Here is a 72,089-nt window from a genome sequence, read left to right as displayed (position 1 = left end):
AAATACTAGCTATATATCCTGCTAATCTTGGAAAGGAGTTTACCTTATGTTCCTTTTAGCTTTTCTAACTCTTCCCTCCAAATTAGGGGAAAAGGGAGAAAAATGCTTGGAATGGCTTTTTTGAACTTTTAAACTATCTCATGTTTAGGACAATGGGAATAAGTTAAAGAGAAGAAAGAAAATACGAAAAAGTAGAGGAAGTGGCACGAAGAGGAAAGGAGTGAGAAGGGGACGGGATCTTACAGAGTAAGTATGACACTTAGAGCAATGTAGAGGTGTGTTTTAACCCTGGCTGTGCTGCTTATTAGTTATGGAACTCTAGGCATTTGGACCTCTGAGGATCAGACTTCTCCTCTGAAAAACTGAACAATAATAACTACATCATAGGGAGGGTCCCAGCAAATGTTGATTCACTCTTTTTTGGAGTCACTCTTTCCTCCTTCAACGGTTTTCCCCTCAGCCATCCACCACAATAATCCTTATTTAAAAGCTACGTGTCGATTTATCCCCTTTCATCTTGGTCTCACACCTCCTGAACTTCATAAATTCCAATGACCTGCTACTTCAGCCACGCTTACTTTAGCCCCCATGATCTCTCCCTTAGCTCTCCAAAGATCTACATCCATAATCTTCACCTCTTTAATGCTAAATGTATGTCTGCCCTTCTACCTCCCCATACCCTGCCTGTTATTTGCCCTTTTCTCACTGTTACCTCTAGTCAGAATTCAACTCTTCCAAAGCATTACAGGCAGGCGTCCTAGGACTATTTACCTCTCATTTGCAATAAATACTTCCATTCAGCAAATATTTAGTGGCTCCTATTACCTGCCCCTCAGCGATCCAAGCACAAGAAATATAAAGATGAACAAAACTGATCAAGACCCTGCCCTCAAGAAGCTTTACTTATATTTTAGTGGTAAAAGGTAAAGGAAAACATAACTGTGAATATATTGCTAAGTAGTGATTAAGAAGTTGCACAGGGGGACAGAGTATGGGAGTGGCACTGTTTTAGATGGGGTTGCTGAGAAAGCCTCTCTGGGAGGAGAAGTGGATGATGGAAGCACCATGCAGGTGTCTGGAGGAAGAGCATCCCAGAACAGTGATTTTCTTAATCACTACTTGGCAATAAATTTATGTTTTCATTTATCTTTCACCACCAAAATGTAAGTAAAGCTTCTTGAGGGCAGCCTTTTGATTAGATGGTTCATCTTTATATTTCTTGTGCTTGGATCACTGACTGGCAGGTAATAGGACCCACTAAAGATTTGCTGGGTGGAAGTATTTATTCTAAAATGAGACTAACCACTTCCACCATGCACACTCTCCATTCTGAACCCATTACATTCTCGTTGTCCTACACGTCTTCCGTAAGGCCACAGCTGTCTTTCTCTACATCTGGGCTTCTGAGTTATGCCTGCGAAAAATCACAAAGATGAACTGATTGGTCCTACTGCAAATTATTACCAAGGTGTCTGGAAACTCTGACAAAGCCTGGTACGGAGTATGCACTCAATACATTTTTGTCGAATGAATGAATTTGCAGAATCCTACGCCTGACCATACTTTTCCCAAAACAACTATTATCATAAATCTTGTCACAAACTCAAGCTAACAGCTTAAGGATTTAGAGCTCCAAGATTCTCTTTTAACGCTACATTTTTCCCTAATATATAAGTTACCCTTCTTTATACACATTAAAGAAGAAAAAAGAAACTTTCAGAGGCAGTTTTCCAAAACCAGAAAGTATTATTGAAAATTATTCAAGTTCAATTTTGAATAAAATCCCCTGAGGTTCCTATAAAATCTCTGCTGAATAAGTTCACAATTCTGAGAGTACCATTTTTAGTATAATCTTCTCTTGGCTTACTTGGTAATTCAGCAATCCGAAATAGGAGGGTGTGAAGATTAAGCAAAAAAGTCCTACTTGAGCAAAGTCCCTAACTTTGGATTTTAGAAAAAATCTGGTAAAACTTATTCTTTGTTACAAGTTAAGTTTGGGGAAAAGTACTTCTCTGTTTATTGGCAGTGAAATCTGGGCCTCCTGAGCACTTCTGGATCACCAACTGCCTGATTAATCCAAAATGCCTCCAAACTAATGCAGACATAACACTTCCCTCAGTAAAGTGCTTTCTAAGTATTTAGAAAACTGACAGAATCACCGTAAGCCAAAGTAATTTTAGAGAACTTCCTCATCAAGGTCCCCAATGGCAAAACATGACGCTAAGAAAAAGAATTTTAAAGTCCTTTCTTTTCTTCCTGGCCCATTTTACTGAGTACTACAATGGGATATTCACATAAGTAATCAATTATGGTTCAACTTCCAAGGGCAACCTGAGCCCTTCGTTGGTAGGATGTATACTTGGAATTGCTTTCCTTGTAGTGCACTAGAAGGAACCAGAGGCATTCCACTGTGGGGCACTGTGCCCTTAGTTGGGATGGAGACTTTGGTCCAGATATTTTAGAAGAAAGCTTAGGAAGGTGGAGAAACATCCTCAACTTCTCCCTCAACCTTGCCCCAACATCTGCCATAGATATCGAATCATTCCTACGTTGAACCTGGTTAATTATGTGACAAAGACACGCATTTTCAGGATGGTTAAACAGCACTCAGAGGTATATCTCATGACCCTGGAATAGAGCTCAGTTAGTTCATTCATCCAATCATTTATTCAATGAGCATTTCTTGTGTACGTATGCCAGGCACTGTCCTAAGCATTAAGATATAAAGCTGAAGGCAACTTTACGCCTGACCTTAAGGAGCCCATGATTTAAAGGGAAAATAGACTTACTAAAAAATGGAAAAACTATTATGGTAAACTCCATTTTAGATATTTTAACATGGTGTTAAGAGAGCACAGAGGAAAAACCAACTTACTCAGAAGTCACTTAATAGTTTCACTGGGAGCTGATATTCGATTCAGATCCAGAGGCTCTAGCCTAGAAATGCAGATGAAGCATTCAAGCTTATTTGATCGAAAGGTTAGAGCATGCGTCTCATGTTGGCCTAATCCATACAGCTGGACTTCTGCTTGGGCTTCCTAGGGAACTGAAGATGTGGCTGGAGCCCAGCTGAACTACATGACTCCCTGACACCCTCTCTTGCCCTGACATATACTCTACTCCCCTATCGTGCGTTCATGGCTAGGCTCCTTCTTAGAGATACTTGAGCCCCTTGAAAATCACCACACTGTCAAGCTGTCACTAACATGACTTCAGGTGTTTTGACAATACCTGCAGTGTTGCTCCCATGCCCTACCAACTGGATATACAAATAGATGCTGGCTCAAAGGCATATACCCTGGCTAAAACCTGACTTGAGCTCATTAGCCCCTTTCATTTGCTCTACATAATAAAGTGACTATCCACCCTGACCCTCACCTTGGGAACCATTGCTATATTCCATTCAGGTCCCTCCCCTGTCCCACGTGGTCTCAGGTCCTTCATTCCTCTGTAGCAGGCACTTGTGAGATCCACAAGCTCTGATACTACACATGATGCAAAACACATCATCATTCTCAACAAATGGTATTTATAAAGGGACCCCACACATAGGATGTTGAGGTGTGTCACAGGTTTGAAAAACAACACGGACTCAGATAGATCACCCCTTGTCCAAGATTGCCCACATAGTAGGAATAAAAACTGACCCTCCAAGCCATATTTTCTAACTCCAAATTCAGTTGTCTTTTGCCTGACCACACAGTATGGGCCAGGAGGAGAGGTCTCGCCCCTCTCTCCAAGGAAGCATAGTGGAATTCATCTTGTTGAGGTTATAACCCTAGATTAAAGAAACGAAAACTTAATAGGAAAGCAACATAAAAATCAAGATCTAAATTGGAAAAAAATAGCAATAAAGGAGAGATGAGGCCAAAAGATTAGGACAAACAAGGCTTCAGACTGAGAAGTCAAGTGTAATACAGCATATTCAAGAAGAGCAAAGCACCCAGGCCTGAAGGTTTGAGACAGCCTGGACGATCACCTAACTGTCCCACATTAAGTTTCCAAATACTAAGCCTTGCTTGGCCATCCATTCAAAAGCAATAACAAAATCAGATATGGCTGGGATGAAATAATAGATTTCCTACCTACTAGTCAAGACTAAAGGTGGTCAAGATATACGGTTATTAGAAATTTTAGACAGAACATGAGAGGATAGAACTTATGATTGTTTTGAAATATTATTTCAATTTGAAGAAGTAGAGAGGATACCATTTCATATTGAGGAAACTGCATGGACAAAGACACTTGTTTTAAACCAGTTAAATATAACAGTATAAAGTATATATATATATATACAGGTGCTCATTCGAATTTGAACTAAAATATCCTAACTCAAATAATATTTATGAATTATGAATTATGCCTCCATTGTCAACTAAAAACATCCATTTAAAATGAGGTGGTTTTAGTTTATTACAGTCATTAGTAGCTATCAAAAAAGAGATAATGCTCTTGAATATCGTCAAGTACGTATAAACTGTACATACATTACCTAGCAGGGGTCCACTCTCAATCAATATTTTCTCAGAACAACATTTCTCAGGAAGGAAGAAGATCTCAGTGAAGCTAACAAATTATTATCCTTCACAGGAGAACTCCAGACAGAACCCTAATTAATGAATTGGCTTAATAGCAGTTCCTTGTTTATAACTCGTAACATACACACACATAAACAGTGGGAAGCAGGCATACAAGGAGCAGCCTTAGGAAGTGGGTGTAGAGAGAAAGGAGTGTAAAAGATGAAACCAGACAAAGGGGAATAGTTATGTCAAAGAAACTATGGCAAGAAAACCACCTAAGAGGCTCTATGTCATACAACTGGACGCTGCCCACACTGCATAAAAGGAGAGAGACTCAAAGAGAAGAAAATCTTTTTCCTTGTAATCACAAATGCTATTTACGGCTGCTTTGATTCATTTCATGGTCTTAAGGACAATTATTTGGCTTCATTGCTAAAGGTTCTCTTTAAAACAAAAGACTTAAGAGTAAAGAATTCATTTATTTCCCAGTAGCACTGTACATTAATTTGGAGTGTGCTTTGTTCTTACAGGTGCAATTTCAAATTACTTTCAATCCATTGTAATGCCATTTTTGCAATTGATAATGTAAGTTTCAATTCATTTTTTTGCTGCTTTGCCAAATAAATACAGAAAAATGATGTCTTGGTCATATATAATGATGGTGCTGTTTGGGAAAATAATTAAATGATACCATAGTTGCTATTTAATTATACTGGCTCTGCTGGGTATTTTAAGATTAAGTTACTGTTCTTTTCACCATTCATTTCATATTTCTGTCATTAATTCCACCAATTCATTTCAGGTTCTTTCATAGACCTTTCTCAGTGTTTTGCCCTCTCCTTTTCTCCATACCCCATAAAGAAAGCATGTGACCACAATAGCTATCCAGTTTTCAAGGGTTATGGCCTGAAAAAATAATGAGAAATATGTGATCTGATTTGGACCATTTGCATTTAACATCTACTATTAATATTGATAATGATAAATTCTAGAATGGCACTAATTATTTACCAAATTCACAAAGAGCAAAAATAGCCTCTGTGTGGATTAGGCCAGTTGCTCTCTCTCACATAACCCTTCTCTTGCCTGCATTTAAATCACTTTGTGGTACCCACTGAGTTAGATAGGAAGGTCCTTTCCACACCCTACAAAGGCCAGGTCACAGAACCCACAAACTAAACGTGGATGTCAAGCCTCACTCTCCACCCAGCCCTATTCAATTATATTCCTAAGGGGATTTTGAGTTTTTTCTCTAAGATATGAAATGAAAAGAGGTCTAGATATTTCCCCAAATCTCTGAGAAATTATTGGGTTTGCCAAAAAGTACCTTCGGTTTTTAAGTAAAAATAAAAAAACATATTTTTCATTTTCACCAAGAACTTTATTGAACAATGTGTTCACCCTTTTGTTCCACTACCTTCTGTCATTTTTCAGGCAACTTCATAATTCCATCTTCCCAAAACTTTTTATCTTTTTGAGCAAAGAACTGTTCCAGGTGCCTTTTACAGGGCATTGAACTTTTTCTATTAAGAAAACTTTGTAAAGACCTAAAGATATGAAAATCCGAAGGTGCAATGTCTGATGAATACGGTGGATGAGTCAGAACTTCCCAGACAAACTGTAACAGCTTTTGCCTGGTCATCAAAGAAACGTGGTCTTGCGTTATCCCGATGGACGGTTATGCATTTTCTGTGGACTAATTCTGGATGCTTTTTGTCGAGTGCTGCTTTCAGTTGGTCTAAGTGGGATCTGTACTTGTTGGAATTAATCGTTTGGTTTTCGAGAAGGAGCTCATAACAGAGGATTCTCTTCCGTTCCCACCATATACACAACATCACCTTCTTTGGATGAAGACCAGCCTTTGGTATGGTTGGTGGTGGTTCATTTTGCTTGCCCCACGATCTCTTCCATTCCACATTATTGTACAGTACCCACTTTTCATCTCCTGTCACAATTTGTTTTAAAAACGGAACGTTTTCATTACGTTTAAGTAGAGAATCGCATGCAGAAATACGGTCAAGAAGGTTTTGTTCACTTAACTTATGTGGAACCCAAACATCAAAGTGATTAACATAACCAAACTGGTGCAAATGATTTTCAACGCTTGATTTAGGTATTTTGAGTATGTCGGCTATCTCCCGAGTGGTATGACGTTGATTGTTCTCCATTAATGTCTCGATTTGATTGCTATCAACTTCAACTGGTCTACCCGACTGTGGAGCATCGTCCAGCAAGAAATGTCCAGCATGAAACTTCGCAAACCACTTTTGACACGTTCAATCAGTCACAGCACCTTGTCCATATACTGCACAAATCTTTTTTTGTGTTTCAGTTGCATTTTTACCTTTCTTGAAATAATAAAGCATAATATGCCGAAAATGTTGCTTTTTTTCTTCCATCTTCAATATTAAAATGGCTACACAGTAATTCACCAATTTTGATAAGTCTTTTTTTAAATGCATGTTGATATGACAGCTGTCACATACAATCTAACAAAATTGTTTCGAATGAAGTTAAAGACAAGTAAGTCCTACTAAAGCCATCTGATGGAAAAAAACGAACGAACCTTTTGGCCAATCCAATACACTAGGCAACATTAGGCAATTATGTATATTAACCATGCCTGGCTTATAACCATCTAATTAACTCAGATCACCCATAAGTATTTTGGAGCATGTACTTTTTATTCCATATTCCTTTTCTGTAATTCACATTTTTAAAGAGTGGTTCAACATTGTTAAATTTGGGTTGAATCATATCAGTCAATACCTATTTATATTAAAAAGTAGATATTAATTGAATGTCTTGTATGCACTTAGTACCAAGCACTTTAGAAGTACAGATTACCAAATATACACTTTATGCAATAATTTAATGTGATCACTAAATACATATAATTTATCAGAAGATATTACAGATCCAAATTCTTGTCCCACTGTTCTATAGAAGATGTTGTTTCAGGATGATCTTGAACAAGAAGAAACAAAACTATTGTAGAGAAAATCCTTATAAGAAGTTCTGATAACTGTGTGTGTGTGTATGTGTGTGTCTGTGTTGTGGGGGTGAGAAGGAAGTAGAATGTAGTTATTTTTTGCCTCACAATACTTATAAAATAATTTGTTTTCCTTTCTGCTACCAACACCACAGGAAAACCCTATACTAGAAATATTGGTGATTGGTGATGCTGAATTTATAGCAATCATTTAGTTGAAATACTTCTTTTGTGTTTTCTAGTGCTTCTGAGACCAGTCAAAAAAGCATAGTGCCCTTAGATACACAGAGGGTTGCCTGAAAATGATTCATCTTCTTCATTTGTTAAATAAAATCCATTATCAAAGTTTGTAAATGATTCTAATGCAAGAGTATTAGTTTCAACCAGGCTGTTTCAACCCAATTTCAAACCTCTATGGACCTAAACTATAAGAGATCTATCACAATTCTTTCTAATTCAGATGAGCTCTCCTGCAGGTTATTACCAAATATTACTCCAGTTCACTCACTGGAGCTCTTCTTTTACCTTCATATAGCTTTGAAGTTCCTTTTGGAAATAAAAGTTTATCTTCCCATGAAACTCAGAAAGATTTTATAGATGTGAAACAAAGAGCCTAAGATTTCAGCCATTTATTTCAGAGTATCTAAACTTTCTATTCATAAAGCTACCCCCGACTTTTGAATAGGAATAGGAATAAAGCTCTACTTTAAACTGAATAAACACTAAATGATTACCAAAAAAATGACAGAATGAAAAACTGAAGAAATTTTAACAATTAACTGTTAGGATTTATTCCCCTCTGGCTTGCTAAGTTTCTTGTCTGAGGTGTCTATATTCATACCATTTATTTCAAATGTATCAAGATGTGATTTATGTTGTAAAGCAGTGTTTCCCAAATACTATTCTCTGAAGACTATATTCTGGAAGATGGTAATAGGTATGTGAAAAAAGTTAAATAATATCTGGGAAACTGTACAGAATGTATTCCTCCACATGTTTTAACATCAAAACCTATGGGAATTTCTGTAATAAAGAAATCTGTTTAATTGTGTTTAACACAGCATTTCTCAAAAATATTTTACTACAGAACACTATCAATTTTTCCTCGTACATAGTCATCCTTGGAACACTGTTTAGAAAAGAATGTTATAGGAGACTTCCTCCTATTTTAAGCACTGAGCTTTCTAAACACCGTATCTTAAGCCAATTGTTTTAAGAAGGTTTAAAAAATCATTTTAAGAAAATTTCTAACTGAAGTACTGTTGCCTTCTTATATCTGGAACATTAGTAGAAACTGTCAAATGAGCTCATAAAAACAACAAAAAATAACGTGAAGTAACAAAATATTAAGTGGTGAGGTTGGGGATGGTAATTACACTTACCAGGTCATATTCATTCCCTGATATCTTCACTGACTGATTGACTCAATGCATTTATTCAAGATATTCTATGTGGCAGCAACTGTGCTGGGTCACTTTTTATATTTAGTTTATTTATGAGGATTGCCAATACAACAGCCATCATTGCCTGATGTCATGGTTGGCTAATTGTGGCCCACAAGGCAAACCTGGGCCATTGCCTGTTTATTTTGTTGTTGTTGTTGTTTTGTGTTTTGTAAAAATTATTTATTTTGGGCTGCATTTGGTCTTCGTTGCTGCGTGTGGCTTTCTCTAGTTGTGTCAAGTGGGGTCCACTCTTCATTGTGGTGTGCGGGCTTCTCACTGCGGTGGCTTCTCTTGTTGCGGAGCTCGGGCTCTAGGCATGTGGGCTTCAGTAGTTGTGGCATGCAGGCTCAGTAGTTGTGGCTTGCAGGCTCTAGAGCGCAGGCTCAGTAGCTGTGGTGCATGAGTTTAGTTGCTCCACGGCATGTGGGATCTTCCAAGACCAGGGCTTGAACCTGTGTCCCCTGCATTGGCAGGCGGACAAAGCCTAAAATATTTATTATCTGGCCCTTTACAGAAAAAGTTCACTGACTCCTGTCCTAGATCACCTTCATGTTATGTCATATAATACTTGCAACAAACCTTTGAAGAATGTATTGCTCTCCTTATTTCATATATTAGGAAGTTAAATTTCAAGCTAGAATGAGCCATTTGCCCTGTGTTACTCAGGTAGTAAGTAGTAAATCTGGATTCAAAACCACATGGTTGACAATAAATTCCATGAGCTTTCTTCCATATTCCAGGCAACATAATGGTACTAAGCACATTTATTCCTTTGGCGAATTAAAACATTTCTAAAATATCTCTGTTATCTATTAGAGTAAGCAAAGTAAATTCTACTTTAGAAACCGCCTAGTCTTCTATTTTCATGGATCTTATTAACACGTTTCAAAACAATGCATTTGTATTCAATTTTGAGTATCTGCCTCTCCATCATAGGCACTGCTCTGCCTAAATAGCTCCTTTGTTTCTTGCCTAATAGCTCTCCCTCCCTGAACTACTCCTTATGCAGACCACATTTTGAGAAACATTGCTATGTTATACAAAGATAAAACATTCCTATTTTTGACATATGGTTCAATTTTTCATTCTTGTTAAAGATCTGAAAAACTGCTTCCCTTTGATGGCTCTCAATTTAACTTAGCATTTGATTTATTTATTTGATTAAATACCTTGGTCTTTAGAGTATTGTTTTTGTTGATTCATCTAAAAAGGGATATTTCGCTATTTTATCTTTATAGGTTTGGCTCATTTTCATTTAGGTTTGTTTCTATTTTTTCAACGTTGAAGGTAGAAAAGCAAGTCTTTGTTTTGAAGCACTGGGTATATGCTTGGTCTCTGGAGAACACGAAAGATTTAGCCACTTCTAGAATGGAATAAAGACAGGAGTCAATACCAAAAGGTTCAGAGAAGCTTCCCAATTCTAATCAATTCACTTTAATAAGAATCTATTGAACATCTGGGACTTCTCTGGTGGTGCTGTGGTTAAGAATCTGCCTGCCAATGCTAGGGACGGGGCTAGATCCCTGGTCCGGAAAGATCCCACATGCCGCAGAGCAACTAAGCCCGTGTGCCAACTACTGAGCGTGCACTCTAGAGCCTCAGAGCCACAACTACCGAGCCCGTGTGCCACAACTAATGAAGCCCGCACACCTAGAGCCTGTGCTCTGCAACAAAGAGAAGCCACCACAATGAGAAGCCCACGCACCACAACGAAGAGTAGCCTCCACTCACCGCAACTAAAGAAAGCCTGCGCATAGCAATGAAGACCCAACACAGCCAAAAATAAATAAATAAATTTATTTTAAAAATAAATATAAAAAATGAATCTATTGAACATCTAAGTGTTGTGGAGCTATATATGGAACAAAGGACAGTGCCTGCCCAAAGGTAATACTATCCTATAGGGGAGACTTGCTATGCCCTGGGGAAACAAACAGAGATAGTCAAAGCAGCTTCCGCATAAATGCTATGGGGTATCAATGGCCTATAAATCTATTTATTTTAAAGCCTGAAGATTTCTCATGGACTTTTACTTACAAGCAATAGTAACGGCAAATATAAACTAATGCAAAGATCAACCACCATATTGGTGCCAAACATCAAGGTCCCTGACTCTGACTTCAACACAATCTGATGTCCTATCCACTAGGATTGGGAATCTTTGTTCATTCCTTTTAAATAAATATTTATTCAACCAGTTATTCTATAATCAGTACTTATTAACAATTAATAAGCATAGTCATAAGCATTTTTATGAGTTTAGAATAAACTATTTGGAAAAACAGGAAAATAGAATTTTAGACCTGGAAGAAACACTCACTCAACACGTTTGATGCCTGCTGTGTCAGGCACTGTGCTGGACCCCAGGGAACACATAAATAAGATTCTGTCTGCATGTGCTTGAGAATGTGCTACCTAGTAAAAGAGATAAGGGTGTTACAAAAACATAACAAGGTGAAAAAGAAAATCTTAACAGCTAACACTTAATAGGCACTTGTGGGAAGAGAACTATTTTTGAAAATGTGCCTGGATAATCCACTTAGTATAGCGGATGAGCTCCAAACCACAGGTGCTTTAAAATACTTGGTAATTGAGTATAGAGTTAAAATGCCTTTGAAAAGTAGAATAATGAAAGGAAGGGACTCATTCAGAAAGCTCCAGAAAGGAAGTTGCTAAGTAGGGGGTGAAATTAACTGAGAATCTTTAGTTGTAGGACAGCCACAAGAATATTTAAGGATAGAAATGTCTAATCAACAATCTTAAACTAAGCCTGTGTGCTGAGGAAATCAGAACCCCCCCCCTTGTGACTTATCACATACATGTTCGGTGGGTGGTTGTTTCTGTACAGTTCATTTCTACTTTGAACATTTGATGAATTGATTGATCTTATGAGAAATGAGAAGGTCTAAGTTTCATATTTGAATAAATGTTGCTTAGAAAGGACAGCTTCCAGTACTCCAGAGGCAGAAGTGAACAAGAAACATAAGCCCCCTGGACATTCAAAGAAATCTTAGGGAGTCTGAGAAGCGTTTTCGTTTTCTACAGGGCTATTGGACACAGAAGCTTCAAGCCAGAAGACCTTATTTGTTTACTAATATAAGTAATATGTAATCTAATTGTGCAATACAAAAACTGAAATGCAGCTTAGAAAACAATGACTCTTCCCCACCCCACACATGTGTATTCATATAACAAATTGTTAGTTAACATACTACATACATTTATGAAAAATGATGGATTATTTCCACCTGCTGTAGAATTCTAGAAGGCTAAGTAGAATCGTAGTGATACGGAGACAATCTCAAGAAGGACAATGAATAGTACTATGCAAGACAAAAATGCACATTAAACAGTAATTCAGTCTTGCTGGACCAAGAAATGCTTAAAAAGATATCAGAAAAGACTAGAAAGAAATAGTTGTGACTTAATCATGCATTGCCTTAGATTCTCAACTATGGAGTTTGGACTTTATTCTACAGACAACGAAGAGAAATTACAACTTCTACAGAAGGTGGTGATATGATCAGAGTTGTAAATAAAAATTAATCTAAGTAATGGTGCCTAACAGACAGCGGCTGGAGGAGAAAAAATGAGTGGGTGAGAAAGAATGATAGTCAAAATGACAAACATATGGACACCAAGGGGGGAAAGCTGCAGGGGGCGGGGGGATGGTAGTAGGATGAATTGGGATTGACATGTATATGCTGATGTGTATAAAACTGATGACTAACAAGAAACTGCTGTATAAAAAAATTAAATTAAATTAAAAAATTTTTAAAAAATGACGGTAGTTGTAGCTACAATGGGAGATCATAATGGTTTCAAGAGATACAATGGAGAGAACAGAGGACATTTATTAACTTTTTGTGATCCACATCTGAATAACCTCTTCTAATTTGGAGATTCCCCCATTGTTTGAGTATTGTTGGGAACTAGGACTCCACCTCCTGTTTTAGAACTTCATCCTTCCTGTCCCTGGTTCAGGGCAAAGACATGGCACTTAGGTCCAACTAATACATTGTTTTCTCTGAGCACTTTAAATCTGGACCGTATAATTCAAAGACAGGTAATGAGAAGAGATCTGAGACGGTGGCAACATCATCTAGCATCACTGGTTTAACAATATTTCCTGGAAGAGCTGTGTATACTTTGTGTCTCCACATTCTCAGCTCCCATTCTTTCCTCCATCCCCTTCAATTGGGTTCTCATCATTATCACTTGATTGCAAGAGCATTTATTGAACCCCTCAGTGGCCCACATCTTGCTAAAGACAATGAATGGTTCACTTGATAGATCAGCAAGATCTGGCAAGGTTGGCTGCTCCTTAATTCTTGAATCACTTTCTTTGTAAATTTCCAGATTTCCTCCTATATCACTGGAGTCTCATTCTCTGCTTATTTCAAGGTTTGTCTCATGAGAGCTCTCTAAATATTAGAGTACTTTGGGATTACGCCCTCAGCTCTCTTCCCTTCTCAATTTGTGCTCACAACTTGCAAGATGTCATTCTATTTGATGCCTTTAAATACCACACAATATGCTTATAAAGTCCCAAATTATATTTTCAGTCCTTTCTTTCCCCCTGAAATCCATGCATTTCTATTGCTTAATAATCATTTCAAATTCAGTATATCCAAAACTGAATTACTGATTCTCACTCTCTCCATCTGGTTCCTCCCCAAAGTGAGCGCCTATGCAGTCCAATGCAAGCTCTAGAAAGCAGAGACCTTCACCCTTGTTTACTACTGTTACCTAAAGCCTAGAATACTGACTAGCATGGAGAAGGTACAAAATAAATATTCAATGAATAAATGAATTTTTATACGAGGATATCTCAAGCGTAGTTAGAAATTCCGCCTTCATTTTACTGATGAAGATACTGAGGTAGATTTAAATAAAGTGAATTTTCTGAGGTAACGGCACCAGCAGCAGCAGACTTGGCCTACTCACTCTTTGATCAAATCAAACAGTTTCAGCTGCTGTCAATACCACTTGTCTCTTTACTTTCAAGCTTGTCAAAAGTGCCTTGGGATTCCATGGGTCTGTTGAAAAGATTCCTCCACTGTTCCTGAGTTTGGTCAACATACAAGAGAGGAACACAGTTGAGATTTCAGGAAGAAGCAACGGCTTCCCAACTGTACTAGATATCTATGATGTTTTTCTGACTGATCGGTACCTGAATTCTCTTTCTTTTTCAAGGATGTGCTTGGATGCACACATTTTGGCTAAGACAGGACTCTTCTTCATGCTACAAAAGCTAAAAAGATTCAAGCATCCCCTTCTCTTTTCCTCTGGCAGACAGGTTACTCTATCAACTGGAGGTCCCTGCCCAGGACTCTGAATCTGAACATAGGGACACAAAGACATGGGATTCTCACAGATCAAGGATTCATGGTGCTGGTGGTAGACATAACATAGGGAAGGGGCAGATGGGCATACTTTCCAGTGATGAGGTATCAGGGGTAGCATTCTAGGCAGATTTGTTGTGGCCTGACAGCTGGGCCCTCTGCTGCACACCCATCCTTCATTCCTAGCTGGGCTAGTTATCTCCTAATTCTGCTTAAATTAGCCAGAGTTTTCTTTTGTTTGCACCTGAAGTGCTGACTGATTCATCAATGACCTCCAAACCATTCTTCAGCCAGCACTGATGCTGGTCCCCTCCCCACACCTAAACCTATCTTGTCTACCTCATGTTACCTCAGAAACCAGTTTCATGATTGGCTTCCTAACCCAATAGCCAGATTCAAAGTGAAGGAACAAGAGCCTGAAAAAGAAGTCATCCACCAATCACATCTTGTTCTGCCATCAAAACTGCATTCTAGATCCCAAGCTAAATAGAGGTAAATATTTTAGACATCACTTGAAGAAGAGATACTTCTGAGGCAGGGAAACATTTACCACCAGACTTTTTCCAAACCCATCCTTTGCCACTGTTTCTTCAGTGAAAACTCATTTATGGTTTAAATCTCAGTTTGTTCAAAAGTTTCCTGAGCATCACCCCATGCCTATACTCTATCACCAAAATTAAAGGGGCTGCTATCCCTTACCACCACCCCAGTAAATCTCTCCAGCAAAAAGGGAATAGGACTGGCTAATTTGATTTTAAAAAATAGGTCATTGTTTGGCCAAATTTATTCATGGGATGGATGGTAGTAAGATTGGGCCTTAAGAAGGAAAGAGTCCTGGCTTGGATCTGGTTCTAAGTCAAGTGTCCAGGCAGCTTTAACAGAAAGTTTTGCATTAGATATTAGGGCCCATAGTTTAATTTTGTCCTGTTCATGTAGAGCTCTCTTGGCAACTTCATGTGAGAGAAGCAACTGGGACAAGGCAACATTTATAAATTTCTGGGCCTTTACCTGTAAGATCTTCTTACCTCAACCCAATTCCTAATAATGCCTTATGTCAATGGTTCTTAATTTGATGTGTGTCATATTTCTTTAAAATACAATTTAAATTAAAATAATGGACTTTTTCTTAAGGAAAAAATGCACATACACACAAACTTTTGCATAGAATGGAGTTCACAGTTTAACTCCTAAGCACATTCATTATAGTAAGTCATCACCCAGCTTACACAGTCAGTTGTTACAATACTTGGACCACTGTACTTTTCTTAACTGTTTACAGGATTCTTACTATTAATATTTGAGGTCCATGAGGGCAGGGTATCTTATTATCTTATTTATCTTTTTATCCAGAACACCTGAACACTATCTGGCATATCTTGGATGCTTAATAAATGTATGTTCAAGGAAAGAATAATTCAATCTTTTAAATTGCTTCACGTAGATGATATTAGCCCAGTACCTCATTATTCCACCTATGCATATTTAATCACCTTGTACTTCAAAGATCTTACCTGTGAAGAGGGTACACAATTCTCCTCTTATTTACTATGGGGTTATAAGCATTGCATCTAATAACAACTATTAACAGGCACTCTACAAATGTCAAGAGGAAAAACTGCGTTGATGAAATAATAACAATTTATATAATTTGGGTAAATACATATTCACCTGTCTTCCTGGGCATTGTAAGGAACAGAAAAATAGACATGGAGGCATTCCAAAATAATCCTATTCCTCCAACAAAGCAAGAACATCTTTGTCAGTAAAGACAAGCACCATATCCAATCTGTTTTTAATAGCATTTCCTTCTGCTTGTTTTCCAGATCTTGGGATATCCACTTAATCATCTATGTAAAGGCTGAGACAAATGAGGTGAACAAGACAAATGCCTTCATTTAACTGAGACATGAGTAACTCTGAATAAAAAAAGGCTTGTTGCCCCGTGACTCCTACACTGAGCTTATAAAGATGATGCACCGTGTAAAAATGGATCTCATATTTCACACATCTGAGAAACTTCCAAAGCCAGAGAATGTTTCCTCCATGTACAAGATCTCACAGTTGGTCCAGTGCACACCATCCAGAATGAATCTAATGCCAACCCTAGAGGCAGGGCAATGGATTCCCAGAAAGACTGGCCTGATGAAACACTAGACCCAAATCCTCTGAACCCAAGGACAGCACATGCACAGGTTGCTAATTGGCCTCCTGTCCATCTAGGCTGCATGGGACTTGCCTGGCATGTCTGCATCATCTACTCGTTGTCAATTTTCTCATCTCAAGAAGCTACAGTCAGGAAATGCAAAGGACTCCCAAAATGTACCTGCCCTCTGTGCCTACCACAACACACCTGGGAGCACTAATTTTAGGTTTTCATCAGCTGTGACAGCAAAGCTGCAGCATCAGTTAATTCATAATCAGTGAAGGGTAAGTGTTTATAGATTGCATGTTAGGAAGTCAAGAGTAATCTTGTACAGCTTTTCACTTAAGTGTCATCATGGGCTGGGGGATGGCTTCAGGGGAAGTAGTGTTAGGTATACAATTGTCTCGGAGGAAAAATGAGTATCAGCAGAAAAGAAGGAAGGAAGGAACGAAGGGAGGGAGGGAGGGAGGGAGGGAGGGAGGAAGGAAGGAAGGAAGGAAGGAAAGAAGGAAGGAAGGAAGGAAGGAAGGAAGGAAGGAAGGAAGGAAGGAAGGAAGGAAGAAACCACTCTGGTGTATTTCTGGGGACTTCTGTTATAGACATATAAAATTTCCATGATATTTCCTTTTGTAAAATTATATAATCCAGATATGTCTAAGAGAACAATTCTAAATACATTTAAATTGTGGAATATAACAAAAAACAAATATAGAACATTGAATACTTTCACTTGTGTAAACTTAGGCAAATTACTTGGTCCCTCTGAACTTCTTTTTTTTTTAATTAAAGTACAGTTGACTTACACTGTTGTGTTAGTTTCAGGTGTACAGCAAAGTAATTCAGTTACACATACATATATATATATATATATATATATATATATATATATATATATATACATTTTTTCAGATTCTTTTCCCTTAGAGGTTATTACAAAATATTGAGTATAGTTCCCTGTGCTATACAATGGGTCCTTGTTCATTATCTATTTTATATAGTAGTGTGTATATGTTAATCCCAAACTTCTAATTTATCCCTCCCCTCACTCTTTCCCCTTCGGTAACCATAACTTTGTTTTCTGTCTGTGGGTCTATTTCTCTTTTGTATATAAGTTCATTTGTATCATTTTTTTGGTCCCTCTGAACTTTAATGGCCTCATCTTTTAAAATGAAGATGGAAAATAACTACCTTGCAAGATTATTTTGCTTGGCACATAGTAGGCACACAAAAATGCCATGTTCACTTCTCTACTGTCAAGTCTAATAAATTATTCATTTAAAGCTAAAATCCGCTGCCTCCACTTCACAACCCATCCATGACTTTCAATAGTGTGTTTGACTTTTATATATTCGCAAACATTTCACATAATTTACATTTCAACAACTAGATCTGAGGTGCAGTGAATGTATTCAGTACTGAACGCTGCAATCAAGGCAAGACACCTCACTGAAGCTAACAAATGATTACCCTTCACCACAGACCTATAATTCATCCATTTTTTCCTTACAGAATCAGAAAGACACAAACTAAAGCAACTGCGGGCATAAGGACACAGTAAACTCTCCTTAGATGCTTTCCCAACATCTAGCAGTTACTCTCAGTGTCTGTCTTCTACACCTTCCCTGTCTTCCCTAGCTCAATAATAATAAATAGATTGGGGGAGGGTCCATGGAATTGCCTCACACTTACCCAGATTTCCTGTTAAGTGTTTAAGGCATCGCATGAGTGGGTCTTTCATACTGATCGTATGAGTCACTGCCTCACCACAGTTCTTGAGTATGTCAGAATGTAAGGTCTTAGAGTAAGAAAATGGGAAAGGCAGCATGTGGCTAAGAACCCATTCTTCACTCTCTCCCCTGATAAGAAAGCCAAAAAAAAAAAAGTGGCCCTCATTGGTAGAAAGAAAAAGACAATCAGACTCGTTTAAGAGCGATCTTTAGGGAGGTTGTCTACGGAAATCAGAGAAGAGCCAAGATTTCAAGAATAATTTATGGTAGGTTGGGAATCTTGTTGATCTCCTCAAGTTCATTATTAGGTCTTCTCTACCTTTAAGCTTTTATTTATAGTCAAAGTCAGAAGCTGGGAAGTAAAGAATTCCCAAGCACACTTTAGAGGAGAGAGAATGTATAGGGCAATTGTTACCATGAACACAAAACTGAGCATGAGTAAGGTACCATTACAGTTTCTTCCTCTGAGTTATTTGTTTATTTTATATTCCTACCTTATCTATGTGGGTATATGCATGTTCAAATGTTGTCCTTATTTTCCAGTAAAAGAATGTGGCAAACACTGTTCATCAATTAACTTTCTCATGTTCTCAAGCTCCTTCTCACATGTCACCTCTACATTAGAGAGTGGGAGAGCAAAGCAATCATTTTTTATCATGTTTTGTAGCCAGGAGGATATGCATGAGATATAGAACTGGTGAATGACATGGCCAGTGAGATACAAGCAGAAGTCACCTGAAGGCTTCCGTGAAGGCTTTTGGTTTTCCTAATGAAAGGGGCAGAAGGGTGACATGATTCCTTTTGCTCTTCCCTACTCCTTTCTATCTTGAATGTGAACATCATGCCTAGAGCTGAGGCAGCCATCTTGGGACTATGAGGCAATAATCATTATGGAAAGTCCAAAAGAATGGCAGAAATATTTACTCACTATGACATTATTGAGCTACTAACCAACAACAGATATCAACTACTAATCTCATTATGTAAGAAAAATAAACTTTTATTTAAGACATTTAACTCAGATTTTAGGTTACTATTGCAAGTACATTACTACTCATACACAGTAATTCTGAGTGACTTCTTCCTTGTTTCCTGTGAATACTTTAATACATTTTCACTAAAAGAGTTAATTTTTGCATATTAGACCGGTCATTGCTACACAAGATGATTTGCTATCTTTTGCTGGACCTTCTCTTGAAGGCCATAAGAACTATTAATAAGGAAAGAGTTCCACAGACTATATGAAATTACTAATTAGGGGTGATCTGTTTAAATGTAAATGTCAGTAGACAGGAAGTAGGGAAAAAAAAGGAAGGAAATTCTAAGACAAACAGGAAATAGGTTAAGGAAAAGAGAGACGGTCAGTCAGACAGACAGCAAGACAAACAGGGAAGAGCCAAAATGAAAAGCTAATGAGAAAGATAAATGGAAAGCAGAACTCGAAAACTGAATTCTTAAACTCCAACCTGGAGGTACTGTAAAAACAGACTAGTTAAGGGGACTGTCCTTGACTCCATTACTGTGCTAATCTTTTCTCCTCACCATTTCTGATGGGCAGCTCCCACCATGTGCCCTCACTCCTCACTTCCCTTCCAGTTTCCTCCTCCCCACACCCATTCACAACTCCCGATTACTTGTACTGACTGATACTCCATCAGGACGCCAACAGGAAGAAGCAGTGATACAGTAAGTGTGACAAGAAAAAGTCAACTGCATCAAAAAACCAAGCCATGTCTTCCTCACCGAGACGATGAAACAAGGACCACGGGAATTAGCGCATTTCAAATCCTGCTACTGGATGGGCAGTATGTGAAACTGCTCCCTTGGCTTAAGCTGTGAGGAAACAGGGTCTTAAGTACAGGCTGTAGGGGCAGAGAGCTTCTATATTCCTTAGTCTTCCTACCTCAAAAGTAGAACAAAGAATTATCCATCCCATAAAACAAACATGCCCTCAGATCTATAGCATTATGCACCTCTCAACCAAAACTGCTAAAAGGAAAGGTAGAAAACTCAATCTCTGTATTAAAATTAATTACAACGATTCTGTTTATGTACTCAATATAAAAGGGTTTGCAGTTTTTCTAATTCATAGGATCTTCATTTAAATCTAGTGATAAAAATGATAAAGAGTAAACTATGAAAAATAAAAGCTTTGAATTAATTTTTAATGAAGTTTTATTTTAGAGAAAAAACAACATAGTAAAAGATGCTATTCTATGTTTGAGATTACTACTTGCAAATTGAAAATAAAAAATATACAAAAACAAGAAAGAAAGCATACATGTAACAAAGGACAGATATGTTTCTGTGTAAGGTTTTTGTTTTAGAAAGTGTTATTTACCACATTTATTTTATCTCTACCACTTTCTGCTCTTTATCCAAAATCCAAAACCATTTGACGGAAACAAAACATGAAATCCATAATTCATACAGACTCTATTCCACAAATTAACATCACCATTATAAGAACAATATTTAGAAACCTAATTAATATATTGCTTTTTGGTGGCAGAACTGAAAAATAAGGCACAGCTTACTAAGTTCCTGTTCTTTGATGTGTGAAGCACAAGTTGTACAGTCTGAAACCATAATATCAGCATATGCTATCTCCACATCCCATGGGGACTAGGAAAGCAACATGAAAAAAAAAGAAACCTCGGTAGAAATTGTGCAGAATTTACAGAAGTTTTATATAGCTCAGTAGCATATTGTATAAGAGGGAAATATGCAATAGTTTTGTTTTGTTTTGAAAAAAGCTACTTAATCTTAACAGAGCATTAAGAGAGAGACGAAAAAAGGCATATCTCTGCTATAGTTGATAGAACACAGAACGGGTTTTAGTCCTGACTATATTAATACTCTATGCTACCTAGGCTATAAGTTCATAACCTGAAATTCTATGCAAAAATATTTATATATTTTCATATACATTTCTACAGGAGAGGCGCTATAGATATAATCAAATACTTACACTTTGCTGTACAGCTGAAACTAACACAACATCGTTAGTCAACTATACTCCAATATAAACTAATTTTTTTTAAAAAATTTAAAAAAAGAGTCTATCACCCAGAAAATGTTAAGAATATTATTATGCAAATTAATCCATCTTTGTCTTGGTTTTCTCATCTTTATGGTGGGAAACCAACATCTATCCAACTTTAATCATTGTGAAGATTTAAAAAGCATCCTGAGCAGAAAAAATACTTTGAAGTGTTAGTTTGTTATTTAAATATTTTAGTTTTATTCCTTTCATATATTTGATAGAAAATTACTTTTAATATGATCGTGGAGTTTTCTATAAACTTCATCCAACAGTTCAAAACTTTGGCTTTTTCTTGAACCTGTGTATGAAATTCTTGGGGGTAACATCAGTAAAGAAAGAAATATCTTTATATGAGAATATATTTGCTTTTTCTGGTGTCATTATTAAAGGTTAATAACAGCATTGCCTATTCAGTAGTCACCAAACAATTTATAGGAACCTCTTATTTGGGATCATATATATCAGTGTTTGTTGTTCACACATAATGTGACAAATGTAAGCCAAGAAATAAGATTTGTTAATGACACTACCATGTAGTGATTGCATCAAAAGTGATTCTCAGAGTCCTTCAGGCATCACTGTGCACACTGACGTGTTCAAAATCTGATGAGCAAGCCTGTGCTTTTAGTTGCTATGATTTACTAACAATTGATAAGGGAAACATTTGATTAAACCTCTCATTAATAGATTTTTGTTTCCCTTTCTGAGACAAACTCTTAGAAATTTGCTGTAAACATCTCATTAATAGGAATACAGCAAGGGAGGATAATTAGTTTGTATCACCAATCAAATTTTCAACTTCTATACCCCAGTCAATGCTCTTAACACTCTTTCAGTGTTTAAAGTACAGGAAAGCAAAAGGAACTCAGTGTTTGTGAAGCTGTACAAGTATCAGTTGTAAATTAACTTACTTGGAACAAACCAACTCTGAGAACCTGCCATGGGCATCAGAAAATTTTGTGCAAATCCTATGGTAATTGACTGGAAAGATACCATCTCTTCAGAATTTCTAATTACGATCCTATGAAAACATTGACACAACATAAGAAACCATTCTGGAAGTGAGTAAGCTTTATATCTAATATGAAATTGATACAGTATAGAGCAGCTAATTCATTGTGTGAAGGATCACTAAATGGTTTGTTTTTAATTTGACACTTACAGGTACTGGCCTACTAGAGTTATACACCTGTACAACAAGCTAGGATTCCAAAGATTAAAAGCAACAGAGATGAGAGTGCAGGGGTAGAGCAAAAATCTCACACAAGTCATATGCCTTGGCTGCACACAAGAGACCTCAGTTAGTGGAGAGAAAGTAAATCACAGGAGATAGGTCAAGATGGCATAGTAGGAGGATGCTGAACTCACCTCCCCCCAAGAATACATCAAAAACACATCTACATGTGGAATAATTCACACTGAGAACTAACTGGAAAATGGCAGAAGGACTCTGGTGCAACTAAGGCTGTAAGAAAGATACACGCTTAATCAGGGAGGAAGGGAAGAAAGCAATCAGGTTGGGATCTGTGCCGCTGGAAGGGGACTCAGAGGAACCGGGAGATTACATGGGTGGAGACCCACACGAGGGAGTGAGTGGTGAGAGCCACAAACTGGGTGCCCCCAGTTCTGGGGTTCTATGCAGGGGAGATGAGCTCCCTGGGCTAGCTGGAGTGATGGTGGGACTCACAGGAGTGAAGTGGGAAGCCTGGACTCTACTCATGAAGACTGTACGTGCTGGCTTGCCAGCTTTCCCATGACCACCTCAGATGGGCCCTAGCCTGAGCCAAGTAAATGCTCTGGCCCCATTCACTCCACATCAGAGCGCAGCCCTGGATCTGGGGTGACCACAACCAGACAGAAGACCTGACTGTGGGACACAGAGGTTAGCCAGCCCCTGTGTGGAGACTGGGCTGGCAGAGGCAGCCACTGTTGGCACTTAACCAAGCAGCGCATCAAAAGCAGCCCAGATCTCTGACGGTGGCTGCTCCGCCACAGCTCACCTCTCAACATGTGCCCAGAGTACGCGTGGGCCCTCCTGCCTTGTGGTGTGGCTCCACGACAGGGCTGAGGCCGCGGAGCCAGGGGCACTGATCAGCTGGGAGGGACAAAGGGGACTTGCACGCAAGGCTGCATCTGAGTAGAGCAAGGAAAACAACTGTGGGCACTTGCTCAGGCCGCAGCATGTCAGAGACAGCTCAGATTTCTGTCTTCAGCTGACATGAGCCAAGAGCCTGCACGAGCCTCACTTGCTTCAGCGCACCCCGCTTCGGGGGCAAGTGTCCCGCTTCCGAGAGAGTGGAAAACAAACACTTAAATAGAACAGAGCCAGCTCGGTACTGACCATCAGGGCTTCTGCTTCAGAAACTTGGTATCAGACCCCCATTCCCATTAGGGCAGTGTTAGTCACTGATCAGAGGGGAAGTCTGGCCTCACACCCAGCTCCAGCTCTAGCCCCTCTATCTCCAGCCTCCCCCCTACCAGGTGACAGCTGCCAGCATACCCTCAGGAAGGACATGACTTTCATCCATATCAAATCCAGCTCTTCCACCAAAGGTATTGGGCACATACAGTCTGTACAGGGACACTCCCACATAAGAACAACCCTGCCAGACCGAAATAAGTAACCGACCTAAATTCACAAAGGCAGAGAAAGTCAAGCAAAATCAAAAGGCAGAGGAACTGCTCCTGAAAAGATAATGAAACAAATAAATGATTTACCACATAAAGAATTCAAAGCATTGGTTATAAAAATGTTAACTGAATTAGGGAAAAGAATAAACTACACAGTGATAGTTTTAATAAGGAACTAGAAAATATAAAAAATACCTATCCATAAATGAAGAATTCAATAGCTGAAATAAAAAACACACTAGGAGAAATGAATAACCGAATAAATGATACAGAAAAATACATAAATACTCTGGAAGATAGAATAATGGTAATCACACAATCAGAACAGCAAAAAGAAAAGCAAATTTAAAATATGAATATAGTCTAAGAGATCCCTGAAATAATATCAAGTATACCAACATTCTCATTATAGGGGCCCCAGAAAAAGAAGAGACAGAGAAGGGAGGCAAAAATGTATTTGATGAAATTAGAGCTGAAAACTTAGCAAACCTGAACAAGGAAACAGATATCCAGATACAGGAAGCACAGAGAGTTCCAAACAAGGTGAACTCAAACAGACCCACACCAAGACATATACCTAAAATGGCAAAAGTTAAAAAGAGACAATTCTAAAGGCAGCTAGAGAGAAACAAAGAATCGTATAATGGGAATCCCCATAAGGTTATCAGCCGATTTTTCTGCAGAAACTTTGCAGGCCAAAAGGGAGAGACGTGAGAATTCAAGAATAAGGCTTCCTACTAAAGAGAGATTTGAAGTAAACTTGAGTTTGGAGTTGAATATCATGATATCATCCTATAACCAAGGATTCCAGTTGAGAAAACAGCCCCTGAAAGGTTGAAAACATAATCTTCTCCAATTCCAAGAGCCAAGGACTGGTTGAGTTGGCATTTAGACTCCATGTTCTCAGATATGAGCATGTCACCCACCAACACCCAAGAATCTTTTAGGTTATAAGCCCTTAGGGAACTTGTAATTTCATTTCTTGTGAAAGAAAAAAAAAATTTTTTAAACCCACAAAAATAGCTGTTGTTGAGTTGGATGTAACTGAACATTAAGATGAAGAACAAACAATCCCAGTTCTGTCAGGAGTGACTTAAATGAGAAACTAGCACCTGGCTGAACTACCAATGAAAAATAATAAACCCACATTCTTACTGCCACCTAAAATTGGAAGAAGACCTTTTTTTTTTTCTTCCAGGATATGGAACAATATTAAGAGAGAGAGATGGAAGCCTACCCATGTTCTGCATTAAACCCACCTTCCTAATTGAAAGGAAAAGAAGAGAAAAAAAAAATTACTTTATTACTCCTTTATTTCCTACTTCCTGGCTTGGAGATCCAAGCTCTTTGACAAATAGAAAACTAGGCAACCATCCCCTTATGTATGGCACAAATTCCTTTTCTTTCTTTCTTTAAGACAGAGTACTGGCTGACTAAAATTGTGTTTTTTAATTAGGTTTAATGCTTTTTTCTTTTTTTAATTTCAAAAAAAGATTTTAGAAAATTTAGGAAAAACAAAAATTTGGTACTTTTTATTTTCTCTTTACTCTTTTAAAATATATATTTTTAAAAACAAGAGCATAGGCAGAGGTCATAAAATTAAATCAGTGAAGAAATGTTAATATAACTGATAAATGTTTTTTAAAGTGTAACTCTACTAAATATCAAATAAATGAAAATTAAAATAATGAGATAAGTTTATCAAATTGATGAACATTTAAAAGCTGATTGCTAGTTTTAGGATAAGTTTAGATAACACTGTTATATTCACTTGATGTAAATATAGATTGAAATCAATTTTCTGGAAAGAAGTTTGTCAATAATATTATAGTAAGGGCCCTGAAAATTTTCATATTATTAGAAACAGTAGTATTTTCACACCTAAGACTTTATGTCAAGTATATAATCAAAGATACAGAGTAATATTTATATAAAAGTATACTTATTACAATATTATTAACATAGGCAAATTGTATTAGGGTTAAAACTATCAAATAACAAGTTAATATTTGTATAAATTACATCTGATGGAATATTATTCAGTCAAGTTTTTAAAAATAATGATATGGAAAAAATGCCTGCCACATCAATAAAAAGACAATTGTTTATATAATATGGCCCATATTTTTAAGAATATATGTGCATAATTGATGAAAATATACAAAGAGGCTTATAAAAAGGCTTGCAGTTATCTGTTTTTTGAGATTATGGGGATCATTATTAACAATTCTTCCTACCTCTCTATGTTTTCTAAATATTAATATATTTTTTAAATAACTTGACTCAAATATGCAGTCAGAGCTGGGGAGAAATTTCAAAACCACAGAAGCACTTAGGCAAAGGTGGATAGGTGGGGTTGTACCCGATGTAAGTGATGAGAGCATGGCTGGGGCAAAGGGTATACAGGCTGCGAGGAGTTAGACACGTAACTGGACAGCTAAAGCATGCACATATTTCAGAAAGCCTAGAAAATCCAGATGAACCACTGACATTCTTGAATCAAATAGTGATTTGCTGAATGCAAAGTTCCGCTTGGATTCATAGACAGCAATGCAGCACGTGGACTAGGTGGAGTGAGGGAGTGGAGATATAGGAAAGAGTTATTAATTCAACCTACTACATGCCTCTGCGAATGAAATGACAATTAAGAAACATACTGTATTCCTCCTCTTGACAAAAGGCATCGTCAGAGAATCTGCACAAATTCCCAAAGGAGAGCTCTGGAGAGATTATTCAAGAACATCAAGATGGTGTTGAAAGGGTGTCATCCACAAGAGAGATTTAGGTTTTTCCACTAATTTACCTTCTTTTGGTGTAATATCTGAGAATCAGAGTTCTTCGCCATTCTGAATCTTACTCCCATTGTCTCTGATCCTGCCTGTTTGTCTCCCAACATGATGAACTTGTTTCTCTCTACTTGAGACGTATTTCTGTTTTTTTACTTCCAGCTGTCTAGAACTGGAATGTCTCTAAGACCTCATCTCAATTAGTTTGCAGATTTCAGACAGACGTGATTTGAAGCTTGGTTCACTCTTCACTAATTAAACGACCTCGAGTACATTATTTAGTCTGTTTCTTTACAAGTAAAATGAAAATAATGTTACCAATTTTGACAGGTAGTTATGAGTACTAAACTAAATGAGATTATGGGATGTATCTGAAACATACTAGAGGCATTTATTTTTATTATTTCCTTCGCCCCTCATTTCATCCTCTGATACCAGAATGTGGGAGTTCCTAACAAAGGCAAGAGGAGATACAGGTAGAGTTGATACAATGGGGGACCAGAGTTGTCCCTGTTGCTATTATTATTGTTTATTGTTTGTTTTTGTTTGTAATGGTTACTAGCCACTTTATCAGTCCAGGGGAGATAACTAGAATACTCAGGTGCAAATTTTCATTATTCAAAAGACAGTTCTTGTAACTTTGCCTACCTGTGAAAAATAAATGATTTGTAAAGAACTTTTGAGTCCATATGTGCATTTTATTCTGTCCATACCTCTTAGAAATAAGGTTTAATGCCCTACAAAGTAAGGTACTTTCCTTGTTTTCCTTTCTTAGCTTGTTTTATTTTCAGAAGAAATGAGTAAAAATGGATCTATCCACCTTGTCTGTCTCACTCCCTATTGTTATGACTAACTTTCCATGTCGTTCCCTTGGTCAGACCAAGAAATCTGTGGCCACGAAATAGTGAATTAAAGGCTATGTAAAGAAATCAGTGCCATCACATATTGAGTTCAACTGGCCACAGTGAGACCAAATGAGGGAAAATGTTCTAACTGCTTCAATGTCATGGAGAGTTTAAATGTGATGAAGCCTTGAAGATTGCTGCAGGACAGCATCAAGTATTTTACCATATTTATTTTTCATGAGTTCTCTCTTGCCGGGCCTTGTAGAACATCCGTCCCAATAAATGATTTACCATAGCAGGGAAGTTGCAGGAAATTGATCTGAGCTCACCTTCAAACATTATGAAGGCTCTGAAGTCTAATCAGATTCCAGAGCGGATTCTGAGGTAACAGACATTTATGAGCAGAAAAGGGGAAAAGCGCACTAGGAAAACATTGCAAAGACTCATCTGTCTTTCATTTTAACATATGCCCATTCTGAATGCTCCTGCTTCGAAAGAAGGCCATTCACTTGAAATTTATTTTTAGTTAATGAAGGTAACCTTTTAAACTCCATTAGCAGCTTCTTTCTCAGCCTACGTGTAGAGAAGCCTGTGGGATTTGGGAGATACCCGGCTGCTCTCTACAAAGTATGTTTATAATAGTGACCCAGGGCTCTGCTTCCACAAAAGCAAGATTCAGAATACTCCAGAAAGCCCACGTGGACTCTCCAAGAACCAAAGTCTTAGGTTTAGAACACTGTTTAATCTTTGAGAAATTAAAGTACACTAGCACCCCAGAGTCCCAGATTTTCTTCATCTTTCACCAGGAAGTCTCATTCCCAGAGGGCACCATGTTTTCAGGGAGAAAGAAGAGTTGGTTCTTGGAATAGCTAAGTACTCTTTTACTAAGGCCTGTGGAGCTCTGGCTATAGAAGGGGAAGCAGAGCCTTAGAACTTGAGCTTGGGAGAGGACCAAACTCATGAATGTAGTCTGCAAAACGGGGTGTGGCAAAATTGATTCACATAGTGTAATAGTATCATTGGGTTTGGAAGTCAGACAGGGATTCAAATCACAGCTTGTCGACTTATATACTAAAGGAGATATTATTCGACATCCATTTGATACTCTAGCTTAAGTCTTATGCAGAAATTCCTAAGAGTTGTAGAAGAGTTGAGATAAGAATAATGAATCATCGTGCTTAAAAAAAAAAAAATTCACCATTGATATTCTCACTAGTTACCTCTGAGACCTTCTCTAATTTCCAGACTCTCGAATCTTATATTATTTCTCCCATAAAATGTAAAGTGACTCTTTCAGACCCTTAATGAGAATTCCGGAGCCCATGGAAGTAATGGGGGACCATGAATTCATGTTGAAGTGTGGTCCTGGGTAATGGGCTGGTGACTGACTTCCATAAACCTAGCTCCCAGCATGTGCTTCAAATCCTATCCTTGGCAAAGTTATAAATTATTCCTTGAAATTGCCCTTTGGGTTGTTCACAAATCTTTAAAACTTGGACTGTTAAATCCTGAAATTCTAAGTACCTACTGTACTTAAGAAGATATATTCAGTAATATAAATTAGTTTCCTCTCTCTATTTAGAATACATCCCTGAACTGCATTTTGTTGGGACTTAGGTGACAAAGACATAATGCCCTTTCAAAAAATAATTTGGGGGAAGGGATAAATGAGTCCTTAACAGAGGGGTGAACCACTCAACAGACATTTTGCTGACAGACATTTGGGATTTTGCACGTGTGATTCTGAAGAGTTAATTTAGATTATATCAGCAAATATGGTAAACCCAATAGCAAGATGTGTTATAGCCATAAGTGAATCATAATGTTATCGTTAACGTATGTTCCCTCAGAATCTACCATGGGTGTGAAATCATACTGAAGAAATTAGTCTTTATAAAGTCACCTGATTTGATCATTTACTTGCGGGCTAAAGGCAGAAAAAGAGAAAACAAACACTTCCCAAACATGGACCATATTCATTTAAAAAAATTAACCTGACATTCAATCATTATGCAATTTTAAGAAACTCTGGACAAACTTACCCAATAGTTATCTGAACCTAGACCCCAGCTTCACCCCACTTTCACTAAGTGCTTTATCTTTGATAGTAGGGAATGTTATATATATTAGTCAAAGAGTATAGAAAATCCATCCTCCTATACATCTTGGGTCTCACCTACACAGTTAGTTATGTGTGAAATTCTCTTGCCTCTCTGAAATATATTCTGTCGAATGAGGGCAGTAAAGTAGTCAGTCATTCTTTCCTTTCTGTCATACCTACATTTTGAAAACAAACAATACTTCTCTTTCCTTGCATAGGCCATCTCTTGAATAACCAAATATTTCCTTGGCCAATTATTCAAACTACATTGCCCTTTTTCTTCAATCTATGTGCAATAGTTCAGCTATTGGCAACCACAGAGATGCCTCTTTCCAGGAACATATAAATACAGTAGTAGAACAATGTGGTAATGGTAAGCACCGTTTGTCAGATTCTTTGGAGGTTTATGGTGATAACACTATTGGCTGAACTTCCGTTGCTGCAAGAGAGTTATGGCCATGAGACCTGTACAGCCCACTGAGATAACAGCCTTGAGTCCCTTGTATTCAAGCCAACAAGAGGTTTTGGAAAAGTGAGGGTGTATTCATTTTGCCAAGCCATCAGTGTGATCCTTGTGAACCTGCATTATCAAGTACACACATTAGTAGTTACTTGGCACAGAAACAGCTAGAATTTAGGAAGCACAATAGTCCAAATGGATTGGACTCGTTAAAGGTAAACACTCCCTCTTATTTCACCTCATGCTTTCACTATCCTGCCTCTTTATTTCCATTTCCCTACATACAGCCCTCTTTTATTTTCCTGGAAAATCACAGCTTTTCCCTCACTCCTGTGTATCATCTCCCTCTCAAGCCTTCGACTTTAATTGCTAACCTCTCACTTCTTCCTTTCCCTTAACAACTTGTGCCTTATCCTCTTCCTGTAAGTAGTTTAAAGTAGTATTTTGATTTTTTAAAATTCATGCTGTTCCGAAGCTCACATGTAATGCTCTACAGACTTCAGAGTACTTTCTCTCACTTTAATGAAGCTGATGCTTTACACAATACTATGACGTCGCAACAACAGATGTTGTCTTCTTTATATAAATAAAGGTGAAGACACAGGTTCAGACAGATTAATTCTGCCCAAGTTTTCCCAGTCTGTAACACTCTGATCTGGAATTAGAACCCTAGTCCCCTTATATTTCTACCTTATCATAGCTGCCTATCTCTCTCCATCTCTGACTGCTATGGCTGTACATCAAATCTCCTGAAGTGTAAGAAAACACACACGCTAGAAAAAACGGACTATGTCTTTAAGACAGTTGGCCCTGCTAATGGCAGAGCTGCAGAAAACTATCGACTAATCCTCTGAGCCTTGGAACTTGTGGGATGTGCTGCAAAATACGTCTTAATTAACCACAGAATCAAGAGATCAATGTAAGCCATTAGAAGCGCAGTGCTTCACCAAGTACAGTGCATTGTGGGAAAGCAGGTAAATCCACACTGTTCACCCAAAAATGCAGATGTGTACCAGTACGCTTATCCAGCCTGAGGATCGCACTGTGACAAGCTGAGCAGTTAACTTCAAGAGCAGGGGCCCATGACACTAAGATTTTATTTTTTAAAGACTGACTACAACACTTTATTGTCTGCATGTCATTTGACACAAATGTACATCCTATGATAATAACCCTGGATTAAGTAAACAATTACCTGAGACCTTTTGTAAGTACTTTCCCACCCTGAAGTTACCCTTTCATTTTTAAGGTTTAGCTGATCGCTAAAGTTCTCTAGTTTCAACTGATATACATGTAAAATTAACTACACAATCCAGTAGTTTCACATATAAAAAGTACATTCACATGCTAGTGATTCTTTTCAATATTTCCGATTTATTTTGCAGAAGTAGGTTTGATTAGTGGACCTTCAAAATCACTCCCTGAAATCAGTTGTTAATTTCTTCATTTTCTTTGCTTGAGAAGTTGATAAGAAAATTAATCATCAAGGCAAAATCTAATGTCCAGATAAGTCCTAAATGAAGTATAGTGCTATAATCTATTTCAAACAGAAGGTATCATCACGTTCTTGCACATACTGGGCTGCACTATCTCCTACACCACTCATGGTTCACTCTGGAAATGTACGAATCATTCTAGAATGTTCTAAACTGAATTTGTACCAACTGCTGAATTTCACAGCAGCATAATTGAAAGTACATCAATTCAGAAAATCTGTCATTTCCATCAGAATAAATAAATGTAAACAAATTCCCTTCTGGCCACAACCATGAAGAAAAACATTGGCATGAAATGCTAAAGCCTAGCTTTAATACACATACATCTATGTGTCATCTGGCTTTTCCAGAACTTTATAGTGGATTGAAAGACAATGGCAAAAAGAAATTGTTTCTGAGCATTAAATTGATTTATATATTGATGTTTAATTTAAGGATGCAGAACCCCTTGAAATTAATAGAAGGATCTCCATAAAGAAAACATATTTTAAAAAATAATTTTAACAGATGTGGGGAAAAATGAGGAGGTACAGTATAAAAGTCATCATGATTTGGATTCTGGACCCCTTGCCTGGACAAACCATTGCAAAAAGCAGGGGCAAGTAAAGAGGCAGAGAGGGGTGTTTTTTTATTGATTACCTATACTATCTTGTGTCACGTGGTGGTTTTTTTTTTAGCATCTTAATTGGAGTATAATTGTTTTACACTGTTGGGTTAGTTTCTGCTGTATAACAAAGTGAATCAGCTATACATACACATATATCCCCAATTCCCCTCCCTCTTGCATCTCCCTCCCACCCTCCTTATCCCACAGCTCCAGGCGGTCGCAAAGCACCAAGCTGATCTTCCTGTGCTATGCGGCTGCTTCCCACTAGCTATCTATTTTACGTTTGGTAGTGTATATATGTCCATGCCACTCTCTCACTTTGTCACAGCTTACCCTTCCCCCTCCCATATCCTCAAGTCCATTCTCTAGTAGGTCTGCGTCTTTAATCCCATCTTACTCCTAGGTTCTTAATGACCATTTTCTTTTTTAGATTCCATATATACGTGTTAGCATACAGTATTTGTTCTTCTCTTTCTGACTTACTTCACTCTGTATGACAGACTCTAGGTCCACCCACTTCACTACAAATAACTCAATTTAGTTTCTTTTTATGGCTGAGTACTATTCCATTGTTATATGTGCCACATCTTCTTTATCCATTCATCTGTTGATGGACACTTAGGTTGCTTCCATGTCTTGGCTATTGTAAATAGAGCTGCAATGAAAATTTTGGTACATGACTTTGAATTATGGTTTTCTCAGGGTATATGCCCAGTAGTGGGATTGCTGGGTCGTATGGTACTTCTATTTTTAGTTTTTTTAAGGAACCTCCATACTGTTCTCCATAGTGGCTGTATCAATTTACATTCCCACCAACAGTGCAAGAGGGTTCCCTTTTCTCCACACCCTCTCCAGCATTTACTGTTTGTAGATTTTTTGATGATGGCCATTCTGACCGGTGTGAGATGATACCTCAGTGTAGTTTTGATTTGCATTTCTCTAATGATTAATGATGTTGAGCGTTCTTTCATGTGTTTGTTGGCAATCTGTATATCTTCTTGGAGAAATGTCTATTTACGTCTTCTACCCATTTTTGGATTGGGTTGTTTGTTTTTTGATATTGAGCTGCTTGTATATTCTGGAGATTAATCCTTTGTCAGTTGCTTCATTTGCAAATATTTTCTCCCATTGTGAGGGTTGTCTTTTCGTCTTGTTTATGGTTTCCTTTGCTATGCAAAAGCTTTTAAGTTTCACTAGGTCCCGTTTGTCTATTTTTGTTTTTATTTTCATTTCTCTAGGAGCTGGGTCAAAAAGGATCTTGCTGTGATTTATGTCATAGAGTGTTCTGCCTATGTTCTCCTCTAAGAGCTTTATAGTGTCTGGCCTTACATTTAGGTCTTTAATCCATTTGGAGTTTTTTGTGTGTGTGTATGGTGTTAGTGAGTGTTCTAATTTCATTGTTTTACATGTAGCTGTCCAGTTTTCCCAGCACCACTTATTGAAAAGGCTGTCCTTTCTCCACTGTATATTCTTGCCTCCTTTACCAAAGATAAGGTGACCATATGTGTGTGGGTTTATTTCTGGGCTTTCTATCCTGTTCCATTGATCTATATTTCTGTTTTTGTGCCAGTATCATACCGTCTTGATTACTGTAGCTTTGTAGTATAGTCTGAGGTCAGGGAAACTGATTCCTCCATCTCCGTTTTTCGTTCTCAAGATTGCTTTGGCTATTCGGGGTCTTTTGTGTTTCCATACAAATTGTGAAATTTTTTGTTCTAGTTCTGTGAAAATGCCAGTGGTAGTTTGATAGGGATTGCATTGCAACTGTAGATTGCTTTGGGTAGTAGAGTCATTTTCAGAATATTGATTCTTCCAATCCAAGAACATGATATATCTCTCCATCTATTTGTATCATCTTTAATTTCTTATATGTCTTATAATTTTCTGCATATAGGTCTTTTGTCTCCTTAGGTAGGTTTTCTAGTGTATTTTTCATTTCATTTATTCTATTATTCATCTCTGTTTTTCTGTTCTTTCATTCTTCTAGGTCTTTGTTAAATATTTTTTGCATCTTCTCTAGCTTTGCCTCCATTCTTTTTCTGAGGTCCTGGATCATCTTCACTATCATTATTCTGAATTCTTTTTCTGGAAGGTTGCCTATCTCCACTCCATATAGTTGTTTTTCTGGGGTTTTACCTTGTTCTTTAATATGGTGCATAGCCCTCTGCCTTTTCATCTTGTGTATCTTTCTGTGAATGTGTGTTTTTTTTTTTCCCACAGACTGCAGGATTGTAGTTCTTCTTGCTTCTGCTGTCTGCCCTCTGGTGGATGAGGCTATCTAAGAGGCTTGTGCAAGCTTCCTGATGGGAGGGACTGGTGGTGGGTAGAGCTGGCTGTTGCTCTGGTGGGCAGAGCCCAGTAAAACTTTAATCCATTTGACTGCTGATGGGTGGGGCTGCGTTCCCTCCCTGTTGGTTGTTTGACCTGAGGCGACCCAACACTGGAGCTTACCCTGGCTCTTTTGTGGGGCCAATGGCTGACTCTGGTAGGGCTTACGCTAAAGAGCACTTCCCAGAACCTCCGCCGCCAGCATCCCTGTCCTCAGAGTGAGACAGAGCCACCCCGCGCCTCTGCAGGAGACCCTTCAACAACAGCAGGTAGGTCTTGTTCAGTCTCCTATGGGGTCACTGCTCCTTCCCCTGGGTCCCGATGCGCACACTATTTTGTGTGTGCGCTCTAAGAGTGGAGTCTGTTTCCCCCTGTCCTGTTGAAGTCCTGCAATCAAATCCCGCTAGGATTCAAAGTCTGTTTCTCTTGGATTCCTCCTCTCGTTGCTGCACCTCCAGGTTGGGAAGCCTGACGTGGGGATCAGACCCTTCACTCCAGTGGGTGGACTTCTGTGGTATAAGTGTTCTCCAGTTTGTGAGTCACACACCCAGCAGTTATGGGATTTGATTTTCTTGTGATTGTGCCCCTCCTACCGTCTCATTGTGGCTTCTCCTTTGTCTTTGGATGTGGGGTATATTTTTTGGTGGTTTCCAGTGTCTTCCTGTCGATGATTGCTCAGCAGTTAGCTGTGATTCCGGTGTTCTCGCAGGACGGAGTGAGAGCATGCCCTTCTACTACACCATCTTGAACCAATCTAAAGTACGCTATTATCACTGTGTTACTGTCGATTTCCCCTTTTATGGCTGTTAAAATTTGCCTCATGTATTGAGGTGCTCCTATGTTGGGTGCATAAATATTTACAATTGTTATATCTTCTTCTTGGATTGATTCCTTGATCATTATGTAGTGTCCTTCTTTGTCTCTTGTAATAGTATTTATTTTAAAGTCTATTTTGTCTGATATGAGAATTGCCACTCCAGCTTTCTCTTGATTTCCATTTGCATGGAATATCTTTTTCCATCCCCTCACTTTCAGTCTGTATGTGTCCCTAGGTCTGAAGTGGTTCTCTTGTAGACAACATATATATGGGTCTTGTTTTTCACCCAGTCTATGTCTTTTGGTTGGAGCATTTAATCCATTTACATTTAAGGTAATTGTCGATATGTATGTTCCTATTACCATTTTCTTAATTGTTTTGGGTTTTTTATTGTAAGTCTTTTCCTTGTCTTGTGTTTCCTGCCTAGACAAGTTCCTTTAGCATTTGTTGTAAAGCTGGTTTGGTGGTGCTAAATTCTCTTAGCTTTTGCTTGTCTGTAAAGGTTTTAATTTCTCCATCGAATCTGAATCAGATCCTTGCTGGGTAGAGTAATCTTGGTTTTAGGTTTTTCCCTTTCATCACTTTAAATATCTCCTGCCACTCCCTTCTGGCTTGTAGAGTTTCTGCTGAAAGATCAGCTGTTAACCTTACGGGGATTCCCTTGTATGTTATTTCTTGCTTTTCCTTTGCTGCTTTTTTTTTTTTTTTTGCGGTACATGGACCTCTCACTATTGTGGTCTCTCCCGTTGCGGAGCACAGGCTCTGGACGCGCAGGCTCAGCGGCCATGGCTCACAGGCACAGCTGCTCCACAGCAAGTGGGATCTTCCCGGACTGGGGCACGAACCCGCGTCCCCTGCTCGGCAGGCGGACTCTCAACCACTGCGCCACCAGGGAAGCCCTCCTTTGCTGCTTTTAATTTTTTTCTCTATATTTAATTTTTGATAGTTTGGTTAATATGTGTCTTGGCATGTTTCTCCTTGGATTTATCTTGTATGGGATTCTCTGTGCTTCCTGGACTTGATTGACTATTTCCTTTCCCATATTAGGGAAGTTTTCAACTATAATCTCTTCAAATATTTTCTCAGTCCCTTTCTTTTTCTCTTCCTCTTCTGGGACCCCTATAATTCAAGTGTTGGTGCTTTTCATGTTGTCCCAGAGTCTCTGAGACTTTCCTCAATTCTTTTTATTCTTTTTTCTTTGTTCTGCTCTGCAGTAGTTATTTCCCCTATTTTATCTTCCATGTCATTTATCCGTTCTTCTGCTTCAGTTATTCTGCTATTAATTCCTTCTAGAGAATTTTTAATTTCATTTACTGTGTGGTTCATCACTGTTTCTCTTTAGTTCTTCTAGGTCCTTGTTAAACGTTTCTTATCTTTTCTCCATTCTATTTCCAAGATTTTGGATCATCTTCACTACCATTACTCTGATTTCTTTTTCAGGTGGACTGCCTATTTCCTCTTCATTTGTTTGCTCTAGTGGGTTTTTACCTTGCTCCTTCATCTGCTGCATATTTCTCTGTCTCCTCATTTTGCTTAACTTACTGTGTTTGGGGTCTCCTCTTCACAGGCTGCAAGTTCATAGTTCCCATTGGTTTTGGTGTCTGCCCCCAGTGGGGAAGGTTGGTTCAGTGGGTTGTGTAGGCTTCCTGGTGGAGGAGACTGTTGCCTGTGTTCTGGTGGATGAGGCTGGATCTTGTCTTTCTGGTGGGCAGGCCCTCGTCTGGTGGTGCGTTTTGGGGTGTCTGTGAACTTATTATGATTTTAGGCAGCCTCTCTGCTCATAGTTGGGTTTGTGTTCCTGTCTTGCTAGTTGTTTGGCATGGGGTGTCCAGCACTGCAGGTGCTGGTCACTGAGTGGAGCTGGGTCTTAGCGTTGAGATGGAGATCTCTGGGAGAGCTGTCGCCGATTGATATTATGTGAGGCCATCTCTGGTGGTCCAATGTCCTGAACTTGGCTCTCCCACCTCTGAGGCTCAGGGCTGACACCCAGCCAGAGCACCAAGATCCTGTCAGCCACAAGGTAGAGATAGGATAAAGTGCTGAAAAAGCCCAGCCTTTTCTTCTGTTCAGGAGACCTTGTTCTACTGTGTAGTAACTCTGCTCGAGACACATGACTGGATGTTCTCGACTGCAATTCCTTTATCCTTTGGGGTTTCAAGTGGGGCCGGAGGTGTAGACAGGTCTAGCAGAAGGCCCAGGGTCATACCATCCCACCTCTGCTTGGCCTGGAAAGTTTCACACCAACTCTTCTAATCTTCAAAGCCCCATGAGAGGGAAGAAAGAACTTCAAGTGTCACCAAGCACGTACGGCTGTCCAAGGCACAGCATGCCTGGTTGCTAAGATGCTGAAGTTTGCAGCAAAGAGAAGTTTGCATGAGGAGTGGTGGGAAGGGTGATTCTGGTTTTGGTTTTTGACTTACTGATTAGTCACTGAATTTCCCTTCAGTACTTACACAAAACATCTTGATCTATACAATCAGGTTACTAAGCTTCCAAGAGAATTCATTTGTTGTAGTTCAAATTTGTTCCTAAAAATGCTTGAAACTAAACTATACTGTTTATTAAAATAAGAGAAACAAATATGTGGAAGGAAATTTTTTAAGCGAGACAAATAAAATTCAATAACCTTCATAAAAATAACTACTTTTTACTGAGTGTTCAGCGTGGACTATTTTATTTTCTTAATGCTTTACATATACTAATTAATTTAATCCTCACAACAACTCTGTAAGTTAAATACTACAGCCTCATAGAGGTAAATTTGCCTTTGATTATAAAGCTTTAAGTAGCAGAACTGCATCTAAACTCAGGTTACACAGTTCCACAGTCTGTTTTAACCACAAAACAATACGGCCTCTCTTTTACCTAGTTTTCTAAGCTCCATATTTTAAAGTTCAAGAGTACCCATTGGTGCCACCATAAATTTATGATCTTCAAACTCAGTGGAGATCCTTGAGCACTTTACCATCCTGGAGTGGTCACCCATTTTCTCTCTACACAAGGCTATTCTAAACTACCGATTTTCTTAGGTCCTCCACTCCACTTCTGCCCTAAACCCCACTTTGACAAGAACTCATACTTTTCAGAGAAAACTGCTATCTCCAACATGAACAATCTCAACTATTTCATATTCCAGCAGACATTCACCTCTGCAGAAAAGGAAACTTTAATGCAAATTTGAAGTAAGCCTTCTACCTGGATTCTTGCTGTGAAAATCTCCTTTCTCTTCTGGAATGCTGTTCTTTTAGTTACCTTTTCTATTTCCTAAATGTTCAGTCTTCCTCTCCCAACATCCTCAGTTTCCTCCCGTCACATACATGATCTCTCTGCAGTTCCTCTTTCTGCCATAGCTCCTTTTTCACTTCCTTTCTTAGCCAAGTCCTTGAAAATATAATTGCTACTTGCTGTCTCCATTTCTTCACTTTTTTTTCATATTCTGTGTTATTAGTTTTCTACTTCTCTCCTAATTCACTGGTAAAGGTCATAAATTATGTCATAATTACCAAATCCAATACATTCTTCCTAATCGTTATTTCCACCATGTGAAACTCACCACTATTAATTTCAGGGCAACTATTATCTTCTGGCTATGTTCTTCACTCCCTGATCCCTCCTTCTCAGCCTTGTTAATGCACTGCTTCCCTGTGACAAACTTTTGAATGTAGACTTTCCAGAATGTTATGGCTTTGTCCTATCATCCTTCTAAACATTCTTTTTACTAGATTGAACTCTCTCCTGTGTTCCTGACCCATATATCCGACTGCTTACTACTTATGGAGCAAATTACTTCCTGACACTTAAACTCAATATGCCTTCTGGTAACCAGCCTCGAAGATAGTCCTAATGATCCATGCCTCCTACTCCTCCTACTATTCACACTGTTTTAACATTCTCTCCCACATTAAATTGTGCTGACCTGTGTAATCACTGGGATTTTTCAGAAATAGCATGTGTGGCTTATGAGGCTGAATCATAAAAAACATCGTGTCTTCTTCTGTGATGTCCCTTGGATTACCTGCTCTGAGAGGAGCCAATTAACATGTCATAAGGATACTCGAGCAGACCTTTGGAGAAGCCTGTCTGACACTAGCCACCTGCCAAGTCATGTGAGTGAATCATCTTAGAAAAAGATACTCTAGCCTCAGTCAAGCCTCAGATGGCTGCAACTCTATCCAACATCTTGAAGCAATCACGGAAGATCCTGAGTTATAACCACTCATCTAAGCTGCTCCCAAATTCCTGACACAAAGAAAAGGTGAGACAATATAAGCTTGTTATTTTAAACTGCTAAAATTGAGTATAATTTGTTATGCAGAAAACAGAACTTTTCCTTAACATTCACTCCCACCCCGTTATGTATTCGTTTTTTCAAATACTGAAAAAACTATCCATTACATTATCCAAACCACATAGCCAATGATGCCACCAATCCATCCCCTACCCCTTCCATTATCCCCTATTCCCAACTGAGGTCCAGGTTTTCTCTAATCTCTGTTATAAACTTCTTAAATCCATCCCTCTATCAATAACTCTGCCTAGTCCTGCCTTCTACATTTTCCTCCTGGATTACATCAAGAGACCAATTATTCCCATAACATTGCTGATTTAACCTTTGTCTTCTTTAAATACAACCACGAGATAATATTCTCCAAAATCAGGCCCTTGAATGGTGCCCCATATGGTCTAAGCCCACTTGTTTGTAATCTTATCTCTTGCCATGATCTACTAAACTTGATTTCCAGGTCCCATATTATTTCATGCTTTTAAATTTTTTTTCTGCTAAAATGACTTCCTTCTCCTTTCTGCTGTCCCCATGGTTGTTCAGCCCATCTTGACTTTGACAACTAAATTGAAGAATCACTCCTTTAAACAATACTGCCGAGTTCCTCCCATCAGGAAACTTACACAAGCCTCTTAGATAGCCTCATCCACCAGAGGGCAGACAGCAGAAAAAAGAACTACAATCCTGCAGCCTGTGGAACAAAAACCATATTCACAGAAAGATACACAAGATGAAAAGGCAGAGGGCTATGTACCAGATGAAGGAACAAGATAAAACCCCAGAAACAACAAAATGAAGTGGAGCTAGGCAACCTTCCAGAAAAAGAATTCAGAATAATGATAGTGAAGATGATCCAGGACCACAGAAAAAGAATGGAGGCAAAGCTAGAGAAAGTGCAAGAAATGTTTAACAAAGACCTAGAATCATTAAAGAACAAACAAACATAGATGAACAATACAATAACTGAAATGAAAAATACACTAGAAGGAATCAATAGCAGAATAACTGAGGCAGAAGGATGGAGAGGTGACCTGGAAGACAGAATGGTGGAATTCACTGTTGCAGAACAGAATAAAGAAAAAAGAATGAAAAGAAATGAAGACAGACTAAGAGACCTCTGGGACAACATTAAACACAACAACATTCATATTATAGGGGTCCCAGAAGGAGAAGAGAGACAGAAAGGTCCAGAGAAAATATTTGAAGAGATTATAGTCAAAAACTTCCCTAACATGGGAAAGGAAGCAGCCACCCAAGTCCAGGAAGCACAGAGAGTCCCATACAGGAAAACCCAAGGAGAAACACACTGAGACACATAGTAATCAAACTGGCAAAAATTAAAGACAAAGAAAAATTATTGAAAGCAGCAAGTGAAAAACAACAAATAACATACAAGGGAACTCCCATAAGGTTAACAGCTGATTTCTCAGCAGAAACTCTACAAGCCAGAAGGGAGTGGCATGACATAGTTAAAGTGATGAAAGGGAAGAACCTACAACCAAGATTACTCTACACTGCAAGGATCTCATTCAGATTCGATGGAGAAATCAAAAGCTTAACAGACAAGCAAAAAGATAAGAGAATTCAGCACCAGCAAACCAGCTTTACAACAGATGCTAAAGGAACTTCTCTAGGTGGGAAACACAAGAGAAGAAAAGGACCTACAAGAACAAACCCAAAACAATTAAGAAAATGGTCACAGGAACATGCATATCAATAATTACCTTAAACATGAATGGATTAAATGCTCCAACCAAAAGACACAGGCTCGCTAAATGGATACAGAAACAAGACCCATATATATGCTGTCTACAAGAGACCCACTTCAGACCTAGGGACACATACAGACAGAAAGTGAGGGGATGGAAAAAGATATTCCATGCAAATGGAAATCAAAAGAAAGCTGAAGTAGCAATACTCATATCAGATAAAATAGACTTTAAAATAAAGAATGTTACAAGAGACAAGGAAGGACACTACATAATCATCAAGGGATCAATCCAAGAAGAAGATATAACAATTATAAATATATATGCACCCAACATAGGCGCACCTCAATATGTAAGGCAACTGCTAACCGCTATTAAAGGGGAAATCAACAGTAACACAGTAATAGTGGGGGACTTTAACAGCTCACTTATACCAATGGACAGATCATCCAAACAGAAAATTAATAAGGAAACACAAGCTTTAAATGACACAATAGACCAGAGAGATTTAATTGATATTTATAGGACATTCCATCCAAAAACAGCAGATTACACTTTCTTCTCAAGCGTGCATGGAACATTCTCCAGGATAGATCACATCTTGGGGCACCAATCAAGCCTCAGTAAATTTAAGAAAATTGAAATCATATCAAGCATCTTTTCTGACCACAACTCTATGAGATTAGAAATCAATTACAGGGATAAAAACATAAAACATACAAACATATGGAGGCCAAACAATATGTTACTAAATAACCAAAAGCTCACTGAAGAAATCAACGAGGAAATCAAAACATACCTAGAGACAAATGACAATGAAAACACGATGATCCAAAACTTATGGGATGCAGCAAAAGCAGTTCTAAGAAGGAAGTTTATAGCAATACAAGCTTACCTCAAGAAACAAGAAAAATCTCAAATAAACAATCTAACCTTACATGATCATTCATGTTCTTCCAAGAAACACAACTACTGACAGCTAGAGCAATATTAAATCATTGACCCCTAGGAGTTCAGTCATGTTTTAGCAATATCTCTAGCAACAGCTTCTAACTGAGGTCTCATATAAACTTAATGCTAAAACTGTCCATTGTAAGATTTTCAGAATAGTGCTAATTAAATTAATCATCAACAACAGTGGAAAGGCTTGTACCATCATTTGTGAAAATGCATTTAATACGGGTTATAGCTACTCATGTATTAAGAGTAAAAATATTACAATTGTTACTAAAATGTATCTTTTCCATAAAGGAACTAGAGATGGCACTCTGCAAGTATTTTTCTAAAGAGAACAAAAGTGTTCAAAGAGTGCTATACCTGCCAATGAGAACAGGAGATCTGTTTATTTCTTAATTGAAAATATATTTTTTCCTGATTTAGATATTTTGATAATTAGTGAATAATATGAAATGAAGGAAGGGGGTCAACTAACTTCTGAACAATTGGTAAAGGGGGTGTGTGTGTGAAACCATAAGCCTTTATAAAAAATGAAAGCTAGAAAAATGGAATTAGTTTATTAGGGGTGGGAGGGAAGGATGTGGCTGAGGAACACAAAAAGCTAGGTGGTAGGGGAAGGAAAACAACAAAAGTATATGAACCTGCTTAAGGATTCACTCATTTAATCCTCACTAACAGAAGAGACCAATTATTATCCTCATTTTGTAGGTGAGGAAACTGAGGTATAGATCCAGCAAGTAGCTGGAAAAGGACCAAGCATGTATCCATGGACTTCAGCAGTTTTCCATTGCTAATGGCAGTCTCTGGTTATACATAAGGATTAATGCCACAAGCAGGTATATACTTAAAATTGGCTATGCCAAGAAAGCCACAATAAAGCTTATGTCTTCTGAGAACCTCAAAATAAACACAGCAAAGTAATACTTCTCAGAGTCCAAAACAAAACAAAACAAATCTCTCATCTCTCTGACAGGAAGAGTTTTCCAGAATGTTGGAAATTTATTTTAATACCATCATCCCGGGCTTTTGATATATCCTTCGACATTGTTATTTTGTTTTTAACTTACTGTCCCAGCAGAGCAATACAGTAGTGCCTTTTTACCAGGCAAGCTGAGAGAGGTCAACTTAAGGAAGGGGCTTAGGTTTGCCTTAAGTACCATCAGAGCCAAGAATTCTGGAGGTCACCAAAAGGAAGGAAGGATCAGGGAAAGGTAACGAGTATGTTCTTAGTGAACTGAGTAGCTTCCTGAGGCAAGATGGTTTGCTCTTAATCTCTTCCTCTATGTGGGCAGCTTTGTATAAATGTGTGTTGATTAAAATCAGGGCTTATTTCACAAGGGCAAAGGGGATAAAACCTATGAGGGAGCAAAAAGCAAGTGCAATCTCTTTAATGCCTGTCAGGGCGGAAGTGGTGTGCATCTAATCTTTTATACCGCATCTGTATTTTAAGTCCTGTACGTAGCTCCTTTGACAGTTGTATGTTATGTAGCCTCTAATTTAATTCTATTCTTTCCACATATATTTTAGCTCTCCTTTTCTCAACGCTCCCACCAGACAGTTCTACCCAAGGATTAGAGTACCTTCTTGGCTAAAGGCTCACCCCTAGAAGAGCCTTGGGCATGGCCAGCGCAACAGGTAATTGGAGTCCAGACAAAACTGGGGAGTTGCAGTTCAACAGACTATCAATCCCAGGTTAAAACTCCAGGTCCAAAAAGTAACCTCGAATACGCATTCTCAAGCACAGATTTGTTTTCTTTTCATTTTCCCCCCAGATCCCTGGATGATTCTCGGAACTACTGCATGAAATATGTGTGTAGGGGCCACCTGTGAGAGGTCTGAGAGTAGGGACTCCAGTAGATATTCCCTCATGGATACCCTTAGTGTTGTACTACTTGTGCTGCAATCTTCCTAATCTGCTTTGTAAAGACTCGGGATGCTGTTTGGGAGACAGCTGTTAAGGTTAATGATGCCAGGGAAAGTTAAACTCTTCTGTGTATAAGCTCTTCTTATGAAAAAGATCCAGAAGAGTGATAAAGAATGATGCTTTTCCTTTGGTCCCCAGGAGGCCATGTTACTGAAGCCCTCTCAGATGCAAAGGGAGAATGAGAAGTGTATTAAGAATCTAAGTACATACATCCCATGATGGGGTGGCTATACCTTGGGAGAGAAATGACAAAGACTGTTGATTTCTCTAAGCATACCACATTAAAGTAGTCTCAAAAAGACGAGAAGATATAGAGTCTGTGCTCAGAGATGGTATAATTTAGTTAGGTACTAAGACACTTATTGGGAAATTGGGACAAATACCATCTAAATTCTCTTCTAACACAAAGATTCTATGTTATTTTATTCCTTAAAATTAAAAAAAAATAGTAAAATAATTTTAAAATTATTCCTGCTTAAAGTAGTAATATTAAAAATGGACAAAAAACTTGTTAACATTTTGGTAAACCTTATTCCATATTTCTCTCATAAGAAGGGTAACAGTTACATTATCTGCATGCTTACTATAAACCAGGCATTATATTAAAAAATTTTTATACCTATGATCTCTCTTTTAATGTTCATGATTTCCCCATGTTATAAATCAGAAAATTGAAGCCTGGAAAAACTGTTTACTCACAGTTACACGACTGGTAAGAGGGGTATCCAGAGTTAAAATTTTGGCCGTCTGACTCCAAAGACCACAGGCTGAATCCCAATCTCCTAATTTATCCCCTCCCCTTTTCCTTCGTGGTAACCATAAGTTTGTTTTCTACTAATAAGGATCTACTGTATAGCACAGGGAACTCTACTCAATACCCTGTAATGACCGGTATGGGAAAAGAATCTAAAAAAGAGTGGATATATATATATATATATATATATATATATATATATGTATAACTGAGTCAGTTTGCTGTACACCTAAAACTAATACAACATTGTAAATCGTCTATACTTCAATAAAAATTAAAAAAAATAAAAGACCACAGGGACTTCCCTGGTGGTCCAGTGGTTAATACTTTGCCTCTGATTGACACACATACACTAATATGTATAAAACAGATAAGTAATAAGAACCTGCTGTATAAAAAATTAATTAATTTAAAAAAAAGACTTCACCTTCCAATGCAGGGGGTGTGGGTGGGTTTGATCCCTGGTCAGGGAGTTAAGATCCCAAATGTTATGTGGCACAGTCAAAAAAATTTTTTTTAAATAAATAAATAAATTTTTTTAAAAAGACCACATACATACTCAACAATTAGGGTATATGGCCTCAGATTTATCAACTAAAAAGAGCTATCCAGGGACTTCCCTGGTGGCACAGTGGTTGAGAGTCCACCTGCTGATACAGGAGACACGGGTTCGTGCCCCGGTCTGGGAAGATCCCACATGCCGCAGAGCGGCTGGGCCCGTGAGCCATGGCCGCTGAGCCTGCGTGTCCGGAGCCTGTGCTCTGCAAGGGGAGAGGCCACAACAGTGAGAGGCCCGCGTACCGCAAAAAAAAAAAAAAAAAAAGAGCTATCCATATGTAATATTCTACTTAGATAACATAACTTAGCATACATTGTATTTTGGAACCTTCCTTCTTTTACCCAACAGTACATTGTGAACATCACTCCAGGTCAATAAATAGAGATCTAAATCAACATTTTAAATTTATGCTAGAAATAGTCTGTAATTTTATACACATCATATAAAATATTTTATTGGCTCTATGTTAATTAAATTTAATTCAATTCAATAAACACTTATGGAGAGTCTATTAGGCATGGCACTAGAAGAAATGATTTAATCACTGTTCCCAGCAGCTCTCACGTCACTTACAATTTATGGAGTTCACATCTCCCATCCTCATAGGATATACCTCTCATTTCCTGGCCTTCTAATCAAGGAGACTTTGTAGATATTCAGTGAATTTTGGATAGCATAGAAAATAAACTCAGATAATTTTAGGAAAAGTTTAGGGATTATCTGTAAACTAACTCATCTCACCTGTGAGTGAGTGATCAACAGTGTACTACAGTAGCTTCTAACACTAGGGTCATTCAGTATCTTGCAAGCCAGAACAATCAAGCTGCATCAGAAAGAACAGGACAAGCCTGCCAATGAAAGACTGAGTGGTTAGGAAACCCATCACATTTTATCGTCCCATTGAATTATGTCATCCTTCATCTCTTTGCAATGCTTGTACGTTGGCTCACGTTATTGTCAGTGTTTACTCCCTCAATTGTTTAACCCACTCTACCTGTTTCTGCTAGATGCAGAAAAATGAATGGTCTCTGCCAAGAGGAAGGTACCACAATAATGGAGAAAGTTTGATGGTTGCCAGAGAGATTTAATGTTAAAAACCATGTTAATACTGGGAAATAAAAGAAGGTTCTGTTTGAAAAATGTGGTTAGAGTCCCATCCTAGCTCCATCAGTAAATTTCTGTTTATTTATTTACGTTTTTCTGATTATAATTTTCTGTTTTTTGTTTATAATTCATTTACCTTTTTTCCTACTCCATGGCTTTGGGATAATAATGGTACTTACTCTACAGGGCCTTTTTGGAGATTACATGAATTTATGTCTTTAAAGCTCTCCAAACGGCCTGACACATAGTTAAGGGCTCACTACATGCTAACTTCATGACCTTAAACAATCTTAAACTGTTCTCCAGCACTGATTATCCATGCTTTGTAATAGTGCCTATTTCCTTTATAAAATATTAAATATTGAAAGTAATCAAAGCAAAAGACATAAATAACTGCATTCAAACATTTCATCTGCTCACTGGGTACTTCCACTTGGAGACCCAGTAACTGCAGCAAAATAAATATGTTTAAGATTTTAAAATTCATGTTTCTAATCCCTCTTACACCATTTACCTTAATTCCTATGATTGTTTTCATTTTTTATCCCTGTATTCTCAACCCTATTCATATCAGCTCAGTCTTCTTAGGTCCTCTTCTTCCAAAACTGCTCATGTGTGGCAGAGATTTAGAATCTCTCTTCTGTTTTGAACAAATTCCTTTACATTTTTGATTAAGACCATTTCTTCCTCTTGATAAGTATGGCTTAACCAAACTTACCATGTGACAATCTCTTCTAAGATTGTCACCTGTCCTTTCCCTGGGCCCCACCACCTCTACCACCTTAAGGGGCTGGGATGAAAGATCTGCTTATTCTGCACTTCCCAATGAGCTTCAAACCCACTTTCTACTTTCACTATCTCTGAGGTTTCCTTTCTCCTCTTGTTTGTAATAAAATCACTTGCCTCCAGGCAATACTCTGACTCACTGTTCCTTGATGTCCAAGAGATGCTATGGCGTCGTATATCTTCAACCTTGGCCTACACTAGTGGCACCATCCCTTATCTTTTATCATCATTTAAAATCAGAATCTCAAATCTGGTATTCTCTCTCCATCAGTCACCCAGCAGATTTTGTTTTGTATCTACTATGTTCCAGATACTGTGTTAAGCACTGAGGACACAATGAAAAATATAGTATGCTCTCTGCCTTACAGGGCTCCAGTTCCATCCTTCCTTCTAACCTTCTCTCCGCCTCCCATAGAATGCAAATTTCATCCTCATCTTATCCTCCAGTCTATTAAACCTCATTATTCTACCAGTCCATTGGCATTATTCTGCCTTAGTTGACTGAATTCTACGTATGATCAAACATTTCAGAAATAAACAATACCCACAAACAAAGGCCCTGGGCCTTCCAACATACTCATCTTCAAATACACCACCCTGAGTTGTTCTCAAAGAACTGTAATATCCCAAGTATTGTTGGCAAAGTCTGCAAAAACATGCTGACTTAATATATACTACAATTCATTTCTTGGCTTGGCAATTCTGTTATACATCCCTTGTTTGAATATTAAAGGCACAAAAGCATAGGAGTACAGGATTAGATAATTGGCAGCACGGTATATGGCCGTGGCTTTGTCCCACGTACAACACAGGGGCCCAAGCCCTAGAACTGGGGCACAGGATAAAGCTGGACCAGCAGCCATTCCGATGTGATTCTGAGCCATCTAGATGAATGAACTGAAGTTTCATAAATTTCTCCTCCCTGGAAAGAGAACTGTCCCAAAATCTGGTTTAGAGTAAGCTGACAGTTTGAGGTGGGTAATTCTGAGGACTTCTTTATTATCTAATCCCTTCCAGCCCACAAGAGTCCATATGGCTCTCTTTAATGCTAATTTTGGCCTTAAGTACATACCACCTCTTATCATGATGCACTGTTTCATATGAATATGACTCGTATTCTTATATAATCTATGAACTTCTGGAAAGAAGGCTCTGTATTTTACATTATTTTTTTTATTCCTCTCCATTCCCAGCTATACAGAGTATGAAGTCAACAGATATCTAGTGAGTTTTAGAATGAATTGGATTAACAGGATGAACAAAACTCTAAATATGGCTACATTTGTTTCCACTTAGATGAATCCCTACATTATTTCTCTCTTGTCAGTGAATCTGTGCATTCCTGCTAATAACATATTTGAAAATGAATCACTCTTAGAGAAGGAAAAAAAAATTACCTATGTGCAGGATGTACATTGAAACATAATACATATCAATAAAACTATAACAGGGCTTCCCTAGTGGCGCAGTGGTTGAGAGTCTGCCTGCCGATGCAGGGGACACGGGTTCGTGCCCCGGTCCGGGAGTTCCACGTGACGCGGAGCGGCTGGGCCCGTGAGCCATGGCCGCTGTGCCTGCGCGTCCGGAGCCTGTGCTCTGCAACGGGAGAGGCCACAACAGTGAGAGGTCCGCGTACCGCAAAAAAAAAAAAAAAAAACTATAACAGCCAAAATATTCTTGAGAAACGTGGAGAAATGGTTGACGTGTAATTAATGCAATTCTCCATCATACAAGTGGAAATTATGTACACGGTGTCATTACCGAGTTCACTATTCCTCCAATATTTCACACTCAAAAAGCACTGTTTTCTCCCAATACGTCTCTCTCCATTGTTCACCCCAGTCCAGGCACCATTAATGATCTCTATTAGTCCTCTCCAGCTGAACACTGTATTTGATTTCCTACTCATCTTTTCATTCGTATCTTGTACTTTTCATCTTGAAAGCATGAAAGTCTAAAATAACATTCTCAAACCTGGAGAATATTTTCTTCCCTGTCTTCATCACCAGATGTCTCTATCACCTGGACTCCAACAAAATCATGGAATACAATCAAGTATTCCTCCCAACCAACATTTCTATCCAAGCATTCTGTTAGTAGGTACAGTTAGTACCTGGAGTGTGTTAGATCATTTCACAATAACATTTAAATGAGCTAAATCTGACCAAATGTGATACTCTATAAAAGGAACAAGAAACAACTTAAATTCAATTTTGAGTACAGTAGACCATCTGAAAACAAACTGGCAGTCTATGCATTTTCCATATGGCCCTACTTTTTTTGTAATTCCTAACATATTTCAATGAATTCTGGTAGATGTACAGCTACCATGAGAAGTCCATACTCTGAAAAACACCAGTATCACAGAACCACTAGTTTCCTGTATTATACAGACCCAGCTGACTGGAGGAATAAATCAAGGATTCATCATTTGATAATTTTGTCTTGGATACACTTAATAATTAGTGTTCAAGATGAGTCAGTCCTGGAAACAAGACAATTTCACTGGTTCCCTGGATAAAGGGATTAGAAAGTTTATTATTAATTCTTTAGGTTACATAAACCTTAGCAGTCTATAAAAAATAGACTAGAATTCAAAGTTACCTTGAGAAATTGGAGAAGTAGCCAAGCATGAATAGCAAGTTCTAGGAATAAAAATGAGTAATACTGTTTATAATGGAAAATAAACTAAAGAAATAATGGGAACACAAAAAGTGCAAATTCAGAAGTCAAAATTTATTAGCCAAATAGCAATGCCGTTAAATGTATCCATTAAAGAAATATATACCTGACATCTACTCAATATAAATCACTGATACAGAAAAAGCTGGGATACATGATCTGTAGGTTAAAGTTTAAGAAACCTGACACTCATAGTCATGCCATAGCCAGACTAGCATACTGGCCAGATTTGTCCTCCACAATAAAGGATAAAGGCAAAAACATGAAAATAATTTAGGAAGACAGAGACATGAGGATAATATTTATTGAAAATATTTTAGGAAAAACTTGAGATTGGGATTATTCATCTTCCAATTAAATATATAAATATGTGGAGTTTTAAATTGTTTTTGTTTTTACAAGAGTAGTGATGAGCAGTTGTTTTCCACTATCATAAAGAGAGAACATGATAAAAATATGTCCAAATTTAAGCAGAAATGACTTAAGATCACTGTAAATAATATTTTCCAGAAAAAAAAAGCAGTGTACATTATGAAAGCCTGAGGTTTATTCTTTTCCCATAGATACCATTAAAGGTAGGAGAGATTTTCATTTCCCTGGGATGAATAAGAGTAACCTTGTTGAAAGACTTCAGTGTTCCTGAATCTGTGGAGATAATGAGGACCATGGAGAGATTGGCTTTAGGTCTAGAAAAGTAATGTGGTCAGAGGAATGGTCAAGAGCTGAATGAAAAGCCTGAATACTTTAGACAGGAGGCTACCAGGTAAACAAGACGTTCGGTGACATTTTTACCTTTAGGCCACCAAGACATGGATCAGGTGATGTGCTTAATGCAAGCAGGCGATTTGTAGGTGTTAAGTGGTTATAACAGGCAAGGTCCAAGAGCCTTCTGACAATGGGGCGGCAAGTCATCCCCCACCTGCAGAGCCAAATATGGTACACTGAGGCTCCTCTACCTTAATTAAATAAAGGATGGCACCTGGAAATGTTAGCTACATGGAGCTGACAGCTCCTGAGTGAACTGGCATGTTGCCTGCTGCTACTGACAGCTAGTTTTTTCTCTAGGGAATCTTCACTAAGGCTGGCAATTAAAATTGTTGAAAAGCAATCAAACATGGGAAACCCTGTCTCCTAATTCCCATCTTCCTTTCTTTCCTTGGTGGGACCCCTGTAGGGGTTAAAAGATACTTACCTTACTCAAGAAGTCCACTATGAACACATAGAGTGTACTCGTGAAGAGTAAAGCTTGAACTGCACTAGTTTTCTGAATGTTATTGCAAGGTTACATACCATTATGTTATGTCCACACTATCCTTCAAGGGGCACACCCCAGTTTGAAAGGACACTCTAATAGAAGTTTTTGAAATGAGAATTACAACCCTTTAATTCCATAAGCAATGGAATGCAGAGCTACTTATTTTTCAAAATAATGGAATGGAATAGAAAAATCCATCACATGTAGTAAGGCTATGTGTTACTCTGTGAAGTGGTTGTTTCAATTAAACATTTATGGAGGGGTGTGGATGTAAGTGTGAATATGCACAAATATAGTGGGCTGTGATATAAAACATGGGTTCTGGTAAGTGTTATGAAATGCATTGCTCTAAGAGATTATTAGGGTCTTCAAATTAAGGGGACATCTCTGTGCCTATGCAACACAAAACAGCCGTGGGAATAAACACAACTGTCAAACACCAGATGTTTCTAAAACATCTGGACACTTCACAGCATGTTGACAAAATATCTGAACGTCTGATTGTTCCTCTTCTCTTCTGAATGTTTACTTTAATAAAATATAGCCATGAGTTGTGGCTCAGAGATGTCAATTCTAGCAACAATTTCATTTACATTCATAAATGACAAAGTACGCTCATTAAATCTACTACACTACTGAACTGCTTTCTTCCCTGGAATAGGAGAGAATTAAACACAAGAATTTAAAAGGACATTGTACTGAATGAGTTTGTTAAAGTCAAAGAGAAGTTCAAAAATGTACAAGTAACCACAACTTGAGCTAATGTACAAAAGAGGATATTGTTTATAAATGAAATGATACTGTGATGGGCAATAAGTGGAAAATAAGAAGAAATCATTTGACTCCCTTCAGTATCTGTTACATTTCAATTATAACAGTGTCTCATTGTGGTCTTCCCCACATCAAGTTATAAGAAAGCAAGTCAATCTACGAGTTGAGATCAGGCTGTAAGAGGAGCGTGCTGAGATGTAGGTTTAACACTAATAATAATGATCAGACAAATCACTGGTGGATAGCTGTTTTCCTGAAAGAACACTTCTTTAATATGTAAGAATTTCAACAAAGAAAAAGATCGCTAAGAGAAAAATACACATACTTTCAAAAAGCCATTGTCCAGATTGTAATGGTGTTTTTCATCAAAATTCCTAACAAAATCTAGGAAAAAAATAAGAAATTTTTCTCCTCAATCTCATCCCTTCAGCATGTCATCTATTGCAATTCCAATTTACTAATTTCGGTGTCATTTCTAATTTCTGAAAAGTGAATCTATGAAAAAATAACGTCTTTTGCTTGGGTCTTGAGGTACATTTTTCATGTATTTTTCCCCCAGTGGTTCAAAGTGGTCGTGAGCTGAGTTTGCATTGCCCTAGGAATTTCCATGGGGACCCTAGAACAAATCAGTAGAGCAAGCACAATGCTCAACAAAGAAAGAATCTGACTAACCTAGAAGTTTCTTTTCATAGCCTCCTGTTGAGCTGTGCCTGCTGATAAACCATGAAATGCCAGAACTGAATAAAATAGAAGAACAAGAACAGAAACAACAAAAACCAAAACAAGAACAACTCCCAATAAAAAGGGGAGTAGTTATTCCTGCTGTCTAAGCCTGAATTTCAGATCCAGATAAAAAACAAAACAGGGAAGTTGCCTTATTAGCTAAAGAATTTAGAATGAATCACAAGACTTCTGCCTGGACGCCCCAGATTAATTAGATGGCTAGTCTACAGTCTTCTAGGTTATTGGATACTTGTGAAATTTTACACACTCATCTTTGTCAAGATCTAATCACATTAGATCTTGGGATAGACATGTTGCCCTGTTCCTAGTAGATGTTTGACATGAGCTGACTAGCTAGTTTTAATACACAAACCATTCTAGAGCCTCTGGCTGGTCTAATTATATTAAGGAAGAAATGCGTGATACATCTGGGAAAACTTCTTCATGAAACAGCACTTTCTAACACCAAGGGAAATATGAAAGTGCCTTTTAAAAAGTAACCTTTGAATAGACGTTCTACTAAGATGGGAAAACACATACAAACAAAAATTCTTGAGCTGAAGCAAAGCAGATGTAGCATGAAGATTTTTAAAGAAAAGACCTCAAAACTACAGAGAAACACGGCTCCTAATGGCTACTCATGTTCCTCTCTCTATCCATTTGCCCAGGAATGCTCTCCAGAGTCCAGCCCCTAAGTTTATTCATGTCCTGCGGCTATTGTAGAAGGAAGGTTTTATTGTGGTTTCCATGTAAATAAAATAAATCTTAAGAGAGACTGAGTAAGCATGGGTTCTAATGAGCATTCAGGTCAATTTTTATTATTTCTGGACTGGTTCCTCTATTTCCTTAACAAAAATAAAAAAGAGAAGAGAGAAAAAATTTAACTGAGGAGAAAAACACTTGGGATAGATAAAGCTTGGCAGTATCCCAAGTGGCAGTATTTTCTATAGAACAGTTCTATCTCATGTGACACTCTCCAAGCTATTTTATTATCTGCACTAAAAAGCCAGCAAAGGCAGCTGCTACTCCTAAGACCCTAGCATTTTCTATCTGGCTCCCACCTCCACACCACCCTGCTGCAGACCACAGGCAGAACTGGGCGTGTCAAGCAATATCCTGGTGACCTGGAACATACTCCAGGTCTCAGAAGGCAGCTCAATCTCCATGCACAAATGCAACATGGTCCCTGGTCGAAGACCCACTTTCCTCTTCCAGGGAGAGATGAGAAATTACTACTGCTTCTCAATTTGTTTCATCAAATTTGCCCCAGACTAATCTGAAAGTGCCTGTAGTGCAGATCTTCTCTCAGTTTTATTGCCAGTATATTCATAAAAAAACCACAGAGATGGGCTTCCCTGGTGGCACAGTGGTTGAGAGTCTGCCTGCCGATGCAGGGGACACGGGTTCGTGCCCCGGTCCGGGAAGATCCCACATGCCGCAGAGCGGCTGGGCCCGTGAGCCATGGCCGCTGAGCCTGCGCGTCCGGAGCCTGTGCTCTGCAACGGGAGAGGCCACAACAGTGAGAGGCCCGCGTATCGCAAAAAAAAAACAAAAACAAAAACAAAAAAACCCACAGATTCCTAATAAGTTCAGATATGCATAGGGAGAAGAGCAAAGTTTAACAACTAAAAAAATTCCCAGTTTCAGAGGCATGTGCACAGTGCCAAGCAAGAGATATTCATTCAGACCTTGTGTGTGGATGTTTTATTACATTGTCTAAAACAGAAACTTGAGTTGTCTGATTCAGGGTAGAAGCCAAATGACCACCAACAGAGATATCTTCAGAGGAGATGTGTGATGTGCGTTAGCTTTCTAAAAAACACTCCCAAACAACCCATGCTGAGAACCACTGTCACACACCCAAGGCTGACTTCCACAGGAAATGAGGGAAAAGTTAATTCTGCATAATGCACAGAGATAAAGGCACCTCCTGCTCCACATGACAAGACTGGTTGCAAACCCCACTGGACCCCTGGGCTTCTATAAGAGACAACAGTTTCTACTTGCCATCATCCTTCCCTAGCTCTGCTTCCTCTTTTCCACCAAAATGTGCAGCTGCTGAGGCCCAGAGTCAATAGTGACAAGGGCAGACGCCAAGAACAACAGCAGCAAAACTATGTTAATGATGCTCTCGATACTGCCAGTTCTTCAATTCCATTCAATTATCTGTACCTTTTCTCCTGATTTCCATCACTTCAGGGCGTTATTTATCAAGTGCTCCATAATTAATCAGGCACAAGCTTGACTGTGCTAATGAGACTCTATTTACAGCACCCCTCCCCCAAGCTGTTCTCCACCGGAATCCTCATTCCTACTGTATAAAGCCTCCTTCTCCTTTTCCTTCCTACAGTGGCCTTGGGGCTTTTGAAAAGATCCCAACAACCAGAAGAGCTCCTCCTGACAGTTTGAAGGAGAATTAACATATAAGCAATGCCAGCTCCCCACTAGTTACCCATCATTACTCACCTAAAGATAGGAACTTGCTCTGTTCGTAGTGAGTGACTCATAAATCCAGTCTCATTTCTCCGTTCCCATTTTCTCCATCCCACCTTACTTTAAGTTCTGTCTCTAATTCACAGTTCCATCACTATCCCCCTTATGTTTTACTATCCCCCTTATTATTTTATTTGGGCTATTTTCTTTTCTTTGCCATTTCCTCATGCTCACATATTTGCAATTCTTCTGTTTTTCCCTTCCTTTTAGTTCACCTATATAGATAATATTTTTCATTCTTTCTAGGTGAAAATCGTTGAAGATTTGTAATTCTTCTTTCTCAGTTCTTTGTAAAAGTTTTCCTGCATTTCATGGTTTTTTTTTTTTTTTTTTTTTGGTAATGTTCTCTCTTTCAACAAAACAAAATACCTTTCCCATTTTTAATTCTGTCTGTAAGGCACGCTTTATCTTTAACTCCTTCTTCCGGCTAGACTAGCCATGAATTGAGGATGCTGGTTTAGACAGAGCTGTCCCCTACATCAGGCTAGGGCTCCTCCAGCTAGCCTCTGCCTCAGCCTCTGAAGACAGAATACCTCTCCTGAACACACAACCATCAAGAATAGTCTGAACAGGAATTACAGTCAGGTCCTGCTCTCCCATTTTTTTTTTAGGTGCTCTCAGAACTCTTAAAGCTGACAGAAAAAGCTACTCAAATATCACTTTTTTACTCTGTCTCTTTATTGTTGAGTTAAAAAAGTCACTATCCCTAAATTTCAGAGATTGACTCTGAGTACAGTAATCTCAAAAGAAACAGTAGCCGAGACAAAAAAAAGTGATGAGCTCAGTCTAAAGTCACCTAATAGTTAAGTGATATAGTGAAGACTTCGATCACATTCTCTTGAGTCCAACTTCAAAGGCTTTTTAATTACATTCTAGAAGTCCACTACCTGGATAGCTTAAACTGACCCTAAGCCTCATGTCAGCGCTTAAGCTTTCTCCCTTCCAAATTATCAAATGGAGTCCCATTTAGGAAATTTAGAAGAACGGGGGTTTTAGTTCTTTCTACCAATGTACATGCTAAAAAAAAAAAAAAAAAAAAGTGGCCACTGGTCTATGAACCAAACCATGCCCAAGAACAGCCTACTGCAGACCTAACATATTCCTGTCTTCCAGAGTCTCTATAACTCCAATATTGAAACCATATTTAAACAAAAATACACATGGGAAAAAGAAATCATTCCAAAATTATCATTTTCATACTTCATTGTGATTATGGTTTAGTTATAAGTTAGTAATGCTCTGTATGTTAATTTTTTTTTTACCTCATCAACTACTTTTCTTAAGATTGGAATCTTTCTATTTGTAGTTTTTTAAGGAAGCTCCATACTGGTCTCCATAGTGGCTGTACCAATTCACATTCCCACCAGCAGTGCAAGAGTGTAATCCCACTAGTGGGCATATACCCTGAGAAAACCATAATTCAAAAAGAGTCATGTACCAAAATGTTCATTTCAGCTCTATTTACAACAGCCCGGAGATGGAAACAACCTAAGTGTCCATCATCGGATGAATGGATAAAGAAGATGTGGCACATATATACAATGGAATATTACTCAGCCATAAAAAGAAACGAAATTGAGCTATTTGTAATGAGGTGGATAGACCTAGAGTCTGTCATACAGAGTGAAGTAAGTCAGAAAGAGGAAGACAAATACCGTATGCTAACACATATATATGGAATTTAAGAAAAAAAATGTCATGAAGAACCTGGGGTAAGACAGGAATAAAGACACAGACCTACTAGAGAATGGACTTGAGGATATGGGGAGGGGGAAGGGTAAGCTGTGACAAAGCAAGAGAGAGGCATGGACATATATACACTACCAAACATAAAATAGATAGCTAGTGGGAAGCAGCCGCATAGCACAGGGAGATCACCTCGGTCCTTTGTGACCACCTGGAGGGGTGGGATAGGGAGGGTGGGAGGGAGGGAGACGCAAGAGGGAAGAGATACGGGAACATATGTATATGTATAACTGATTCACTTTGTTATAAAGCAGAAGCTAACACACCACTGTAAAGCAATTATACTCCAATAAAGATGTAAAAAAAAAAAAGATTGGAACCTTTCTAAGCATGAACCTAAATAAAACTAAAAACAAAATAAAAGATATATTATTGATTTTTTTTTTTTTTTCTGGATACAGTGAGGCTTCTCTCTATGGATATAAGCAGACAACTGAAGTATCTTAGGAAGAGGAACACTCGGGTCAAATCTCCTAGATGAAAATAAATGTAGATTATTGAATCAAAGCCCTCTATTCTAATATAGTTCAATTATTCACATTTCTTTCTTATGATTAACACCTTTTGAATCCTACTTAAGGATTCTTTGCCTTAAAGATATTCTATTGTTTTGCCATTCTCACTTAGATCTACACTCCATCTGGAACAGATTTTTGATTATGATGGAAAATATATTTGGCAAAAAATTCATACCCAGACATGATATTATTCCTACAAACTAGTAAAAAATGGCAGATAACTCAATAGAAAGATGGGCACGTAATTTTTACACTTTAAAAAGAGAATATCCAACTATTGATAACCCACGAAAAAGTGCTCAAATTCTCTAGTTATCAGAGGAATTAAAATGGTCACAAGGTGACCATAAAACATCCACCAAAGTGTCTAAAATAAAAGACAGATACTTCAAATGTTGACAAGGACATGGAGCAGTTGATCTTATTATACATGTTGATGGGAGTGGATAACAGTATAATCTCTTTGAAAAACCGGCAGTAAATTTCAACATATATATATACCCTCTGACTCAGAAATGCTACTCATTTTCCAGTGGGAATGCATACATATATATAACAAAATACACGTACAAGAAAGTTCATAGTAACTCTATTCATAATAATTCATAAGTGGAAACAACCTAAATGTATGTCTGCAGTAGAACAAATATAACATGATATATTTATATGCTAAAATATAGAGCAGTAATATATACAGCTACACGGATGAGTCTTACAAAACATTGAGCAACAGAATTCAAAGACAAAAGTGTGCATATTATATGATCCCATGTATATAAATTTCAGAAGCAGGCAAAAAAAATCTATGGTGCTACCTAGAGCTTATCCTTGGGGGTAGGACACTGCAACATGTGGGCAAGGGCATGGCATAGCTTCTGCGGAATGACAGTGCTCTATTTTTTGACCTGGACGATAGGAATACACGTCTACAGTTGTAATTTATGAACTTCTTTGTATCTATTTTACATCAATAAAAGTTACTTAAACTAAAAATAATAATAATAATAAAATACATATTTCACTCTGGCCTTAGTGAAAATAAATGTACAGGAGGAAAGATGTTTCATCAGAAAGTGGTTCTAGTTTTATTCTTTGAAGCGTAAAGAAAAAGAGGAAGAAAAAAATATTAGAATCACAAGCCAGTGTTTTTTGTGAACACCTACTATGTGTACATCCATGAATAATAAAGTAAAAAACAGACACTTGATCTCAAGGGAAAGAGAGGATCAAGACAGCCTTTTGAGGCTGAGACAGAATCTACCAGAGAAAAAAAAATAACATAAATAGAGAAATACAAGTGGACATTAATTTGTGACTACTGTACTGAACACTGGCCAATTGAGGTGCAAGCAACAGATGCAGTAGAAACATCTGGGATACATTCAACAGAATGGGACTAGAGAAAGTAGTGATGTCAAGATGTGGATCTTGAGTCTGGAAATCACCTGAAGAAAAGATAAGAGAGAAAAGATACCCAAGGAAACAGCTGAAGACTAAGTGGCTAAGAACCAAACTTGAAATATGTAGACACGTAGTAGGTAAAGCAGGCTAGGACTGGAGGAGGCCGAAAGACAGTAAGACAATATGAATGGTAAAGTACGTAACCATAGAAGCCGGAGTAAAAGCAGTCATTAGAACTGTACGTAAACATCCTGTCTCTCCTTTTGAGTGTAAGGTAGCATCGTTTCCTGCCCACTTTGAAGTTAGGAGTGACCAGGTGATTTGACTTGTTCAATAAAATGTGAACGGCTTTAATGTGGGTCACTTATGGATAGAAGCTTTCATAAGCAGTACAGGGCTTGCCAAAATCCTTTCCTCCTGCTATAGTGACAGTGGAGATTATGAAGATGATGATACGGATCCTCCATCAGCCTGGGTTCTGGATTGATTACAATATGCAGAGCGCTCCAAACTCTAGTTCATATTGCACATGCAGCATGAGTTCAAGGAAAACTAAGCTTTTTTTTTTTTTTTTTTTTTTTGCGATAAGCGGGCCTCTCACTGTTGCGGCCTCTCCCGTTGAGGCTCCGGATGTGCAGGCTCAGTGGCCATGGCTCACGGACCCAGCCGCTCTGCGGCATGTGGGATCTTCCCGGACCGGGGCACAAACCCGTGTCCCCTGCATCGGCAGGCGGACTCTCAACCACTGCGCCACCAGGGAAGCCCCTCAAACTAAGCATTCTTATACCCCTGTCTTTTGGACCTCACCTGCCCTACAAACCTCAAACAGAGATCAATTCTACAATCTTTTCTGTTTCTACATTCAGGTGGCTGAGCACTACTGGGAAGAACCAGTACTCACACTGCTACAAATCCTCAATCAGCAAAACCAGTGGGGTCTCAACAATTCTGTTATCTGAACTCAGACAGTTCCTTCTCCCATTTCCACAACAACTTTTCCAAACCTTAATCATTCTCCTCTAGACCCCATGCAGTCTCAGCAGAGCATCTGGTCTCCTGAATCAACACAAGCACTAAGGCTGTAAGATATATTCTTCTGTATTTTTCCACTTGCCCCCTTCTACTAACTTAAATTCACCCATACTCATCCTTATCCTCTTTCTTTCAGTCTTCTAGAATGAGGTATCCTTATTACTGATTAAGCACTCTCTTTACCTAAACCATTTAGTACTGCCTCTTCTGGTACTTTACCCCACTATATAGACCTTCTCTTCCCATCACTTTCAGTTTGTTACTCTTAACTGATTCCTTCCCCCTTTGTTCTATGAGTGTGCCATAAACCCTGGCTTGAAATTAAATCCTCCTCTAGCTTTCTTCTAATCTCCATCTCACTCACAGAACAGAAGGAGGCTCCTAAACCCACTGTTATTGTTCATCTACCATTCTACTGCAAACTGTTCTCACTAGAATCACTGAAGACCAAATGACTGCCAATTAGATGTACATAATTAAACCTCTCTCTTATGCTTGGTTATAGTTAAAACTGCTGACTTCTTTCTTATTGAAATTCTCTGGCCTCTTGGTGTCTGACTCTTCATTATCCTTGTTCTCCATGCACCACTGTCCATTCACTCTCCTTTTCTGTCATAGATAGCTCTTCCTCCAGACAAGCTTGCCATGTTGATGATCTCTAGAGTTCCCTCCTTGGCCCACCGTTCTCACTCTGCACAATCACCCCCAATGATTTCATTTGTCCACATGATTTCAACATTTCCAGTATGCTGATAACTTCTAAACCTAAATCTCTTGTTTCAGATCTCTTCCTTGAGATTGAAATCCATAACCACCTAATATTCCGTAGAGACCTCAAAGATAGTATGTCCGAACCTGAAATAATTTTTTCTTCCTAAACCCATTCCTCTTCTCTTATTCTCTAAATTAATGGAATTACCATCTAGCCATTGACCCAAGAAAAAAATCCAAGAGTCATTCCAGTTTTTACCAAGTTTGCCAGGATATATGTTACCCTGCATTTTCTTCTTAGGGCCTTACCGTTTCAGTGCATGCTAGCCTGATTTGCTACTGCAAATCTCTCCTTCAGTTCTGATGGACGACTTTGCTGAGTAGAACATTCTTGGTTGGCAGTTTTTTTTTTCCTTTCAGCCCTTTGACTATATCCATCCCATTCCCTTCTGACCTGCAAAGTTTCTGCTGAAAAATCTGCTGATAGGCTTATAGGGGTCCCCTTGTATGTAACAAGTTGCTTTTCTCTTGCTGCTTTAAGATCTACTCTTTAACTTTTGACAATTTAATTGTCTAGATATGGGTCTCTTTTGATTCCTCTTTTTTGGTACATTTTGGGCTTCCTAGATCTGGAAGCCACGTTAGGGAAGTTTTCAGCCATTGTTTCTTGAATATGTTTTCTGCCTTCTTTTCTCTCTCTCTTCTCCTTCTTAGCCCTCTATAATGTGTATATTGGTCCATCTAATGATGCCCCATTAGTCACTTAAGCTATCTTCACTCTTGAATTTTTTTCTTCTTACTCCTCTGATTAGATGAGTTCTACTGCCCTGTCTTGAAGTTCACTGACCTTTCCTTCCACATGACCTAGTCTGCTGTTGAATCCTTCTATTGAAATTTTCAATTCAGATCTTGCATTCTTTAGCTCTATGATTTCTGTTTGATACTTTTAAAATATTTTCTATTACTTTATTGAAATTCTTACTTTATTTCTGATTGATCTCCTGACCTCAGTGAACTTTGTGACCATTATTTTGAACTTCTCAGTGGGCAAATCACTTATTTCTGATTCACTAAGATTGGTTGCTGGAGATTTATCTTGCTATTTCATTAGAACATATTCTCCCATTTCTTCATTTTCCTTGATTCCATGTGTTGGTTTCTGTGCATTAGATAAAACAGTCACCTCTCCCAGTCTTGAAAGACTGATGGCATGTAGGAGATGAACCTGTTTAATCGGCCAAGCCCAAGCTCCTGGTTGCCTCTCAAACCTTTGATTGTCTAATCCACTGTCTTTATTATTAATGGCTTCCAGTAGTTGGGGATGTGCCAAGACCCATCAGTGTCCCAAAGAATGGAAAATGTCCATATACCTGTCCAGTCTTTATGAGGATTGCTAATTGCCTGCCCCTTCAGCTTCCCAATACTGGCTAATTGGAAGCCCAACTTTCTGGCAGCAGCTGAGAAAGTCAGAATGTTAGATAGGCAGTCTAGCCCCTATCAGGGAAAAACCACGAGCTGGAGTTTTGGCTCAGTCACTCTGTGCTCAGCCGAAGGGAACAGTCATTGAGAGAGTCTGTGTGCCCAAACAGAACAACAACTTTGTTTTGTGTGGTCCTGGGGATTGAACACCAAGCCTCATCAGCCCCCAGAGCTAGGGGATATAGGAGCCAGTTCCTTGGGCAGTAGCCATAACAGTTGGAGTGCTACATATGATAACAAGCTCCTTCCAGGGGGAAGCTGGCAACTTGGTCTCATTGTTGGAGTGAGCGGGTAGGGCAAAGTTCCTACCAGCTCTTTCAGGATCCTGGGAGGACTGTAGTCAGCATCTAGATGAAAGCTGCTTAGAAGCTGGACCCTCAGGCAGTAGCTGGGAAGTTATGCAGTCAGACCCCTTCCAGGCAGAAACTGGGAGACAGTGTTTTGCCTACTCCCTCTGGGCTGAGCCTGGGTGTATAGCCATGGGGAGTGCTCCTGCACCATTTAAAACCTGCTTTGTTTGCTATAATACTGTTAGACTTGTGAATGTAAGCCTCACTGACTTTCACAACTAGATGATTTGGGGGCCCATCCCTCAGGTGGTAGCTTTAAAAGCTGGGGTGCTAGACATGTGATTCGAACTCTTCACTCCTCAGGTAGCAGCTGGGAGTCGGTGGTTCCCTCCTGATTATGTGGTGTTACGCCAAAGATGGGGTTTATGGTGAGCACGTAGCTACCCATTCTGATGTGGATATTCTCCATTGCCTAATATATAGGAGTAACTCAATTAGTACCTGTTTTTCTCTTAGAGGGAAATGCTCCATTCGAAGCTGTATATTCAGTGTGTCCATGGAAGGAGGGAAATTCCAGAGCCTTCTATGAGATCACCTGGGTCTAGAGTCTCCCTGGGGTGCTGCCTTCCAAAGTTCCACAGAAGGATTAAGTACCAGTTACCCATAGTGGTAATTTGCTTGAAAATGTGCCCTTTATTGGCCAAATTTCCTTCCTTATTTTACCTCCCCATTTCCCTGCTGGCATTTTCTCCGTCTCCAAACTACACTACTTTTGCTTCCATTCTCATCTTGTGGTCCACTTCTAAAAAAAAACCCAAACCAAGACACTAACACTTATTTGACCACATAGTCAAAGACTTGATTTGAGTTGGTAACTTTGTCTAGACTCTATCCATGTTATTTCCAACCTGGCTTACACTTTCTGCATCTCTTACCTAGACTTTTCCAAAGGCCCCTTCTTCATGTCTTTGTTTCTAAATCCCACCTACCTTAAATCCATCCTCTACACTGATCAAAGAGTAAGGTCTTTAAAAAGCAGATCTACCTGTGTCAACTCCTTAACTGAAAACTTTCAGAGTCTTCCATCATCAACAAGGCAAAGCTCAAGCTTCTGAGCATGGAATGTAAGATCCATCATGACTTGGTTCCACCAGTTTTTAGCCTCATTTTTCCTACCTCTCATGTTACATTCCAGTAACACCAGTTGAAATGTACTCTCACCCGTCTCCTAATGTATGTATATAGATAACTAGATCTCACCTCTGTCCTACCCTTTTTAGAAAGCTTCTTTTCCCCTCCTTAACCTATGTGAAGACTACCAGCCTTTACATCTCAGCTCAACATATCCTCATCCAAAAAAATATTTTCTAACCTTCCAACACAAGGTTCACATTACTGTCTACAGTTCCCATATTACTGTCTACATATACTTCTTCGACAGATTATAGTTTGTTATTTACGCCAGGATTATTGCAAATGCCCCTTTATAGATCTCCATGCTTTGCATTTCTTCCTCTTTTTTTTTTTACTATGCTTGCAATTATGGTTTTAATTGTGATACAATATACACACCATAAAATATACCATCTTAACCATTTTTAAAGAGTACAATTCAGTAGCATTAAGTACATCCACAGATTGCAGCCAATCTCCAGAACTTTTCATCTTGCACAACTGGAACTCTGTACCCATTAAACAATTGCTCATTCCCCCCAAACCCTGGAAACCATCATTCCACTTTCTGTCTATGAATTTGACTCTCTCTATACCTCATGTAAGTGAAATCGTCCAGTATTTGTCTTTTTGTGTCTGGCTTATTTCACTTTGCATAACGTCCTAATGGTTTATCCATGTCATAGCATGTGTCAGGATTTCTTTCCTTTATAAGGCTGAATAATATTCAACGATGTGGATAGACCACATTTAGTTCATCCACTCACCCATCAATGGACTCTATTTACTGTTTTAGAAAAGGTCACAGACTGGTTTGTTGGAATGACAAGCACTGAGCAGACCGACACGTACACTATCTCCCAACGTTAAACAAGGAAGTTGCTGAAATGCCAGAATAGAAAGATTTTTCTGCCAGGAAAGTAGACAGAAGTCTCTTTAAAAGTTAGGTGGAATTCCAGACTCTAAATCCACTTCCCTAAAGGACAGACCAGACTCGTTCTACTCAGAACACTGCTATCAAGTGCATCACACTTAGAGATTCGATTTCTGGATTTGAACAGCTTGTTATCCTAGTCTCTCTTGGCATAGTCACAAGATTTGACTCTTTGTAACCATGACTAGTTAGATTTAACAATGACTAGTTAGGTTTAACTGTTGGACTTGGTCAGATGACCTCTGACTGCTTGATTGGCTACAGAAACTTTATGCAAAGACTCAGGACTGGAGAAATTCATAAAACACGTGGGTTTGGTTTAGAATTTCTTCCCCTTTTGAATCCAAATGACATATTTCTCCCAATGTTAATCTTCTAAAGGAAAGTTAATAGAAAGCCCCAGCCAACGTGGCTATCTAACTCCATCACTAATCACTCCATTCTGATTTTCTGTTCAAGTCAGATCAAATTAAATTACCTTCCTCATTTGATGCCATACTGCAAGGCTCTTGTATGTTACTACGCTCTTGTACGTGCCACTTACTACATGGGTCTACCCACCTATTATTCCATCAAGTTTTGTCTCAAACATCACTGCTCTACGGTACTTTCTCCAATACCTCCCCTCCACACTTGTTAGCAATTCCTTCTACTGGATTCTCTTAGCACTTGGCAAATATTCCCTTCATAAATACTCATCGCATTTCCTTGTAATTATTTGTAAGTGCCTGAAGGGTTGTTCTTTCTCATCTTAGCTCACTAGCTGATACTCAGTAAATGTTCAATAAAGAATTGTTGAGAATAAATAAATGAATAAGTTAATGAAAAGAATAACTAGTTTTTAATGAAGATAAAGACAATCACAGAGAAGGAAACAATTTCACTCACAATGTGGCTGACACTTAGAAGCATTTTTGTCCTTTCTAGCGACAGCACAATTCCCACCTTCAAAACTTGAAAGGAAACTTGGAAACAAAAGATAGAAAAGAAGAAACCGAGGCTAGAAATGAAGTACAGGAGGAAACATAGAGGAGTTGGTGCAAAGGCAAGTCAAACAGAGAAGAGAGAGACAGAGAGGCAGAGAGAAGACTGCAAGTCGCACCCTCATCAGTTTTCACCTTCTACAGCCGAGGAGTCAGCTTCTTATACAGAAAACATAATTTAGTCCCATACATAGGAACCTCGTACTCTGCTTTCGCTGAGGATACACATGGTCACAGTAACTCAAGCAATGGAAAAGTAAACCTCATTTCCCCTTGGAAGTACTTTCATATCACATCACACCTTCCCTATTGCCACAGGGATTTAAACTACCAGCCATGAGAAGCTGCCCATGGTATTAAAGCACAGAAAGAGAAATAGGCAAAGGTGTTAACTAAATTAAGCCTCCAGGGTCTCAGGTGGAAGGAGTATTATCCAAAATAAAGTTAATTATTTAATGGACTATAGCCACTGTTGGTCTCTGCAGTGGCCAGATGGATGGAAATGTATCCTGTCCCCTCTTTTGGGTGGGGTTTCATGTTCTGAACATCTGTCTGCTATAAGCTAGAATATGTTCTGATTCTATTCAGTCTGAGATATACACAGCTCTAACCAGAGCTAGAAATTCAGTACGACAAACCAAGCACTTAGGCTTTGCAGCAAGGAGTGTAGAGGATTAGAAAAAACAGTTCACTCAGGAAATACACATCAGATACAGATTTAATTCAAATACAGACTCTCAGATCCAATCTGAAGCCAAATGGTAGCAAGTTGTGAAACTGTCTAATATGCTAATAATTGGACAACAGTGAAATGGTACAGTTACTCTTCTCACTATATACCCCCAGTCACTACAATTCACTATTTTCCCTCCCAATGAAAATTCCAAACTACGATAGTGAAACCCTGGAGATACCTAACCCCTCCCTGGCAAGTTCTGAGGTTGTCTTGTCTCAGAAGGATTCTCTTCTCTCACAGATTTTCCATTAAGCATAGGTCAACCAATGAGAGTCTTGGAAGACATAAGAACATCTGTCTAGTAACTTTCATTAATCAAACAGTGAGACCATCATTTCCCCATTCCCTTGAGTGACATGTTTTTCCTCCATCCCATGCCCACGCCCACTTCCTCAGGCCCCTTTTGTTGTCGTTCTGTCTGTCACCCTATTATAAAAACAAAAATTTCATCAGCGCCATCAAACACATCACACCTTGGTAGCAGCCTGAACAAGAATGTTTTTAAAAGGCAATGTCTGAATATGACAAATGACATTAGCCCCGTGTTTGGCAGGGTCACAGCCAAAGCCGAGCCTGATATTCACAGTATGCTTTATAAAACCACAAACATATTCTTAAGTCCCGTGAGATGTCATGTCACACAGAACATATGCAATTAATCTCCTATTGTGACATTTATCACCTTTCTCCTCAGGCAGCCTTTCCCCAGGGATGGTTAAGTAGCCACGGCTGGAGCTGCCACTTATTAGCAACAGTCACCTGCGTGTGTTGCAGGGTTTGGCACCAGTGCAACACCCTACTTGAGGCAGCAGCACCATAAAGTAGTGAGCCTTGAAAAAGGCTCGAACTTAACAGGTCATGCAGCAAAATCGTTCCCCACTGGAATAAAACGTTCAATGCTCGGAAGAGATGCTGGCCTTGGGAAACTGACTGCTGTTAGTTTTAAGCAGTATATGAATTTGCCTTAGTTTAGCTCTACTATGACCATTTATCCCAAGATTGAATACACTGAAATTCCAGGAGTAGAAGTTTCAAAACTGGAAACTGGGTTTTAATCTCTACAATTACCTGAGTGTTAAAATAATTAGAACAGGTAACTATAGTTTATTGAAAAATATTAAAAGCGGGCTTCCCTGGTGGCGCAGTGGTTGAGAGTCTGCCTGCCAATGCGGTGGACGCGGGTTCGTGCCCCGGTCCGGGAGGATCCCACATGCCGCGGAGTGGCTGGGCCCGTGAGCCATGGCCGTTGGGCCTGCGTGTCTGGAGCCAGACGCAACGGGAGAGGCCACGGCAGTGAGAGGCCCACATACCGCAAAAAAAAAAAAAAAAAATTAAAAGCTAGGTCTCTATAATCAGTTAATATTTAGATGCCATATCCAAGATTCCAATTCCTTGCCCTATTCCCTTCCTCTGACTGGTTCCCAAGTAAAGGCCCAGAGCCAGACACTTGAATATTCCAAGTGTCTCTGTCCAGCGTTATGAAGACCACATTGCTGAGGGCTGACTTCCATTTCTCAAGCTCATTACGGAACAGACAACTCTTAGACTTGGTCAGCTAGGCAAGTGAAGCCTGTTAATCCCAGCCTGAGCAACTGCTTAAGGAATGGTTCCCAATCCTGTTGCACGTTAAGATTGACATTTGCTCCTGATACCCCTCCATGAACACATGCAGGGTTAAACACAATTTTCATATGCTCACTTTAACTTCACTTTTTCTCTAATACTCCAGAAAGCATAGCAATGAGTTAGTGTCCTTATTGGAAATACTGTTGAATCTAACGAATATAAAATTAAATCACTCACACGTTAGCATTTCACTATGAGTAACAAGACACTTGCAACAAAATTCACAACTCAAGGGCCAACTTTAGGGTGTCAACACCCTGGTGGTTGATGTATGAGTCACCATGATAATCCTATCACATGCCTTCTATGACAGACACAGTGCTAAGGACTGACACTCTCACTGTGTGTGTGTGTGTGTGTGTGTGCATGTGTATGTAATTTTAAGGACTTTATATATTACATTTATCATCATCACAGGCAAAAACTATTATATTATGTGACCAAGGTCATATGACTAGTAAAGCTTTGGACCCACGGCTTGAACCCAGTTTTGTCCTACTCCAAAGATCATGGTCAACCACAGTCTTTACTTATAATAACTCCCTTCTTATAATCACCTCAAAACTTTGCACGTTCCCCAATGACAAGAGTATCAGTATGACTACAACCTGTATTTGTAGCCTTCTTAAGCCCTCATAATTTAAGAGCCAGGTCAAATGAATCCTCTCTAATGAGTCTTCTCTGAAAATTCCACGGATATTATTGCTGTCCTCTAGCGCAATGGTTACCAACCAGGGCAATTTTGATCCTCAGGGAACATTTTGCGATCTTTAGAGACATTTTTTGTTATCACAACTGGAGGGATGCTACTGGTGTCTAATTGGACTATGGATGGCGCCAAACATACTACAATGCACAGGAAATCTCTCACAACAGAGAATCATCTATCTGTCTCAGAATGTCAATAGTGGGTGCTGAGAAACCCTGTTGTATATGATAATACTCTTTGTAACTTCCTTATGGAATTTAACATTTTCTTCCTTGCATTACATAATATTTTGAATATTCCCAGAGGTCAAAGAGTATGTGCTATACAATTTTGTTTTCTACATCCCTTTCCTCAAGAGTGATTAACAGTTTCAAGTACATACTAGGTGTTCAACGAATGTTGGGAGTGGGCTAAGTGTTTGATAATCATTCCACTAACACTTGACTTTTCAGGGGAAATCCTGAAATGCATATTGGAAGAGCTATGTAGAATAATGGCTATATCATAGAATTCCATAAATTTTGGAAGTGGAGAACATATTAATAAAACAACAATCTCATTTTAAAGACATGGATGATGAGGGCCAGAGAAGTCAAGTGAATTGGTTAAGATCACACAGCAAGTGCTTGGTCCTCAGACTGGGACATATTTCAGATAATAGCCAAAGCTATGTAAGAAAAACATCAAAAATAGAAAGCACCTCTTTAAAAAGTAAAATTTGCCTTTTCCCAGGAGAGTGACATCCTCCTCGTGACATGCAAGTGCATGAACTGCTTTTTGTTTTTTAAATCATAAACACGCTATGCACCAGTGCTTCCTCTAATCATACTGACAGTGGCGATCAATGCCTTTTACAGAGATTTGTGGAAACCACAAAGAGTCAAACGTTGCTACTATGGAGATAAATGTCCTTGAAGGCTCTCAGCCTTAGCTCACCACTAAATGCCTCCTTGGAGGATGTTTTATTTTATCCCCGTGTTATTACTGGAACGGGGCAGTGGTTCAGAACTGACTCAGAAACGTATCTAAGGTTCTACCTCAGGCCCTCAGTTTATGACTCATACAAAAGACACAGCTCTAACCTGAATTCTTTCTTATCACTGCTCGTTCCAATCCTGGTGGATTTTTCATCCAATTAGTTCATGAGATCTCTTAAATGACCTAATGGGAAATTATTCCATTATTACACACACACACACACACACACACCATGATTTAAAACTTGATCCAGATTGTGTTCTCTGTAGAAATTAAGGTCTGTGCCTCCTTAATTCACCCACGTCTGTTAATAAGTAGTTCACAACTGCGGACAAAATCACTTCTTAATAGCATGAAATTCTTACAATGTCCTATGGATGTGTGCACCAGCAAAAGAGATCAAAAAGCTTAAAGAGGCCCACCTCAAAAGGGACTGTCTGTTGCTGTATCCACAACAGCTGTGCTGAGCTGAGAGAAACCAAGCAGAAGAGAATGCCACAAGATGAAGGCAAGATGAGCTCTATGCCAATAAATAAACAGAGTCACAAATAATGGAGCGAGAATAAACCTGCTGTTCTGACACAGTTATCCTGAGTCTCTAGATCTCTCTCCAGTTAGTATACCAGGGACCTCCTGAGATGCATGAAGAGACAGCCCTCCACTAGCCGTCCACTGCACTTGTGGGGGAAAACAACACAAAACAAAAACAAAAACAAAACAAAACGTGGAGGTACTATAGTTTCTTACTCAGAGGAAAACTGTTACCTCTTCCCACACTGCCTACTGATCCAAGTGTACTGTGCTGCATACCACCTTTTCACACCTTCAACCCATCACACAGTCTTCTATTTAACCCACTCCTCTCTCGCAGAAACTAAAATCCTCACATAAATATTAATGAGTATCAGGCCCAGGAGCAGAAAGGTATCAATCTGCCAGCATTTCATAACGATTTCACTTCTCTCCTTCAAAAGCCACAATTAAATCCCGGAGGGAAAATTATCTTTTGCGGATAATGCAAATAGTGTTTTTTGTAACATATGTACAGATTCATGATGATATTACTATTATTAATAGTGACAATAATGAATACATTTCCTACTAGAAAATAAGTAGGTAGTCTACATTTTATAATCCTATTAAACATCTCTGTATTTTATATGGTGCATATTATTTTTTCTTTATGAGATGACCTGAGTGACATATGCACTTTTATAGCTTCCTAGAGGTATAAGAAAATGAAGTTATAACTTTTCATTTTCTATCACATGTGGTATGTATAAGAATATGCATATGTATCAATAAAAAACTTTAGTTTCCTTCAGCTCTTTGATCTGAAGAATTGAAATTATTTTCCATTTGATTTTATTCAAAAAAGCCATAATCCCTTCCAGAGACATTAAAATAAAAAGGAAACAAATTAGCCACCAAAATAACACCATCCACAAATAATGTGTTCTTTCTTAAATGACTTTTGTCATTGACCACTCCAAATAGGGGAGTCTAACAGTAACAGCAAGCAATGTTACAAGACTGTAGAACTAATACTGAAATCAGCCTAAGTATGGGCAATCAACTTGCTGAGAGCATTCAAAAGATTCAGGTGGACATATCACATTGCTATGATTCCCCAAAACACCTTTAATAAACTACTAAACTCCCCTTACTATATAGGAGACTATTAGGAGAGATGAGGACAGGAAGAAAATAGTAGAACAAAAACAACACTATCAGGAAGAAGACAAAACAGAAAAGGAACACAACTGAATTGATACTTACATTTGAAAAGAGACAGGTTTCCATTGTCCCAAAGGCATCGAAGAATTCATCTCATTGTCTGGTTGATATTGTGCTTAAACATGTAAATCTGCTAACCATCCAGTTGCTTTATTATTGCATGTGCAGTCATATACCATGGAAGAAGAGCAGGTGCATTTTTCATCATTTTAGACCTGATGAAAAACTTACTGCACAAGTTTTCTATTCTTAATTAGTCTAATATACGCTAAGTCAACAGGGTCAAGTAGATTTTGGCTTTCTGCCACCCATGATCAACAGTTCTTGGTGTTTTCTACTGTCATGAAGATGTAGACTAAATCAAAGGTCAGCACTTGCGAGGTAGCATGGAAATACACTGGCAGTTCCCAGGGGATGTTCAAGGCTAGAAAATCCTGAGGTCCTCAAGGGCTGCCAAGGTCACCTCTGATCTTCCTAGTTGGTGCTCTGAAAAGTTTTTTCCAGTAGGTTTAAAAATATACTGTGCGGGCTTCCCTGGTGGTGCAGTGGTTGAGAGTCTGCCTGCCGATGCAGGGGACACGGGTTCGTGCCCCGGTCCGCGAAGATCCCACGTGCCGTGGAGCGGCTGGGCCCGTGAGCCATGGCCACTGAGCCTGCGTGTCCGGAGCCTGTGCTCCGCAACGGGAGAGGCCACAACAGTGAGAGGCACGCATACCGCAAAAAAAAAATAATAATATATATATATATA

This window comes from Grampus griseus (genome assembly GCF_964374135.1).
Source record: "Grampus griseus genome assembly, chromosome: 5".
Classification (NCBI taxonomy): domain Eukaryota; kingdom Metazoa; phylum Chordata; class Mammalia; order Artiodactyla; family Delphinidae; genus Grampus; species Grampus griseus.
This window is presented reverse-complemented; position numbering follows the sequence as displayed.